This window comes from Hevea brasiliensis, chromosome 10, assembly GCF_030052815.1.
Source record: "Hevea brasiliensis isolate MT/VB/25A 57/8 chromosome 10, ASM3005281v1, whole genome shotgun sequence".
Lineage (NCBI taxonomy): Eukaryota > Viridiplantae > Streptophyta > Magnoliopsida > Malpighiales > Euphorbiaceae > Hevea > Hevea brasiliensis.
Genome location: NC_079502.1, coordinates 14,485,870 through 14,557,958, shown reverse-complemented (window position 1 = coordinate 14,557,958; position 72,089 = coordinate 14,485,870). Strand labels below are relative to the sequence as shown.

Below are 72,089 nucleotides of genomic sequence, written 5' to 3'. Positions count from 1 at the left end.
AATAATTAGAAATAGATGGAATGCATCACATGCATGGGCCTTTAAATATAGTCAAGGTGACACTAATGTAGATTTGTTCTTTGTTTGTTTTATAGGATCGATGGCATCTGATCCTTCAGAGCATGAACCTCTAGGACCGATAGAGGAGGAAGTAGAGAGTCATGCACTTGCACCTGCTCCTAGTCGGGGGAGAAGTGGTAGTAGAGCAGAGTCATCTTGAGGTACTGTGAGTAGGGCACAGCAGTCCTTCTATGAACAGATGGCACAGCTATTCTGTCAGATCACTGGAGCCATTCCTCAGCCACAGCCACCTCCACCTCCACAGCCACCACCACCACCACCACCTGTACAACCACCTCCACCCCTACAGCTGCAACTTGTACACAGATCTCCACTAGAAAGACTATGAAAGTATGGGACAATTGACTTCAGAGGTAAGAGGGATGATGATCCAGCTGCAGCAGAATATTGGCTAGAGAGGACAGAGAGGGTATTGCAGCAGTTGCACTGCACCCCAGAGTAATTAGAGTGTGCTCTGTCACTGCTACAGGAGGATGCATATAGATGGTGGGTGACAGTATCTAGAGTAGTACAGCTGCACAGATCACCGGGGAGTTTTTTCTAGCTGAATTTAGAAAGAAATACATCAGTCATGTGTACTTGGAGGCCAGAAGGAGAGAATTCCTGGCACTGAGATAGAGGTAGCTGACAGTCTCCGAATATGAGCGAGAATTCATGAGACTTAGCGAATATGCATTGGAGTTGATGCTGACAGAGGTTGATAAATGCAGAAGATTTGAGGACGGACTGAATGACAACATCAGGTTGATAGTGACATCTCACCACTTCATAGATTTCTCTCTGTTGATAGCATCAGCCCTTGATGTGGAGAGAGTCAGAAATGAAGAGCAGTCTAGAAAGGATAGGCAACGCAAGAGGGGTTCTGGGTCTGGTCAGTCCGATTCAATGGATACGGGTAGTAAGAGGCCCAAGGAGTCTCAGGGTCAGAGTCAGAGTCGGGGCAAGAAACAGAAGTCTCAGTTTGCTCCAAGGAGAGGAGGAGGACAATCTGGTGCATCAGTGGGTAGTTCACCTGGTGCAGCTACACGGGGATTAGCCCATCACCTGCTTGCGTACGTTGTGGTAGACCCCACAGAGGAGAGTGCAGATAGTTGACGGGTGGATGTTTCAGATGTGGGTCTACGGATCACTTCCTGAAGGATTGTCCATAGAGGAACACAGGTGGATGTCATTGAGTGTGTGGGTCCAGTAGCCTACAAGCTAGCTTTACCACCTGAGCTGGATAAGATCCACAATGTATTCCATGTGTCGATGCTCAGGAGATACATATCAGATCCTTGACATGTCATTTCAGCAGAGGAGATAATTGTGCAACCTGATCTGACATATGAAGAAGAACCAGTCAGAATCTTGGCACGGGAAGTGAAAGAACTCAGAAACAAGAGGATCCCACTAGTGAAAGTCTTGTGGAGACACCACAACACGAAAGAAGCGACATGGGAGAGCGAGGAGACGATGAGGCAGCAGTTCTCTCAGCTCTTCACATTAGGTAAATTTCGAGGATGAAATTTTTATTAGAGGGAAAGAATTGTAATGCCCTCACCATAGGTAGTTTCGTACATTTTACTGTTTCGATGACTAATGTCTGTTCGGACTGTCAAAATGTCTGGAACTACACCTAAATTATAGTGAGGAGGCATAAATTGAAGAAATAAATGTTAAGAAAATATAAGAAAAATTTAGAGAAAAATAAATTAAAGTTTAGAGGATTTATAAATTGGTACAAAAATAGTAAAAATAACCTGATATGCATTATGAAGGGCATTTTGGTCATTTCACTCCTAAAGATGAATTTTGACCTAAATGTCAAAATAAAATTTAGAGAATAAAAATAATTAACACAAATTAATATTATGAGTTGAATTAGGAAAGAAGAAGAAAAGAAGAAAAGGAAAATAAGCTTATGAAAATTTAAAACAAAATTAAAGAACAACATATATAGAATATATAAATACCCACAAAAGACAAAAGCTACCTAACTCATCTTCTCCCTCATCTCTTCCCTCTCATTGCCGGCTGCCTTGGTTTCCTTCCTCCACCATTGTTATTCAAGCTTCAAGCTTGATTCCTCCCTCATTTCCTCACTAAAACCCATAACACATTTCATTAAAAATCCTCTCCACACTCTAAGGAAGCTATAGATAACCATAAAGAGGAGAAAAGTTGAAGTTTTGGGAAGCTCAAGTAAGGTTAGTGCACTAATCCCTTTTTTTCTCTTTATTAAACATGAAAAGCATGTTTAGCCAAGCATAAATATCATTAAAACAAAAAGAAAATCTTGAGGAAAGAATCCCTTGAATTTTTTGTAGCCATGGAACTTGATGTTTATTGCTTTTAAGTGATGAAAAAAGGTTCCATGAGAATGTGTGATGAGTTGAAATGTTTGGGTGTTTGATTGTGTAGTGTTTGTGAAAATTTAAAACTTTGAAAACTAAGGTTTATGTAAATGATTGAGGACTTGGTGTAAATGTGAAAATTGACCTATTGATTTGAGATTGTTGCTTATAGAAGTGTATTGCATGCAAATTGAAGTAAGGAAGTTGAAGGAATTGAGATATTGGGAGTGTTCAATTTTCTACAGGTTTGGACTCAATGAGTCCTGTGGGTTTATTGACCCATAACTAAAAATGTGTGACTCCAATTGGTATGAGGCCAATTGGAGGTGAAAACAGACTCAAAATAGCCCTTTTTTCATGAAGACACCATGCCAAATTTTAACAAAATCATGAGCAATTCTCTGCCCAAACCTAGATGACCAAACATTGAAATGCAGAAAATGACCAAATGAATAGTGCGTGTTCATTTGCTCATAACTCTCTCTATACTGGTCCAAATGACTTAAAATTACATCCATGGAAAGCTTAGACATAGGGCTACACTTTTCATGAAGACCACATGACCCAGTTTTGCTTTTAACCACATCAAATTATTAGCACAATCTGAGTCACTAAAACTGCCAACCCAGAAAATGACCAAATGAACAGAACGTGTTCATTTGGTCATAACTCTCTCTATACTAGTCCAAATGACCTAAACTTATATCAATGGAAAGTGTGATGCCCCTCACCCATCTATTGTATAACCAAGCAAGAAGTGCCACATTCGGTGCCGGAGCACCCTATCTTGTCTTGTCATGTCTATTGTAAATTTTAATGTCATTTAAGTCAGGTAATTTATGTATAGATTTTTTTTTATATATCTTATTTCTGTGGAGACCCGGACATATCCTCCTCTATTTTATTAGCATCTGGCGGGTTCCACTATCACCTGTTAACATATTCATAGTCATCTCACATATTTCCATATCATATTCTCTTTTATAATATCATTCACAACTATTTATGAGATCTCAAAATGAAGTATCATCTATTGAATTCATATGAAAATTCATAGATAATAAATTACAAGTTTTCATTTCAATCTCAAGTTTAATTTCAAGTCTAAAATGAAATACATCATAAACTAGTAATTACATCATGACTAAACATAATGAACCAAAATACTAGTCTATACATGGGCCCTACCAAAATACAAAAGACCGGTGAGGTGACTTTGGACAGTGGCAGATCTGGTCAGAGCTCACGGTGCACTCATCGGTGCCGGCTGCCGCTTTGGGATCGATCTCCAGTACCTACGCGATGGAAAACCAACGCGCTAAGCATAACGCTTAGTGGTGCATAATTTATAATAACAATAATTTAACATTTGAAATAATATCTGCCACTCATAATTTCTGGGTCTTTTATATTTTTATTGCTCTTTGGAAATACTTAACATTATCGGGATCTTTTATGATTATTTATTGTATTTTAAGTCTTAATTAATTTTTATCAGTGCCCAAGAAACCTATAACAAATTATAAAAGCTAGATTCACAGGTGTATACTAGTTAGACAGCCATATGTCTATCCAAAGATACGCCCGTCGTGCACGAGGCCGACTTTCGCACGAGACCATTGTCGAGCTTGTAAAGCCAGAAATAAAGTAGGCACAATGGCCAGTAAGTAGGCATATAGTCTGTAGAACAATCATACCAGACATATATTATCAGTTTATGATTTTCTCGGTAGGCAGTACTGCTATCTGTAGTCCCTAATTGGTATACCAATTTATCCTAACTAAATAAATAAGTCTAGGTATACTATGGGCAATTAAACATTTTTAATTAATTTAAACTATTCACTATTACTATTTTCTAGTACTGTTCATTGGTACCATTAATTTTATATTAATAGGACATTAGTCCCAATCTACATATTCATATCATTTTTAATATTTAATTTTCCTTATGAGTATTTTAATTATCATATATAGCATTTTTCCCATAAACCTTTCTTTAGGTTCATGTTGATGTGTTATCTTTATCTAGGAATTTGACTAGGTTAGGATGTCTATTTGGTCACAGTTCCTTCATAACAATTGCTCCTCTATGTTTAAACTTGAATTTCAATTTTTGAATCACTGAATTTGGGGTTATAGAACTCAAGTTATGGTCAAAATACCAAAGGAATAGTATTTTGGACAAATTTCTGGGTTGGCAGTTTTAGTAACTCAACTTGTGCTAACAATTTGATTTGGTTAAAGGCAAAACTGGGTCAAGTGGTCTTCATGAAAAGTGTATCCCTATGTCTAAGCTTTCCATTGATGAAATTTTAGGTCATTTGGACCAGTATAGAGAGGGTTATGACCAAATGAACACGTATGTTCATTTGGTCATTTTCTGGGTTGGTAGTTTTAGTGATCCAATTTATGCTAACAATTTGAATTGGTTAAAGGAAAAACTAGATCAAGTTGTCTCTATGAAAAGTGTAGCCCTATGTCTAAGCTTTCCATTGATGAAATTTTAGGTCATTTGGACCAGTATAGAGAGAGTTATGAATAAATAAACACGTACTATTCATTTAGTCATTTTCTGGGTTGGCAGTGTTTGGTCATCCGGGTTTGGGCAGAGAATTGGTCATGATTTTGACAGAATTTGGGTAGGGTTTCTTCTTGAAAAATGAAGGTTTGGATGTCCCAAAACACCTCCAATTGGACTCATACCAATTGAAGTCACACATTGTCAGTTAGGGTTCAACAAACACGCTGGACTCATTGAGTCCCAACCTGCAGAAAATTTGACACTCCCAAAATTCAATCTCCTCCTTCTCCAAACTCCAAATAAGCATACATTCACTTCTATTATCATCAATCTCAACACAATTATGTCAAATTCAAAAATTTCACAAAATCCCCACTTTCAAGTGTATAACCCTAATTTCAAATATCAAACTCACATATATAACCATGAAATCAATTCCCACATATAATACCTTGTTAATTAACTTGCCTAACTAAACTAAAACTAACAAAATCCATCATTTTCATCGTTTCTCTAGGGCTGCCGAATTCAAGGGTTTCTTTCCCAAATTTTTCTTTTTAATTTCATGTAAATCTTCACTTGGTTTAACATGATTTTCATGCTTAAAGAAGAGATTACGAGTTTTGAGCACTTACCTTTTTTTTGTAACTTGTTAAACTTCACTTTCCTTGCTTCTTCTTGGTATTTATAGCTTCCTTAGGGTGTGGGGAGTATTTGTTGTGAAGTGGGCTATGGGTTTTGGGTGGATTAAGCTTGAGAAATCAAGCTTGGAAGCTTGAATATCAATGGAAGAAATGAGGACCAAGGGTGGCGGCACAATGGAGAAAAAAGAAGAAGATGGAGAGAAAAGGTTGGTGGGTTTTGTCATCTTATGGTATATATATATATTCTATTTGTGTACTTTAAATTTTTTTAATTTTTCATAATCCATTTTTCTTTTCTTTTCCTTTCTTTTCTTTTCTTTTCTTTTCTTTTCTTTTCTTCTTCTTTCTCTCCTCATTTCCCTAATTCAAATTCACAAAAATATTTTATGTTAATTATTTTATTTGTCAAAATTTTAACTTTGACATTTAGGTCAAAATTCACCTCTGGGGTGGAACTGACCAAAATGCCCTTCATGGTGCATGTCAGTTTATTTTTATTATTTTATTTTCTCAAAATTTTCTTATAATTTCTTAACATTTATTTCATCAATTTATGCCTCCTCACTATAGTCTAAGCGTAGTTTCAGACATTTTAACCGTCCGAACAAACATTGGTTATCGAAATAGTAAAATGTACAGACTAACTATGGTGAAGGCGTTACAATTCTTCCTCTCTAATAAAAATTTCGTCCTCGAAATTTACCTAATGTGAAGAGCTGAGGAAACTGTTGCCTCATCGTCTCCTCGCTCTCCTATGTCACTTCTTCCGTGTTGTGGTGTCTCCACAAGACTTTCACTAGTGGGATCCTCTTGTTTCTGAGTTTTTTTACTTCCCATGCCAAGATTCTTACTGGTTCTTCTTCATATGTCAAATTAGGTTGCACAATTATCTCTTTTGCTGAAATGACATGTGAAGGATCTGATTTGTATCTTCTGAGCATCGACACATGGAATACACTGTGGATCTTGTCCAGCTCAGGTGGTAAAGCTAGCCTGTAGGCTAGTGGACCCACACGCTCAATGACATCGTATGGACCAATAAACCTAGGGCTCAACTTACCCTTCTTACCAAATCTCAGCACTTTCTTCCAAGGTGATACCTTAAGAAACACCTTATCGCCAACCTCATACTCTATATCCTTCCTCCTCAGGTCGGCATATGACTTCTGTCTATCCGAAGCGACTTTCAAATTGTCTCTGATGAGTTTCACTTTTTCCTTAGTCTGTCTCACTAAATCTGGGCCCACTACTTTCTCTTCACCCATTTCTTTCCAGCATAAGGGAGTACTGCATCTCCTCCCATACAATGCTTCATATGGAGCCATTTTTATGTTGGCTTGGTAGCTGTTGTTGTAAGCAAACTCTATCAAAGGAAGATACTTCTCCCAACTTCCTTCAAAATCAATGATGCAGCTTCTCAACATATCCTCCAATACCTATCACGTGATTCATGCCATTTTTAGTAGTCTTTTAACATCTATAATAATTTACTAGGTTCTAAGGGTTACAGATCACTGCTACATTGTCCATCATGCATGGATGAAAAGCCGTACTGAAGTGTAGTCGAGTGCCTAAAGACTCTTGTAGCCTCTTCCAAAACCTTGAAGTGAATCTCGGGTCTCGGTCAGATATGATCGATGTTGGCACTCCATGTAGCCGGACTATCTCATCTATGTAAATTTCTGCTAATCTCTCTAATGAGTAGTCAGTTCTAACTGGTAGGAAATGAGCTAACTTAGTCAATCTATCCACAATCACCCATATAGTATCATGCTTCCTCTGTGTGAATGGTAGCCCATTCACAAAATCCATGGTGACGCGGTCCCATTGTAACACCCCTATTTGCATAGCCTGGTATATTTCACTGTTTCGGTGATCGGAGTCGGTCCGGACAATTAAGGGGATTAGAACCATACTTAAGACAACTAGATAAACCATAAATACAAATAATTAGTAATGTCCAATTAGTTAAGTATAAACAAGAAAAACTGAACATAAGAAGTTAAACGAGCCGAGAGTCACAGCGATGGGTGACCTTCTCGGGAACGACTGGGAAGTCGATTTAAACTCAAATTTTGAATTGTAAAATGTGACACCGCAGTCCTTAGGACCCTTATAAACACAGTGGAAAAGAGAAAATCACGAAAAAGAACTGTCAAATAATTAGGTCAGGGAGCCGGAAGAAATATTGAATTATTTGCAAACCGGGATGAACTGGAGAGAGGCAATTTGGTCAATTGACCCCAAGAGCTGACTCCTGACCTAACTATCAAATAAAATCGAAGAAAAGAAAAATTTGGAATCGAAAATTAAATTAAAGAACTAATAGAAAAATAAAAAAAAATGAAAATGAAAAAGTAAAAAGGTGATGACATCATGCATGATGCCATAAAGAATAAAATTAATTTATTTACTTATTTAGATTTTTGGCTCTTCCACAAGGATAAAAACAAAATAAAGAAAAGAAAAAAAAAACTAAAAGTCTTCTTCTTCCTTTCTCCCTTGCCACCCTCACTCTCCCTCATTTCCCCATGGATATCCTTCATTAAAGCTTGCACTCAAGCTTACAATCCTTCATTAAACCTCAATAACTTCCATAAAAACTTCATAAAAACTTGTTCTAGTCACTTGGGAAGGAGATTGGTCATCAAAGAAAGAGGAAAAAAGGAAAGCTCAAAGACACCTAACAAGGTTAGTGATTTAAGATGTGAAGTTAGTTTAATTGTTGCATTTTTAGCTTGATTAACTTGTAAATAAACTTAAAATGGAAAGAAAATTTATTGAGGGACCAAACTAAAATTCGGCCAGCATGAAGGGGGAGGGTGATTTGCATGATTTGAATGGTTTAAATGGGTTTAGAAACTTAAATTAGTGAGTGGTTATGATTAAAGACCTTGAAAGTAGCTAAATGCAACAAATGACATGAATTAGGATTTTGGACATTAGGGTTAGAGATCAAAAATGTGAAAAACTTGTAAATGGTGTCTTTGACCTAATGTGAAGTGAAAAATGGTCATTTGAGACCTAATTAAGTGTGTTAGAAGTGTTCAAATCAAAGCCAAATTCGAATTGGGTATGAAGCATGACCAAAAGTCAACTTTGAGGGACCAAAAATGAAATTTTACAAGTCCAATTAATATGGGACCAATTGGGAATGAAAATAGACTCTAAATAAAACAATTTTCATTCAGGAAGCATGCCCAAAAAGTGACTAAAACCTAGTGAACAAATTGACCAAAGTTAGAAAATCTCAGTTTGTCCCTGTATAAACTGACCAAATGAACAGTATGTCATAACTCGAGCTAGGAAGGTCAAAATGACCTGAAATTTTACCAGTAGTTAGATGAGATATAGACCTAAAACTTTCATGAAAGGATACAAACCCAAATTATGCCATTAACCCAATCAAATTACTGAGCAAAGTTGGGTCACTGAATCTGCAGAACTGCAGATTTGCCATATGAACAGTAAAGTTTCAATGGCTCTAACTCTCTCTAGAAAACTCCGATTTAGGTGATTCTTAAACCGATGGAAACCTAAGACATAGTAGAACATTTCGTATGAAGAAAATTAGACCAAATTATGGACGTAACTTGATCAAATTGCTAAACGAAGTTGGATCGATAATCTGCCAAAACCAAAATCTGTAGCATGAACAGTACACATGAACAGTAACTGTATTTTAGCTATAACTTGAGCCACAAAACTCCAATTGGAGTTATTCAAAAAGGAAAATAAACTTAAGACAATAAGGAACATTTTCTATGAAGAAAGTTTTGCCAAATTCCAACAGTAAACTGACCAATGAAACAGTGCAATTAGGGACACAAAAACTGAAAATTTGGCAATTTTGCCTAAAAGACCTAAGTTTTGAGAAAAGGACCAAAACCAACAAGTTTGCTGACCAAAATGTGGTATGTGGGTGAAGTTGGAGTTCCCATACCTATTAAGCCTTAGAAAGTCAATAATTTGACTTGAATAGTGTAGTGAATAGTAACCCGAAACACAAAATTTTAAGAACGTCGAGTTTAGCACGTTAGAGCTAGGTAAAAATAAGGCTAAATTTATTTTGGATTTATGTTAAGTTCTAGTACTGAAACATTGTAAAACTGTATGTTTCAGTGGAAAAGAACACCGGGAAAGAACCCGAGGTATTGAGTCAAGGCCGATAGGCGACTCGCATCAGGTTTGTGTACAAAATTTATAAATTATAGATTTTACAATGAAAATTGATTTGTTATACATTGTGAATATGTTTTTTTCATTATGAATTTCGAGAATGTTATGTTGCCTATTTTACAGTGGAAATTTGAAATGAAAATTATTTGTTGATTTGTGTGGAATATTTGAACAATATGGTTTTGAATTTAGTTATGGCTATGGAAATTTTATTTGAGAATTGTGTGCTGCCTACTCTGGAAATGGAGATTTGAAATGAAGCTTGTTTAATTGTTGTATCAATTATAATTGAACATCATATTTTTAAATTGTTTTTAATTCACACTTGGCATGGCAATATTAATATGTTCCTCCTCCACTTGTGGGGTGAATTTGATATTTGATCAGTTTCCTCTCTCTCTGGCTTCCCAGTCTAAGGGGCGAGTTTGGATGAGTACTCATTAGCTAGCTAGCCACCTCCCTCATTGATTTCGATTCATGGGGGTGTTTGCCTTGTCGTGATGTACACACTGCATGTTCGGAAATTTTGTGTCATAGCCTAAGTTGTGTTATTGTTTGGCAACACTATGTTTATTAAATTATTTGATCAAGTTGTGTTATATTAAGCTTGAAATTATGATTTGTTATAAATGCAATTTGAGAAAGAAATTGTGAAATGCAATTATGAGATTTTTGAATAATGATTTGTTCATAAATGTTTTATATTATACATTTTATTCTTTATTGTGCACCACTGAGTATTTATATACTCAGCGATAGCCTTAACTTGCTGTCGCAGATAGAGAAAAGGATATAGCAGAAGAGTGAGCTACTACAATCAGAGAGGAGCACGGTTGAAGAAATTCTGTACGGGTATTGTCTATACCCTGGTAGTTTAGTTTGATGTAAATATGATAGTATGCATATGTATCTCTGTAGTTTGAACAGTTGTACAGATAAAATTATAATAATATTATTTTTGAGATTTTGTGTTTGTAAATTAAATAGTGAATATAAATTAAATATTTAAAATGCAATGTGCTTGAGTTTATAAAATGTTTTGAGTAATTAATTTTTTATTTGAAATTTAGATTTTGAGTTGAAGTGTTGCCAGGTTTGTTGATTTGAAGTTTGGTGGTTGCAAATGAAGTTGTGATTGAGTAATATATTGGAAGTGTTTTTATTTTCAGGTTTTGAAGGACTATTTTCTCAAAATACAGACGACACTCTGTCAAAATTTTTGTAAAAATTGCGGAGATTTTAAATATCCAAAAATTTGATTTGTGTTTGGACTTTAAATTAAGGTTTTTAATAATTGAAAAAAAAAATTTACCCACCAATTCCATAATGAACGAAAATTGTTTTAAAATCCCTTGTAGTTTATTTAATGGGTTACTAGTAGGTGAAGTATGGTAATTCATTAGGTGTACTACGGGAACATGTTACATCTTACGAGGAGTAGAGTGTGACACCCATTTCCATTCTAGTATGGATATAGGTTGCAATAACCCTGATGGAACCTGATGCTCAGCCTTAACTTGCTGGCATGTCAAACATCTAGTCACAAAATCACCAATCTCTTTCTTCATTCCAAGCCACTAATAATGTGTTTTCAAGTCTTGGTATATCTTGGTAGTTCCTGGGTGCATAGCATGGAAGCTACTGTGCGCCTCCTTCAAGATATTCTTCTTCAGTTCCTCATCTCTTGGTACACATATTCTGCCTTTATAGTACAGGCTCCCATCTCCTTTCAAATCATAATCAGTCTTCTTCCCCTCTTGAGTTCTGCCCATGACAGTTAGCAACTTTTCATCCCTTAACTGTGCTTCTTGTATTTTCTGTAGCAAGTTTGGCTTTACAAGCAACTCAGCCATAAGTACCCCATTCTGTGTTAAAGACAATCGAGCATTCAATGCTCTTAAAGCCATCATGGACTTCCTGCTTAGGGCGTCAGCCACTATATTTTCTTTCCCATGATGGTAGTCGATCATATAGTCATAGTCTTTAAGGAATTCAATCCATCTCCTCTGTCTCAAATTAAGTTCCTTCTGAGTTGGCAAGTACTTTAGACTCTTGTGATTAGTGTAGATGTAACACTTCTCACCATATAGGTAATGCCTCCATATCTTCAATGCAAATATTATTGCCGCCAATTCCAGATCATGAGTTGGGTAGTTCTTTTCATGTGGCCTTAGCTATCTAGAAGCATAGGAAACTACTTTCCCTTCCTGCATCAGAACACACCCAAGCCCATTTTGGGATGCATCACTGTAGATCACATAGTCTTTCTCTGACTCTGGCTGTGTCAACACTGGAGCTTCTATAAGCATAGCCTTTAGCTTCTTAAAGCTAGTTTGGCATTTATCATTCCAGTCAAACTTTGCATTCTTATGCAGTAACTTAGTCAGTGGGGCTGCTGTAAGGGAAAATCCCTTCACAAATTTTCTGTAGTATGCAGCTAACCCCAAAAAGCTTCTGACTTCTGTTACATTTCTGGGAGGCTTCCATTCAACTATTGCTTCAATCTTCCTTGGATCTACCCTGATTCCATCTACTGACACAATGTGTCCAAGAAAGGATATCTCATCCAACTAGAAGTCACACTTGGATAACTTGGCATACAACTGCTTTTCTCGCAGTGTCTATAGTACTACTCTTAAGTATTCATCATGCTCCTCCCGGTTCTTAGAATACACCAATATATCATCTATAAATACCACAACAAACCAATCCAAGTAGGGATGAAAGATGCGATTCATTAGGTCCATGAAAGCTGCTGGTGTATTTGTTGGCCCAAATGGCATCACTAGGAACTCATAGTGTCCATATCGGGGCCTGAAAGTAGTTTTAGGAACATCTATCTTCTTCACTCTCAACTGGTGATAGCCTGATCTGAGATCTATCTTGGAGAATACTCCAGCTCCCCTCAATTGATCAAACAGGTCATCTACCCTAGGTAAAGGGTATTTGTTTTTCACAGTCACCTTATTCAGCTGCCGGTAATCTATAAATAGCCAAAGGGTATCGTCCTTCTTCTTCACAAATAGCACTGGTGCTCCCCAGAGTGACACACTAGGGCGTATGAAGCCCTTGTCTAGTAACTCCTGTAACTGAACTTTCAACTCTCTCAGTTCAGTAGGTGCCATCCTATATGGAGCAATGGACATTGGTGCAGTACCCGGCATAACCTCTATAGCAAACTCCACTTCTCTATCGGGTGGCAAACCCGGCAACTCTTTCGGAAACACATCTGAAAAATCACATACAGTGGGGATCTCCTGCATGCTTGGGCTAGTCTTCCTGGTGTCAACCACATGTGCTAAGAAAGCCTCACAACCCTTTCTTATTAATCTCCTAGCTATTGTGGCTGATATGATGGTGGAAAGACAACCCATTCCTTCACCCACAACTGTAATCACATCCCCATCTACTGTCTGTAGTGACATCCTCTTTAGCCGATAATCTACCATCGCCTGATGACGTGATAACCAGTCCATACCCAATATCACATCAAACTCATGGAATGGTAGCTCAATCAAGTTAGCTAAAAACTCATACCCTTGTATTTTCAGAGGATAACCCTTATAGACCTTTTTCACCATGACACTATGGCCTAAAGGGTTTGTGACTTGTATGTCCTCCTCTAGCTCCTTTACTTATACCCCTTTATTAACTGGTGGTGTGATACACACATATGAATGTGTGGAACCTGGATCAATCAATGCACATACTAGCAGGTCATAAAAAGAAAATGTACCTCTAATGACATCAGATGGCTCTGTCTCATCTCGAGCTCTCATGGCATAAACACAAGGTGCTACCCTAATCTCTTGCCTCTGGACTGTCTCTGTAGTAGGCCTCTATGATGTGCTAGCTGTATCAAGCCTCACAGGTCTCCTACCCCTCTGTGCTGCTGGGGCAGACCTCTTCATTTGAGGTGGAGCAGTGGGAGCACTAGTGTTCCTCTGTGGACAATCCTTCAGGAAGTGATCCGTAGACCCACATCTGAAGCATCCACCCATCAACAATCTGCACTCTCCTCTATGGGGTCTACCACAATGTATGCAAGTAGGTGGTGGGGCTGATCCCTGTGTAGCTGCACCAGGTGAACTACCCACTGATGCACCAGATTGTCCTCCTCCTCTCCTTGGAGCAAACTGAGGCTTCTGTTTCTTGTCCCGACCCTGAGTCTGACCCTAAGACTCCTTAGACCTCTTACTACCCGTATCTGCTGAACTGGACTGACTAGACCCAGAACCCCTCTTGCGTTGCCTATCCTTTCTGGACTGCTCTTCATTTCTGACTCTCTCCACATCAAGGGCTGATGCTATCAATAGAGAGAAATCTATGAAGTGGTGAGATGTCACTACCAACCTGATGTTGTCATTCAGTCCGTCCTTAAATCTTTTACATTTATCAACCTCTGTTGGCATCAACTCCAATGCATATCCACTAAGTCTCACAAATTCCAGCTCATATTCGGAAACTGTCAGCTGCCTCTGTCTTAGTGCCAGAAATTCTCTCCTTCTGGCCTCCAAGTACACATGACTGATGTATTTCTTTATGAATTCAGCCAGAAAGAAATCCCAAGTGATCTGTGTAGGCTGTACCACTCTAGATATTGTCACCCACCATCTATATACATCCTCCTATAGTAGTGACAGAGCACACTCCAACTGCTGCTATGGGGTGCAATGCAACTGCTGCAATACCCTCTCTGTCCTCTCCAACTAATACTCTGCTGCGGCTGGATCATCATCCCTCTTACCTCTAAAGTCAACTGCCCCATACTTTAGCAGTCTCTCTAGTGGAAATCTGTGTATAGGTTGCGGCTGTGGGGGTGGAGGTGGCTGTACAGGTGGTGGTAGTGGTGGTGGCTGTGGTTGTGGCTATGAAAGTGAAGGTGGCTGTGGCTGTGGCTGTGGCTATGGCTGTGGAGGTGGAGGTGGCTGTGGCTGGGGAATGGCTTCGATGATATGACAGAACAGCTATGTCATCCATTCATAGAAGGCCTGTTGTGCCCTACTCACAGTACCTCGAGATGACTCTGCTCTATTACCACTTCTCCCCCAACTAGGAGCAGGTGTGTGACTCTCTACTTCCTCCTCTATTGGTCCTGGAGGTCTGTGCTCTGAAGGATCAGATACCATCGATCGTATAAAACAGACAAAGAAACAGATCTGCATTAGTATCACCTTGACTCTATTTAAAGGCCTATAAATGTGATACACTCTATCTATTTCTAACTATTTAGGTCTGAGACCGCCTAAACCTCTGCTCGGATACCACTAAATGTGACGCCCCTCACCCGTCTATTGTATACCCGAGCAAGAAGTGCCACATTCAGTGCCAGAGCACCCTATCTTGTCTTGTCATGTCTATTGTAAATTTTAATGTCATTTAAGTCAGGTAATTTATGTGTAGATTTTTTTTTTATATCTTATTTCTGTGGAGACCCGGACAGATCCTCTTCTATTTTATTAGCATCTGGCGGGTTCCACTATCACCTGTTAACATATTCATAGTCATCTCACATATTTTCATATCATATTCTCTTTTATAATATCATTCATAACTATTTATGAGATCTCAAAATGAAGTATCATCTATTGCATTCATATGGAAATTCATAGATAATAAATTACAAGTTTTCATTTCAATCTCAAGTTTAATTTCAAGTCTAAAATTAAATACATCATAAACTAGTAATTACACCATGACTAAACATAATGAACCAAAATACTAGTCTATACATGGGCCCTACCAAAATACAAAAGACCGATGAGGTGACTTTGGACAATGGCAGATCTGGTCAGAGCTCTGTCGGTGCACTACTGGTGTTGCTGCTGCGGCTGTTGGGACTGATCTCCAGTATCTACACGATGGAAAACCAACGCGCTAAGCATAATGCTTAGTGGTGCATAATTTATAATAACAATAATTTAACATTTGAAATAATATCTGCCACTCATAATTTCTGGGTCTTTTATATTTTTATTGCTCTTTAGAAATACTTAACATTATCAGGATCTTTTATGATTACTTATTGTATTTTAAGTCTTAATTAATTTTTATCAGTGCCCAAGACATCTATAACAAATTATAAAAGCTGGATGCATGGGTGTATACTTGTTAGACAGCCATATGTCTATTCAGTATACGTCTGTCAGGCACGAGGCCAGCTTTCGGGCACGAGACCCGCTTTCGGGCACGAGACCCACTGTCAGGCTTGCAATGCCAGAAATAAAGTAGGCACAATGGCCAGTAAGTAGGCATATAGCCTGTAGAACAATCATACCAGACATATGTTGTCAGTTCATGATTTTCTCGGTAGGCAGTACTGCTATCTGTAGTCCCTAATTGGTATACCAATTTATCCAAACTAAATAAATAAGTCTAGGTATATTATGGGCAATTAAACTTTTTTAATTAATTTAGATTATTCACTGTTACTATTTTCTAGTACTGTTCATTGGTACCATTAATTTCATATTAATAGGACATTAGTCCCAATTTACATATTCATATCATTTTTAATATTTAATTTTCCTTATGAGTATTTTAATTATCATATATAGCATTTTTCCCATAAATCTTTCTTTAGGTTCATGTTGATGTGTTATCTTTATCTAGGAATTTGACTAGGTTAGGATGTCTATTTGGTCACACTTCCTTCATAACAATCGCTCCTCTATGTTTAAACTTGAATTTAAGTTTTTGAATCACTGAATTTGGGGTCATAGAACTCAAGTTATGGTCAAAATACCAAAGGATCAGTATTTTGGACAAATTTTTGGGTTGGCAGTTTTAGTGACTCAACTTGTGCTAACAATTTGATTTGGTTAAAGGAAAAACTGGGTCAAGTGGTCTTCATGAAAAGTGTAGCCCTATGTCTAAGCTTTACATTGATGAAATTTTAGGTTATTTGGATTAGTATAGAGAGAGTTATGACCAAATGAATATGTACTGTTCATTTGGTCATTTTCTGGGTTGGCAGTTTTAGTGACCCAACTTGTGCTAACAATTTGAATTGGTTAAAGGCAAAACTGGGTTAAGTGGTCTTCATGAAAAGTGTAGCCCTATATCTAAGCTTTCCATTAATGAAATTTTAGGTCATTTGGACCAGTATAGAGAGTTATGACCAAATGAACATGTACTGTTCATTTAGTTATTTTCTGGGTTGGCAGTGTTTGGTCATCCGAGTTTGGGCAGAGAATTGATCATGATTTTGATAGAATTTAGGCAGGGTTTCTTCTTGAAAAATGAAGGTTTGGATGTTGCAAAACATCTCCAATTGGCCTTATACCAATTGGAGTCTCACATTGTCAGTTAGGGTTCAACAAACACACTAGACTCATTGAGTCCCAACCTACAGAAAATTTGACACTCCCAAAATTCAATCTCCTCCTTCTCCAAACTCCAAATAAGCATACATTCACTTCTATTATCATCAATCTCAACACAATTATGTCAAATTCAAAAATGTCACAAAATCCCCACTTTCAAGTGTACAACCCTAATTTCAAACATCAAACTCACATATATAACCATGAAATCAATTCCCACATATAATACCTTGTTAATTAACTTGCCTAACTAAACTAAAACTAACAAAATCCATCATTTTCATCGTTCCTCTAGGGCTGCCGAATTCAAGGGTTTCTTTCCCAAATTTTTCTTTTTAATTTCATGTAAATCTTCACTTGGTTTAGCATGATTTTCATGCTTAAAGAAGAGATTAAGAGTTTTGAGCACTAACCTTTTTTTTATAACTTGTTAAACTTCACTTTCCTTGCTTCTTTTTGGTATTTATAGCTTCCTTAGGGTGTGAGGAGTATTTTTTGTGAAGTGGGCTATGGGTTTTGGGTGGATTAAGCTTAAAAAATAAAGCTTGGAAGCTTGAATATCAAGGGAGGAAATGAGGACCAAGGGTGGCAGCACAATGGAGAAAAAAGAAGAAGATGGAGAGAAAAGGTTGGTGGGTTTTGTCATCTTATGGTATATATATATTCTATTTGTGTACTTTAAATTTTTTTTATTTTTCATAATCCATTTTTCTTTTCTTTTCTTCTTCTTTCTCTCCTCATTTCCCTAATTCTAATTCACAAAAATATTTTATTTTAATTATTTTATTTGTCAAAATTTTAAATTTGACATTTAGGTCAAAATTCACCTCTGGGGTGAAATGACCAAAATGCCCTTCATGGTGCATATCGGTTTATTTTTATTATTTTATTTTCTCAAAATTTTTCTTATATTTTTTTAACATTTATTTCATCAATTTATGCCTCCTCACTATAGTCTAAGCATAGTTTCAGACATTTTAACTGTCCGAACAGACATTGGTTGTCAGAACAGTAAAATGTACGGACTACCTATGGTGAGGGTGTTACAGAAAGCTTAGACATAGGGCTACACTTTTCATGAAGACCACTTGACCCAGTTTTGCTTTTAACCAAATTAAATTGTTAGCATAATTTGAGTCGCTAAAACTGACAACCCAGAAAATGACCAAATGAACAGTGCGTGTTCATTTAGTCATAACTCTCTCTATACTGGTCCAAATGACCTAAAATTTCATCAATGGAAACATGGTACTTAGGGCTACAACATTGATTTAGATACCTTTGCCAAATTCTAAGTGTAAAGACCCTAAAAAGAGGGTCAAACATACTATCCTGAAGTTGGCTATTTCCCTTATAGGACTGAGAGTCCAGGTTAATACACTTACTATAACTCACTATACCAAGCTTGAAAAATTATGAAATTGTACTTGGGAGTCCCTAAGACATAGAGGAACATATCTTGTGAAAGAACCTAAGTATAAAAATGACCATAAAATGATCAAATGACTGGTCAAAGTTTATTGACCAGAAATTATAAATTCTGGACAGCTTAGAGGCAAAAGGACCAGTTATGGTATTTTGACCATAACTTGAGTTCTATAACCTCAAATTCAGTGATTCAAAAATTGAAATTAAAGTATAAACATAAAGGAGCATTTTTTATGAAGGAAGTATGACCAAATAGACATCCTAACCTAGTCAAATTCTTAGATAAAGATAACACATCAAAATGAACCTAAAGAAAGGTTCATGGGAAAAATGCTATATATGATAATTAAAATACTCATAAGGATAATTAAATATTAAAAATGATATGAATATGTAAATTTGGACTAATGTCCTATTAATATAAAATTAATGGTACCAATGAACAGTACCAGAAAATAGTAACAGTGAATAGTACTAAAATAATTAAAAATGTTTAATTGCCCATAGTATACCTAGACTTATTTATTTAGTTTGGATAAATTGCTATACCAATTAGGGACTATAGATAGTAGTATTGCCTACCGAGAAAATCATGAACTGACAAAATATGTCCGATATGATTGTTCTACAGGCTATATGCCTATTTACTTGTAACACCCTAGGCAAATCCTACATCGACAAAACACGGGAGAGATGCTGGGTATATAAGTTGATGGTTTGTAACCCCTATTGACGCCTTTTAAAACCGTGAGGGCTTCGGCCCAGAGCGGACAATATCACTAGTGGGCTGGGCCGTTACATTTGTGGTATCAGAGCTGCTCCGCGTGCAACCTTGAACGATGGTGGGGCAAACCTCAGCGAGGATGCTGAGTCCCATAAGGGGGGTGGATTGTAACACCCTAGGCAAATCCCACATCGACAAAACACGGGAGAGATGCTGGGTATATAAGTTGATGGTTTGTAACCCCTATTGATGCGTTTTAAAACCGTGAGGGCTTCGGCCCAGAGCGGACAATATCACTAGTGGGCCGGGCCATTACATTTGTGATACCAAATGTAACAGCCCGATCCTTCTCCAGTTAGTATTGTCCGCTTTGGCCCATGGGCCTCACGGATTTGTCCCTTGGGAGGTTTCATTCCCAAAAGCACGCTTTTGGGAATGAAACCTCCCAAGGGACAAATCCGGGAGGCCCATGGGCCAAAGCGGACAATACTAATCGAGAAGGATCGGGCTGGCAATTTTGTCGAGTGGACTCCCTCTAGTACGGTGTGTGGTGCGAGGACGCATCAGGCGGAAGCTGGTGGGCTTGTCACGACCCAGGGATGGGGTTGGGACGTGCTTGTTCAACGAGCTACGCACTGGAGTGGAAACTTCGTGTCCCACATCGGAAACGGGAAGAAAAGATTTGGGCCATATATGTGGGAGCCTTCCTCACCTGGTCCGCGCGCTTTTGGGAATGAAACCTCCCAAGGGACAAATCCGTGAGGCCCATGGGCCAAAGCGGACAATACTAACTGGAGAAGGATAGGGCTGTTACATTACTGGCCATTGTGCCTGCTTTATTTATGACTTTATAAGCCTGATAGCGGGTCTCATGCCCGACAGTTAGCCTCGTGCCTGACATACATATAATGGATAGACATACGGCTGTCCAACCAGTATACACCCATGCATCCAGCTTTTATAATTTATTATAGGTTTCGTGGGTACTGATAAAAAAAAATTAATTAAGACTTAAAATACAATAAGTAATCATAAAAGATCCCGATAATGTTAATTACTTCCAAAGAGCAATAAAAATGTAAAAGACCCAAAAATTATGATTTGCAGATATTATTTCAATTGTTAAATTATTGTTATTATAAATTATGCACCATTAAGCGTTATGCTTAGCGCGTTGGTTTTCCATCGTGTAGGTACTGGAGATCAGTCCCAACAGCCGCAGCCGCAGCAGCAGCACCGATTGTGCACTGACAGAGCTCTGACCACATCTGCCATTGTCCAGAGTCATCTCACCAGTCTTTTGTATTTTGGTAGGGCCCATGTATAGACTAGTATTTTGGTTCATTATGTTTAGTCATGATGTAATTACTAGTTTATGATGTATTTCATTTTGGACTTGAAATTAAACTTGAGATTGAAATGAAAACTTGTAATTTATTATCTATGAATTTTCATATGAATGCAATAGATGATACTTCATTTTGAGATCTCATAAATAGTTGTGAATGATATGATAAAAGAGAATATGATATGGAAATATATGAGATGACTATGAATATGTTAATAGGTGATAGTGGAACCCGCCAGATACTAATAAAACAGAGGAGGATCTGTCCGGGTCTCCACAGAAATAAGATATAAAAAAAAATTATACACATAAATTACCTGATTTAAATGACATTAAAATTTACAATGGACATGACAAGACAAGATAGGGTGCTCCGGCACCAAATGTGGCACTCATCGCTCAGCTACACTGTAGACGGGTGAGGGGCGTCACATTTGTTTTGCTTAATGGAATGAGAAAAGTAAAATAAGAATTAAAAATAATAATATTTGTGAATTGAAATTAATAATTCTCGAAAGAAGCAATAAAAATAAGAGAGCAAATTAAAAGAGGATTTAAGAGCAATTGATAAAGAAATAATTGTTGATGAGAAGAAAAAGGTTTGGTGTATGTCCAAAGACAGAAATCAGAAGGTATTAACTATTTATAAGCAAAAAAATAGAGAAAATATTGATCAAATTTAATTAGGGCATCAAATCATTATTAACAAATAAAAAATTATTCTTTAATTGAAAGAATTTTAATATTTCTATTTAAAATATTAAAACTCTAAAACATTATCCATAAACTTTTGCCAAGTAAGTTGGTAGTTACTCTCAAATTAATGGCCTTAATAGCCGTAAGCTTTTTCTTTTTTTAGTGACCATAAGTTATTCTTCAATAATAATAATAATAATAATAATAATAATAATTTTATGATTTAATGAAATATTAAATGTCTTAAATTAGCAAATCATCAGTAATTAAATATTAAATATAATTATAGTCAATGTGTTTAAAAATATTCCACTAAAACATAGATCTTGATTTTACTATTATTAATGTTTTGAAATTAAAAATTAAGAAATATGATAATGGATATTACTTTATTTAGTAATTATATATTATAACTGCTTAGGAAATACAAAAAAAAATTAATATTGTTCTTGTTCTTTTTTAAAAATAATTTAAAAATTAATAGATAGGCATTATCTTTAATAATTAAATATGTTTAAAAAAAAATTTAATAATTAATTTTTCATAAAAATTAAGTATCCAATGATACTTAATTCTAATTTAGAATAAATATTTTAGAGGAAATTAAACATTTGGTCCTAGCAATAACTAAAGAGTAATATAATATTCATTAATTTTTTTTTGAAAATAAACTTTTTTATTGACAAATTATCAGTAATCAAACACTAAAATTAATTATAATAAATGTGTTTAAAAATATTTTAGTAAATGGCTTTAGTTTATTTTTAAAATAAATGTGAGTTTTGATTTTACTATCACTGACGTTCTCAAAATAAAAATTAAAGAACATGAAAATAGATGATAATTATATTTTGTAATTAATATTTTTCTAATATTTAAATTTGAAAAATAAAATTAATTAAGGATTATATTTAAAAAATTAAATTATATAATAATTATATATTACAACTATTTAAAAAATAGAAAAAAATTTATTATTAATAAATTTAATTAAAAATTAATATTTGACATAAATGTAATGGAATTAAAATCTTATGTGATAGAAAAAATTATCATTAATAAATATAATTTAAAATTATCACTTCACATAAATATAATAAATTTAAAAATTTATGTGAAAACCTACCTCTTGATATGTAGATTTCCCTTCTTCTTTCTTTCTTTTCTTTGCCTTTTCATTCTCTCTAAGTTTCCAACGTTGCATACTCTTTCTTCCCACTGCATTCATAATCAAATATTTAAATGGATTGTTGCCACACAGAAAAAAAAAATATCGCTAGCAAACTATCAAATTAATATTTTATATTTTCTTTTGTTATTAAATATAATATAAACTGGTAAATGATTTTAATTTGGTCAACATGTGGTATTGATGTGGCCACTTATGACAAATATGACCTCATCATCACTAATCATTTAAATTAAGAAATACAAATTTTAATATTCAGAATTCATAATATAATAAATGAAAATAATCATTAAAACAGTAGCAATCCTCCTTTAAGCAACACAACATAAAATTAACAGGAATAGGATAAAGAGAGAAAAAGAGTGTAACTTCTCAAATTTTGTATTTTATGATATATTTCAATATATAAAAATTTTAGAAAATTTATTTAATTTTTTTTAAATTTAATTTTTGAATTTATAAATTTTTTATATTTTATTCTAATATATTTTAGTGTCTACGGATTTCTTACAATTTTATATAGAGATAGAGGTACTCATAAAAATTATAATTATTTAAACTTAAATTTGATTAATACTCAAATTTATCTTAAAATTCGATTAAAATCTATTCTTAAACTATTCAAATTCAATCATTATTATATGAAAAATGCCGAATCTATTTAATTTTATGTATTTTAATTAAAAATCTGTATACAAATTATTTTTATTAATAAATTATATTTGAAGAATTTAAAAATTCTATAAAATATGTTAATTTTATTTTATATAAAATAAAAAAATATAAAAATTTATAAATATTATTATAAAAAATATATTTTTTATATTTAATTAAATATTTATATAAATGAATTTGGATAACGAATACCCAACACGTAAAATCCGAACCTATTATAAGTATTAAATTTCAAATCCAATCTGCAACCTGACCATTGCCATCCCTAATCTCGCTCCTCAAAGCTTTCTGATTAATACGAATCAAATTATTTAAGTTTTGGACCTATAGACCTTTGTGGCAAAATTTTGGGCAAACCAACTTTCATATAAGAAATGCAAGATCATTATCATGTTCCTTACTTTGAAAACTTCAAAAAGAGACCAACTGGTACATTTTTCATTGTAAAAAATCTCAAAGACATGATTATGGTGACTTTGTGAACCCTTCCTATCATCTTTTTAATTAAATAAAAAATAAATACTCTTTATTTATCATGGTCTTCATATAGATATTTTCATTTTAGAGAAATTTCATTGATACCAATGATTATAAAATATTATATTTTAGTTATTAAAAGAAACAAGATAAGCTTTAAGGAAACTTTATTATAATATTGTCAGAAAGCATTCAGCTCCACAAGAAATAGTCTTACATTGACAAATCATCAGTAATTAAATACTAAATATAATTGCAGTTAATGTTTTGAAATTAAAAATTAAGGAATATAATAGTGGATGATAACTCTATTTACTAGTTATATATTATAATTGTTTAGGAAATACAAAAAAAAAAATTAATATTGACTTTTTTAAGAATAATTTAAAAATTAATGGATAGACATTATCTTTAATAATTAGACATGCTTAGAAAAAAAAATTTTAATTATTAATTTCTCATAAAAATTAAGTATCCCATGAAGTTTGATTCTAATTTAAAATAAATATTTTAAAGAAAATTAAACATTTAATCATGGCAATAACTACAGAGTAATATAATATTCATTGAATTCTTTTGAAATTAAATAATTTTTTTGACAAATTATCAGTAATTGAATACTAAATTTTATTGCAGTAAATGTGTTTAAAAATATTATAGTAAACGGCTGTAGTTTTCCTTTAAAATAAATATGAGTATTGATTTCATAATTATTGACGTTCTTAAAATAAAAATTAAGGAGCATGATAATATATGATAATTATATTTAGTAATTATTTTTTTTAATATTTAAATTTGAAAGATCAAATTAATTAAGGATTATATTTAAAAAAATTAAATTATATAATAATTATATATTATAATTGTTTAGAAAATAAAGAAAAAAGTATTATTATTAATAAATTTAATTAAAAATTAATATTTGACATAAATGTAATAGAATTAAAATGTGATAGGAAAAATTATCATTAATAAATACAATTTAAAATTTTCATTTTACATAAATATAATAAATTTAAAAATTTAAGTGAAATCCTACCTATTTGATACATGGATTTCCCTTCTTCTTTCTTTCTTTTCTTTGCCTTTTCCTTCACTCTAAGTTTCCAACGTTGTATACTCTTTCCCGCCGCTGCATTCATAACCAAATATTTAAATGGGTTGTCGCTGCACAGGAAAAAAACATAATATCGCTAACAAATTATCATATTAATATTTTATATTTTCTTTTATTATTAAATATAATATAAAATATGAACTCATCATCACTAATAATTTAAATTAAGAAATACAAATTTTAATATTAAGAATTCATAATATAATAAATGAAAATAATCATTAAAAACAATAGCAATCCTCCTTTAAGCAACACAACATAAAATGAACATAAATTGGATAAAGGGAGAAAAGAGTGTAACTTCTCAAATTTTTTATTTTATGATGTATTTCAATAAATAAAATTTTAAATTTTTTTTAAATTTAATTTTTTAACTTTATAATTTTTTTTTATATTTTATTCCAATATATTTTAGTGTCTACGGTTCCTTACAATTTTACATAAAGATAGGGGTACTCACAAAAATTATAATTAGCTAAACTCAAATTTGATTAATACTCAAATTTGTCTTAAAATTCAATTAAAATTTATTCTTAAACAACTCAAACTCTATCATTATTATCTGAAAAATATCGAATATAATTAATTTTATATATTTTAAATAAAAATCTATATTAAAATTATTTTTATTAATAGTTTATATTTTAAAATTTTAAAAATTCTATAAAATATGTTAATTTTATTTTATATAAAATAAAAATATAAAAATTTATAAATATTGTTATAAAAACATATATTTTATATTTAACTAAATATTTATATAAATAAATTTAAGTAATAAATACCCAACATATAAAATCCGAACTTATTACGAGTATTAAATTTTCAATTCAATCCGCAACCTATTTATATACTACCTAAACCTAACCATATTAGATCGGATTGGATGTCTGCAAAAACTTGACCATTGCAATCCCTAATCTCGCGCCCCAAAGCATTCTAATTAATACAAATCAAATGAATGAAGTTTTGGACCTATAAACCTTTGTGGCAAAATTTTGGGCAAACCAACTTTCATTTGGGAAATGCAAGGCCACTATCATTTTCCTTACATTGAAAACTTCAAAAAGAGACCATTTGGTACATTTTTCACCATAAAAGATCTCTAAGACGTATTCATAGCGAGTTTATGAACCCTTCCTATCATCTTTTTAATTAAATAAAAATAAACACTCTCTATTTATCATGATCTTCACGTAGATATCTTCATTTTAGAGAAATTTCATTGGTACCAATGATTATAAAATATTATATTTTAGTTATTAAAAAAAACAGGATAAGCTTTAAGGAAACTTTATTATAGTACAGTCAGAAAGCATTTAGCTCCACAGGAAACAGTAGTAGTAAGCCTTAGCACACTGGTAGCTATAGCCAACAAACGCAAAACTACTATATTATGAAGAACAATCAGCAGCACATCAGCAGAAGAACATCGAACTAGCAACATTCTTGTGCAACCTAGGCAGCTCTGGAACTGGACCCTGTCCTGAAGAGATTTCAAACAAATTATCCTCAAACTTCATAAACTGCCCCATCTGTCGTGCAGCAAGGTTAGCATAACGCAAAGGAGCCACTGCAGGAAATACAACAACAACATTGTTAAGGCACTAGGAATTATCTTGTTGAGTATTGAAATGTGCAGTAAAATTACCCGTTCTGATAGCGGTAGTACTCCTTTGGTTCCTGAAAAATAAGTAAATCCAATCAAATGATCATGAGGATGAAAAATTTTGCATTCAAATGATGGATGAGAAGGAATTCGAGCTTGAAAGCTTACACATAAGAAAGAGCATGGATAAGATTTTGCAACTCATCAGGAGAGAATCCAATCTCATCAAGCAAGATATGATAGTGTGCAGGCCTTGAAGTTCCCTATCATAATGCAGGAAAATAAAAATAATGCATACGAGTTTGATTCGTTATTAAGAAAACCGAGGTTATGCTCGCAGGTGTATCAGATCAAGCATCACTGTACGTGTGATAGAGAGAGGAGGCAGAATACTTACAGTTAGCGCACAAGTAAAAATCATAGTTTCTGGGATGCACAATCTCTGTATCTACAATGGTCCTATGAAATTTTTGTGGGGTATTGCATCATGAAAAACAAAGAAATGAAAAAACATAAAAATAAAACAACTCTGCAGACTAACTGACCAAAAGGAACATTTTCAGAGCTAATATCTTGAAATAGCTTAGTGTGGCGATCCTTCTGAGCAACAATTACTGTGAACTTGGGAACGTCTACCTCACTTTTAAAAAGATCCTGATAGGCCTGTAAAACAAGAAAGTTCATCAACTTGAAAATAACAACAATTGGAAAATTCATTTTATATCTCCCCTTATCAGCAGGTCCTACAGCAGCCCACAAACTTTACAATGGAGCAAAAAGAACAAGTACAGTATTACAATAGGCACAAATCTGTAGTAGAACCTTTAGGATTTGGTCCACTTCAATAGGCACAAATCTGTAGCAGAACCTTTAGGATTTGGTCCACTTCAACGTTCAAAACCTTACTGAACTGTGACTCAACCATTCCATTCCTGAAAGCATCAAACCGAAGTTCATCAACCAAAAGAATCCAGCAGTAGGAAAAAAGTATATATATTTAAATAAATCCCAAATATATCTTATCCACCATAATTAAGTTCTAATTGGCTGTTAATAATGCAAATAATTAAACAGTTTAAATAGTAAGAAAATGATAATTTTAACAAGTAGAATAATCTTGTTCGCACCCATTAATTGTGCTTATAGGTGCAACATTATAAAGCATATCAGTAGCAATCTCATGGATTAAAACACAGAAAACATCCAGATCTCATTGTTAAATGCGCAATCAAGAATGACAATTCTAAGCCTCATATTTACTTTCATCAGGTCCTTCAAAGAGAATTTTGAATGACAGGCACCGATTGAATATTGATAGGTGAGGTACTCTCAGGGCCACTACCAAGTGTTATTATACCACCAAGGCATTGCCCTGTGATGGAAAATAAACAAATTGGCATCAATCCATGTGTCACTCAAATTTTCTAGAACCTAGACATTTGGAAAATTTCCCAAAAAATAAACAAACTAGAAGTCAAAATATAATTAACATAATGCAGTGATACCTGAAAACAATAATGTGCTTTGGTTTGTTTCCATTGCTTGTATGGCAGAAGTCCTCTAGCAGCTTCCTGCAACAGTGAACAATTCCTCAACGCAGATGAGTGATAGAATCATGAAAACAACAATTCTTTGCAATGTTTATGTACAATATTGATTATGGGACTATCTGATGAATTTAAAGACAGTTTTGCTGTTACCAGAAACCATTATTTCAATGGATCCAAGGATATAAATAAGGCTTCAAAGGTTGATAAACTTAAAAATGTGATGGAAATCTATTTACTACATTACCTCATCATGCCATCATCCTTCCCATTAGCTAAAGGGTTGTATAGACCATCAATCATCTCCTCCTTAGGAGATTGAACTCTTACAGAAGCTCTATACCTTGAAATATGCGGCCAATATAGAGATCCGACAACCTGAAAATAGCAACATTATCAATACTGAGCATGAAAAAATTCATTAGAATTCAAATTTTACTGCAGCTACTGATGGTATATCTGATCGGCCAGCAGAGCCAAGAGACAGGCCCATGCCCAAAATCATTGTGGGAGTATCTTTTATGAGAGGTATTTGCATGGAATCCTCAATTGCCAACAGAGAATTAATTCCTCCAAGCTTTAATAAAAGACACAATTTTAACTCAATGTCTTATCTAAAGGGTAAACAAATAGAGATACTTCATCGTCCTATTTTCAAGAAATACCTTAGAATTGATCTTAAGAAGTACATTGGTAAGATACTGATCATTAATCGTAGATGGATAAATGCACTGTGTAACAATGCCAAAATCACTAAGACATTTCTTCTTCCATGGTCCTGGGAGTGCAATGGAACATATTTGCCAAGGAATTTCAATGAGTTACCCTAAGAAATGTCATACAGAGACATATGATTAATATACCATAAATGTCAGATTTCTTCTCTGGCAAGACGCACTAACTCCTGTTATACCTCCTCCGACATCAGTGAAGTTCTTTGGATCGTCATGAAAGAATGTCTGCCTTAACAGAAGGCACCCGCTTTGCCTGTTCTTCAAGATGGTATCCAGCACTTTTAAAGCATCTCGAGTATTATTATTTGTCTCATTTCCTTGGAGAGACAAAGCAAAGGAATTTAAAGGGATTTTCGCAGCATAAACTATTTCCACTTCAAAAGTCTCTGACCGCAAACGACGTTTAGGCCTCTTACTAGTTGCCGCAAAGCTACGACCACCATCAGGGTTGCAACTTCCATTATCATGCAAAGACAGTTTAATTCAACACAAGTTAATTCCAGCATAAAATACTCCAACACACAAATCATAGAAGTGGATAGAAAATTCACATACCGTTTTGCAATTGATTCCTCAGGAACAACAGTGAACTCCATCCAGGACTGTGGCAGACGAACCAATGAATAGAGGGTTTTCTCACCATCACATGCGAAGCTTTTACCAGCTAGTTCACATGAGTACGTCTGGCAAAGCCTATCAATTATTTTTCGCTTTTCATCAACAACTCTGTTATCTTCAGCAGTAATAGAAACCTGCAACATTGTAAGGCATAAGGCATATATATATATATATATATATATATATATATACCAGAAATAAAGCAGACTATTGATACGGTGTGTCCGCAAGTGCACGGGTCACAGTAGTATAGTTTTAAAAAATGATATCGATCCCACAGGGAATTGTGCTTAAATTGGAAATAAAAGTATAAGCTAATTAGAATGACAAAAATTAAAGATGTAAAATGAAATTTGGAATTAAAATTGGTATTTGAGGAATTAAAACTAAATCAAACAATTAACTAAAATTAATTAAACTAGATTACCAAAAATTAATTTGAAATTTCTATTTATGAAATTTGAGAGGAATTAAATCTAAATTCAATAAAAAATAAAGTGATTCTAGAGATTGGATTTTTCAATATTGTTTCTATGTGGTTTATCCCTAATTTAGCCAAACACATGAGAATTGCAATTTTGAGGGAAATCAATTCTTAAATTTTTGAAACCTTTTTCAAGCATCTCAAAGTTGGTTTTCATTAAATCAAACCATGTTTTCACGGTATTTCAAATCTAACAAAAACCCATTTAAAGCTCTAATTGATTTTTGGAAAGTTCCCCTTAATCCTCTTAGCTTATCTCTAATACTAAGAAAATAAAGTTTATTGCAAGATTATCTATCCCTAATATTCACTTTTCAGTCCATCTATTAAGGATTAAAGCATAACTTAATGAGGGCCCATTCATCAAGCAAGGCAACAAGCTCACAAGCAATAAATCAAAATGTAACAAATCCCATTTAAATGGCTAAATCAGTTCAAAACCACAATACAAATCAATATTTACAAACCCATCTCTAGAATCTCAATCAACTACTCACTATTCATAGTTTTAAGACAAACCCAAATGTATAAATGAAGAAATAATGAAAATGTAAGCTAAGGGGTAGAAAAACCCAGAAAAATGCAGAAGGATCTGCTGCAGAAAAGTGCAGAAACGTGATCCTTGCTGCTGCTGGAAAAATGCAGAACGAGCTCCTCTCTTTCTCTCTTTCTATCCTTCCAAAAATGCCTCCCTTGCTCTCTATGGAAAGAAAATGATAAATGAGACTTTATATAGGCTAAGGGTCTGCCCTAGAATGGGTAAAAAGGGGGAAGTTTCCAGAGAAAGTGAGGTAAAAAGCCAGAGTAACGGAAATGCCACGTCAACCATTTCCAGTAAAAATGACATAAGCCGAGTCAGTTGTGTCGTGGGTTGTGTCGTGGGTTATGTAGCTCTCGGCCTGAATATCTGACGATCGACACAACCTGCGACATAAGCTAATTCGGTTGTGCTGCAGGTTGTGTCGCTCTCGGCCATTTTTTTACTCAACTTCAAAATTTTTGCAATTCGACTTTAATCTCCTCCAAATGGCTACTCTGATCAAAATACATCAAATTTCTGCAAATTTAACCTACAAAACAAATAAATTCCAAAAATTAAACTAAGAAAAGTGAAAATTGCAAAATTGACTAAATATATACTAATATCTATAATAATGGCTATGAACAAGGGTAAATTATGTGCAAAAATTACATCTAAATGATGATCTAAAATGCATGCATCAAATTCTCCCATACTCAAACTCTTGCTTGTCCTCAAGCAAAATTTCATTAAAACTCATTTGGAAGGGAATAGAATCAGTCTTTGAAAACACAAAAATCACTAATCCAAACCACCAACTTACCTCTAGCCACCAACATTCCAAGTTCCCACCAGCAAAAGCACAAAGAATGAAGCAAGCACTCTCAACAATTACAGAATAGCTAAGAATTAACCAATCAACCAAAGCAACAAATACCAATTAGCTACAAGAGTCAATTGTGCCAAAACAAACCTATATGAAATAGATAGCCAATATGTCTCAAATAGATGGTGAGTAATGTATGGAAGATTATATTGCCAAACCCATATGCAAGCATAAAAGATCTAACTCTACTAATGTAACAAGCATTTTTCAAAGAATCATTAGGTCTTTTTAAGGGTTATAATGGGGTCAAATAGGGTAAGATTGTGGTTAACAAAGAAAGGGAATAAGGTAAACAAAATATGAGAATAATATTAACCATGAAACTCAAAGTGCATCCATTTTTTTTTCTCTTTTTTCTTCTTTTTTTTTATTTTTATTTTTATAATAGTAATTTTTTTATCAAGATGAAAGAAATTCACAATGAATCTTAAGTGCTAACACAATAAAGGGACTACTTTTATAATATATTTTTTTATTTTGTATGTGTCCCTATTTCACTTCACACCCGAAATTACCTTTGGGATATTTTTGTGACTATTTTTTTTTATCAACTTTTCACAATTACTCTAGCACTTTTCAAGATGTTTCAATCCTCCAAGTTTTTTTTTTTTTTTTTTTTTATTTATAAATTTTATGCACTTAATTGCTAAAATATTATTCTCATAAATAGGTGGTAGTGTTTTGGTTTAATGGCTAGGTAAATGATTTGGGTTCCAAAGAAATTAGGGAATTAAGGTTCAAGGGGGTTTGCAAGGGTTAAAATGAGATTAAGGTAGGTTAAGGCTAAATGCGAGGTTTAAAATATGAAGGAATGCCTAAATCATATTCTTATCAAATGCAAGTTAAAAATTTCGCTTTGAAAGATCTAAGATGCTTGTTCTAGGAATGGTGAGACGACAATGACCATTTTCTTCCTTAAAGGCTTATCCAGACACTCAAAACTCAAAATAACTAATCAGAATCTGCATACCTAGATGAATGTATTAATTTTCAGCTATTAAGTAAGAGAAAGAATAATGCTTAAGACTTTGTACCCAGCTGGAACTTTCATTCCACTAACCATCTAAAGGCAAGTTGGATTGCTTGAATAAGTGGCTTATGGAATTCAAAGACTGGTTTAAAAATTCAAAAATTTTAAATGAATGAATAAAATGCATGAGTGTATAAATGTATAGTCAACCTATATGCAACTAAGTATGCATAACTAAGTATATGAAGCTATATGCAGTGTATATACGTGAATATATACAAGTATGAAGTAATGAATGAGTATGTCACTATATGCAAATGAAAAAGGAAAAAATAATTTTTGCAAAAAATTTACCCTCTCCCCCATACTCAGAATGAACATTGTCCTCAATGTTAAAAGAATGCAAGGAATGGGATAATTTGGCTATATGTGCAGAAAATGGGTGGCTCATATGTGCATAAAGAATTATTACCCTGTTGCATAAGCGATAGCACAACTTGTGTTGAAAGTGACACAAGCTGAGATGAGAATTGTTACCTCATTGAAGTGCAGCCAATTTAATTAAATAAAATTTGGGCAGCTGCTGCACTCATTGCAAAAGAAACAGTGCAATGGAATCCATTAAATCAATTAAACTCAAAAACTTGAAATAGGGAAGTTAAGCGCAAAAATATAATCATCAAGTGTAAATTCCGAAGGAGCATATCAAAGCAGGTGAGCAATGTACTAAAGATATAAAAGAAAAATGTATGTTATGAGGAACTAAAAAAAAAAAAAAACTGAATCAGTAAATGGTTCAAGTAAAAGAAAAACAACACAAGCAAAATATTAACTAAACAAGTTCAAAATACTAATTAATTAAGCAACTAAAATAAAGACATGAAATGTAAATGGAGAATAAAAGCTGGTCAGTCAGGTATGAGAAGTCCTTTGCCCTTGCCATCTTGTGGAGGTGGTGGTGCTTGTGGTGGCTGCTGTGGAGAGATGATGCTCAAAATCAGTGCCTGGTTTGTTTCGATCTTCTCCAGCTTAGCTCGCATGACTTTCAACTCGTCTTGCATTTCAGCACTTCTATCCAAATATATGTCAGCTAAATCTCATAGTGTCTGAAAAGAGACATCCGTCATTTGCCGAAAAGAATAGATTTTATCACTGAGATTCTCCATGAATGTCAACAGAGTTGCTATGGATGGTCCAGAAGCTGTTGATGAAGCAAGTTGAGCAGCTGGTGGAGCTCAGCTTGAAGGTTGTGTAAAAGGCTACTCAAATGGTCGCTCAGATGCTGAGGAAGAGCTAATTGCAGTGGGAGAACCAGGTGGTGGTTCTGTTAGTGCAGGAATCTCATACAGCTTGGTAGCCTCATTTTTGATACAAAATTTTTGGTTGGCCAAATGAGGTCCATCCAAAAATAACAAACCCGTTGGAAGAGCAGGACACTTGTGCATTTGAGGATTAAAGCCAAAATAATGGGAAATGGGTGTGACCAATCCTCCAAAGACAATGTTACCAGTACCCCTAGTGGTCTGGCGGATCACATGGCGGCAGAAATAATAACTGAGGAAGCTTTTTGCAGTTTTGCACACCACAAAAAGAATAGATCATACTGTGACATTGTGCCAACACTAGATCCTCTGCCTAAAATTGTATTTGCAATTAGTCGCTGAAGCAATCTCAAGGCATGATTCTCAATCTTGGAGGCCTTACTGTGTCCCGGTTTGAAGGTACCTCCTGAAGGTGCAATTTGCTCCCAAAATTCATACGCATTATAGTCCCATTGGCTAGTAGGTATTTTGAACAGACCATCAGGTGGAAAGCCAAATATATGGTGAAAATTATCCATAGACAGCACCCTATCTTGACCAAGGCATCTAAATTTGATTGTCAAGTCATTATCCAATGCAATTTTATGCTCATTAGTGGACAGGGAGGCCATAAATTCCTGCACTAAAATGGGGTAAACCAGTTCCTGTTTATGTGCAAATCGCACCCAACCTAAAGCATCTAACAGAGTCTGCATTTCATCATATATCTTCAAGGATTTAAGTGTAGACACATCCAAATACCGAGTTTGAACCATTTGTCGAGCTACAACTCTTGCCTTATTTTTCTTCATGTCGGCAGTAGGTAATACCCAGTGTGTCGCAGTAGGCAAAGATGAAGGGAATGCAAAGTTACCTTTAGATGTACCGGGGCACTTGACCGCCGACTTCGGAATGCCACGTCGGACAACAGGTGCGGCCGGCATTGGGGGCGGAATTGGGGGTTGTTGTGTGGTCAGTTCGGGTCGCTTCCTCTTGACGTCGCCCATTGATTTGTGTGGTTTAATGCTTTTCTCCTTTTTCTTCTTGAATGTGGCGATCGGAGTGTCACCAGAATGGGCCGGCGATGGTCGGCGTGCATGGGCGGGGTGCCTTGGGGCTGCGGCGACTGTGAGGAGTGGGGGGTGAGTTTTCGAAGGATAATGGGGATTCGGACATGGCGAAATGGAGGGGCGTGATCGGAAAAGGAGAAATATGGGAAGAATGGTGGGTGGTGGAGGCAACGGTGAAGATGAAGGTTACGGCGGGATGGGAGGGTTGTGTCGGGGGTGATGTCGAGAAGAAGAGGAAGGTAATGTGTTATTGGGTTAGGGGCTTTAGGTTTTGCGTTGTGGGCTTGGGTGTAGGCTTTGGGTTTTAGTCGGTTGGTTTTTAGGTTTAATTTCGGGCTTGGGCTTATGGGGTACGTTTTTGGGGCTTTGGATTCGCTGCTAGCCCATTCTGGTGAAGGAAGGTTTTATCCTGCAAAACAAACAGGCGACACAAGTTAGAACATAAGGATAGGGGGGTTGTGTCGGAAGTTGTGCAACAATCTGCCCAAAAATGTGCCCAGCGAACATAAGCGGTGACACAAGCAAACCCGGTTATGTCGCAGGTTGTGCAACCTGCTGCCCAATTTGACCAAATTTCACAGCACCTAAAAAAATTGAAACAAATTAGATTTCAAATGATTAAACCTTCATAACATGAATTCTAATTGTTCAACTTGTTATGTTCATCAAATACTCATTAAAAATAATTTTTCAAAACACCAATTTATACATCCATATTCAAATAATTTTCTTGTTAAACCAAGATGACAAGGTTTGGGAAAATTTTCTCTTAAAATTAACAAAAAGGGCAATGAATCCAGCAAGATCCACCAGCAAATACTCAACAAAAGAAAGATAAAAATTATAAGTAAACAAATTTGAAACTAAAATTTAAAGCTAAAAATTTAAAGCTAACACTAAAATAAATTTTTTATGCTCATTTGCTTGCAATGCATTGCATCCCATCTGCACAAGGAAAGTAGAACAATGTTAAACTCTGAATAAGGAGTATGGAAAAACTTAAAACAAATATTTATGAAAGAAATAAAGAATCAATGAAAAATTGTGAGTTATGCACAAAAATGCTAAGTTTAGGTCTTTAGCTTGACCATACTCAATCAAATTTTCATGGAGAATGAGAGAGATAGCAAGTTGCTATCTTCTCAATTGGCTCACCAACTGAATAGTGCCTCAACCTTTGCCCATTTACCTTGAAATTACCAGATTTTTCACCAAAAATTTCCACAACACCATGAGGTAAAACTTTCACAATTTTGAATGGACCGGACCACCTTGATTTTAATTTTCCTGGAAAAAATTTCAACCTTGAATTGAATAAGAGAACCAAATCTCCTTCTTTAAAGTCCTTTTTCTTGATATGCTTATCATGCCATTTTTTAGTTCTTTCTTTATAGATCCTAGCATTTTCATAAGCATCAAGTCTCAATTCTTCTAATTCATTAAGTTGCAAAAGTCTTCTGTGTCCAGCAGCTTGTAAATCAAAATTGATTGCTCTAATGGCCCAATAAGCTTTGTGTTCTAACTCTACGGGCAAATGGCATGATTTCCCAAAAACTAACCTATAAGGTGTAGTTCCTATGGGGGTTTTAAATGCTGTTCTATATGCCCAAAGAGTGTCATCTAATTTAAGGGACCAATCTTTTCTAGACTTATTGACAGTTTTCTCCAAGATTTGCTTGATTTCTCTATTTGTGATTTCTACTTGGCCATTTGTTTGAGGGTGATAGGGTGTGGCAATCCTATGCTTTACCCCATATTTTCTCATCAATTTTTCAAATTGGTGGTTGCAAAAATGGCTACCACCATCACTGATTATGGCACGTGGGGCACCAAACCTGGTCAAAATAAATTTTTTCAGAAATTTCACCACAACTTTTGCATCATTGGTAGGTGTAGCAATAGCTTCTACCCATTTAGATACATAGTCCACCCCTACCAAGATATATTTATTTCCATAAGAAGATGGAAATGGCCCCATGAAATCAATTCCCCACACATCAAATAATTCAACTTCTAATATGGACTGTTGGGGCATCTCATCTCTCTTGGAAATGTTGCCTACCCTTTGGCACCTATCACATTTGCTTACAAAGTCTCTCACATGTTTAAACATATTAGGCCAATAGAAACCTGATGTCAAGACTTTTTCAACAGTTTTTGAGACACTAAAATGACCACCATATTCAGAGGAATGACAATGGTAAATAACATCATTTATTTCTTCCTCTGGTATACATCTCCTAATTATTCCATCATTACATCTTCTAAACAAAAGAGGTTCTTCCCAAGAATAAAATTTAACATCATGCAAGAATCTTTTCTTTTGCTGCCAAGATAAATCAGGTGGCAAGACACCACAAGACAAGAAATTCACAATATCAGCAAACCATGGAAGTGCAGAATTCAACACATACAACTGCTCATTCATGAAAAACTCATCAATTGGCACAATTTCATCATCTTTATTTTCAGTTTTTATCCTAGAAAGGTGATCAGCCACCACATTCTCAACACCCTTTTTATCACTTATTTCCAAATCAAATTCTTGAAGTAACAAAATCCATCTAATCAACCTAGATTTAGCTTCTTTCTTGCTCATTAAATACCTTATTGCTGCATGATCAGTGAAAGCTATTACCTTTGAGTTGACCAAATAAGAACGAAATTTATTGAGTGCAAATACTACCGCAAGGAACTCCTTTTCAGTTGTGGCATAATTAACTTGAGCTTCATCAAGGGTTCAACTTGCATAGTAAATGGCATAAGGTTTTCTATCTTTTCGCTGGCTAAGGACAGCTCCAACAGCAAACTCGCTTGCATCACACATGATTTCGAATGGCAAAGTCCAATCCGGGGGTTGCATGATAGGAGCTGTTGTTAAGGCCATCTTCAACCTGCAAAAAGCAACCATACAATCTTGATTAAAATCAAATTTAACATCATGATTCAAAAGATTTGTTAAGGGTTTAGCAAGTTTAGAAAAATCCTGAATAAATCGCCGGTAAAACCCGGCATGTCCAAGGAAACTCCGCACTCCTTTGACAATGGTTGGAGGTGGCATTTTTTCAATAATTTCTATTTTTAGCTCTATCCACTTCAATTCCCCTATTTGAGATCAAATGCCCTAAAACGATCCCCTCTTGGACCATAAAGTGGCATTTCTCCCAATTCAACACTAGATCATTATCAGCACATCTCTGCAAGATTTTAGATAAATTAGTCAAGCATGAATCAAAATTAGTGCCATATACTGAAAAGTTATCCATGAAGACCTCCATAATTTCTTCAATAAAATCAGAAAAAATGGCCATCATGCACCTTTGAAATGTGCCCAGTGCATTACACAATCCGAATGGCATCCTTCGATATGCAAAGGTGCCATAGGGACAGGTAAAGGTAGTTTTTTCTTGGTCATCAGGATGTATTGGAATTTGAAAGAAACCAGAATATCCATCTAAGTAACAAAAGAATGAATGCTTGGCTAATCTTTCTAACATTTGATCCATAAAAGGAAGGGGAAAATGGTCTTTTCTTGTAGCATTGTTCAACTTCCTATAGTCTATGCACATTCTCCAACCTGTAGTGGGTATCAATTCATTTTTAACAACTGTCACCCCACCTTTTTTTGGTACAACATGCACAGGACTAACCCACTCACTGTCAGAAATAGGGTAAATAATTCCAGCAGCTAGTAATTTTAGGATTTCCTTTTTCACAACATCCTTCATTGTAGGATTCAATCTTCTTTGGTGTTCAATGGAAGGTTTACTATTTGGCTCAAGGAAAATCCTATGCATACAAACTGTTGGACTAATTCCCTTTATATCATCAATTGCATAACCCAAAACTCTTCTATATTCTCTCAAAACTCTCAACAATTTTTCATTCTCAATATCAGTCAAAGATGCATTAATTATGACAGGATATGTTCCATTGGGTCCAAGAAAAGCATACCTGAGGTTGGAAGGAAGAGATTTAAGATCTACCTTTGGGGCATCCTCTACCTTTAATGATGGTGGTTTGATCTCCAAAGTTTGCACTTCCTCAAGTTGAAAATTTGTGGCTTCAGGATGTGGTGGAGAGCTCTCCAAGTGTTGTGCAAAAGCAGCTATGTTGTGATTGTCATCATCAATGCTCCCACCATGGATTAAGCAATTTTCAAGAGGGTCTTGTGGATAGCTTTTTCTGAAATGCTCTTGAACAATCTCATCAATAATGTCTACCCGCAAACAAGACTCAACTTCTTCATGTTTCCTTTTCATGGCAGGATTGATGTTGAATATCATTTGATCATCTCCCACTCTAAGCGTCAATTTCTCATCCTTTACATCAATTAATGCACCAACTGTTGCCAAAAAGGGTCTTCCCAATAAGATAGGAACTTTTGTGTCTTCTTCCATATCTAAAATGACAAAGTCCACCGGAATGTAGAATTTCCCAACCTTGATAGGCACATTTTCAAGAATGCCTTCTGGATACTTAATTGAACGGTCAGCCAATGAAAGATACATGTTTGTGGGCTTCAAATCTCCCATATTCAACTTCTCATATATTGAAAGAGGCATTAGGCTGACACTAGCTCCAAGGTCACATAAGGCATTTGCCACACAATTATCACCAATATGACAAGGAATGGAAAACACACCCGGATCTTTGAGTTTGGGAGGTAACTTCTTTTGAATTATAGCACTACATTGCTCTCCCAAGTTGATGGTGTCATAATCTTCTAGCCTTCTCTTGTTGGAAAGAATCTCCTTCAAAAACTTGGCATAACTTGGCATTTGGGATAGTGCCTCAGTGAATGGCACATTGATATACAACTTCTTTAGCACTTCAAGGAATTTGCCAAATTGTTTGTCTAGCTTGTGCTTGATAAATCTTTGAGGGTAGGGAAGGGTGGGCTTGTAAGGTTCAAGTGGGATGTATGGTTTCTCTCCCTCATCTTGCTCACTTTTCCTTTCTTCTTCTTTTTCATTTTTCTTGCTCTCAATTGAATTTTCTTCTTTTGTGCTCTCTTTTTCTTCTCTTTTATTTTCACTCTCTTGACCAACTTTCTTACCACTTCTCAAGGTCACAACCTTACATTGTTCATGAGGGTTTTGTGGTTGGCTAGGTAGTTTACCATAGGTTTTGCTTCCCGATGAGCTTGCTTGTTGAGCCAATTGAGTCTCCAACATGTGGTTGTGGACTTGTAATTGATCCATAGTTTGTCTCATGTGTTGCATTTCTTCCTCCAATTTACTATTCATCTTGCTTTGTTTAGCAAAAAATTTCTCCATCATGCTTTCCAAGGTTGGCTTCGGTTTATGAGGTGGAAGGGATTGTTGTGCTTTTGCTTGATATCCAGGTTGTGGCTGCTTTGTGGGCTGAAATTGAGGCTGAAATTGAGGCCTATTTTGCTGCACATACTGCTGGTTATGAGCATAATTTGAGCTTTGGCCTTGTTGAGCAAAAGTTGCTTGTGGTCTCCATGTTGAGTTGTTCACATTAGAGTAAGAATTTCCCATAGGTTTCTGTTGATAACCTCCTGCATAAGCAGCTTGTTCTTGCAAATAATCATCACCATAAGAGTAATCAACTCCACAACTTTGAGTTCCATCTGTGAAGGCAACTTGTTGCATAGTTGTAGGAGTTGAGGTTGTTGCCTTTGTGCAAAAATCACTAAGAAGCTGAGTCAACTGATCAAATCTTGCATTCATGTAGCTAACTGAGTCAAGTTCATAAATCCTAGCCTTCTTTGGCTCAAGTGCTCTAGGATTTCCCCATAAATGGGTATTATGAGCAATCTTCTCTAATATATCATAGCATTCTTCACTTGTCATTCTCATGAAATCTCCTCCTGCTTGTGAATCAATTATGTTTCTTATGGCTGGAGTAACTCTGGTGTAGAAATTCTGAACAATCATCCATTTGGGTATCTCATGATGAGGACATTGCCTTTCAAACTCCTTAAATCTCATCCAAGATTCATACAAAGTTTCGTCATCTCTTGGTTTAAAAGCTACCATCAAATTCCTCAAATGAGTAGTCTTCCCAGGTGGGAAAAACTGAGATAGAAAGGCTTGAGATAGCTGCTCCCAAGTAGCTATAATAGCTTGTGGAAGTGAGTCATACCACTCCAATGCTGAATCCCGAAGAGAAAATGGAAATAACGTGAGCCGAATCACTTCATCTGAAACTCCAGGCTGCCTTTGTGTGCCACATATCATCAAAAATTTCTTCAAATGAGAATGAGGATTTTCAAGTGGGCTACCTCCAAATTGTGAATTCTGAACCATTTGAATGAGACCAGTCTTTAACTCAAATTGATTAGCTCCAATGATAGGTCTGTTATCTCTCACATCTGCACATCTAGGAAAAGCATAATCCAACATGGATCTTCTTTGAGGATCATTTTGATTAACCACTTCATTTTGCCCGTTTTGCTCATTTCTTCCATTGTTTCCACAAATAGCTCTATTTTGATTCTCCATATTTTTAATTGTCTCCTCTTGCTCAAATCTTTGTTATTCTTCTTTTTCTGCTTCCTTTCTTCTCTTGTATTCTTTTTTGTTAGCTCGGTAGAATTTTTCAATTTCTGGGTTGAACAACAATTCAGTGTCACTTGTGCTTTTCGATCGTCTCATAAACAAGAAAAGTACCTGAAAAACACAAGGAACAATAGTGAAAATAAAAGAAAATAAAAATTCTAATTAGCTTAAAACAATTAAAATCCAACTTAAAAACAAACAATTCCCCGGCAACGGCGCCAAAAACTTGATACGGTGTGTCCGCAAGTGCACGGGTCACAGTAGTATAGTTTTAAAAAATGATATCGATCCCACAGGGAATTGTGCTTAAATTGGAAATAAAAGTATAAGCTAATTAGAATGACAAAAATTAAAGATGTAAAATGAAATTTGGAATTAAAATTGGTATTTGAGGAATTAAAACTAAATCAAACAATTAACTAAAATTAATTAAACTAGATTACCAAAAATTAATTTGAAATTTCTATTTATGAAATTTGAGAGGAATTAAATCTAAATTCAATAAAAAAATAAAGTGATTCTAGAGATTGGATTTTTCAATATTGTTTGCATGTAGTTTATCCCTAATTTAGCCAAGCACATGAGAATTGCAATTTTGAGGGAAATCAATTCTTAAATTTTTGAAACCTTTTTCAAGCATCTCAAAGTTGGTTTTCATTAAATCAAACCCTGTTTTCACGGTATTTCAAATCTAACAAAAACCCATTTAAAGCTCTAATTGATTTTTGGAAAGTTCCCCTTAATCCTCTTAGCTTATCTCTAACACCAAGAAAATAAAGTTTATTGCAAGATTATCTATCCCTAATATTCACTTTTCAGTCCATCTATTAAGGATTAAAGCTTAACTTAATGAGGGCCCAATCATCAAACAAGGCAACAAGCTCACAAGCAATAAATCAAAATGTAACAAATCCCATTTAAATGGCTAAATCAGTTCAAAACCACAATATAAATCAATATTTACAAACCCATCTCTAGAATCTCAATCAACTACTCACTATTCATAGTTTTAAGACAAACCCAAATGTATAAATAAAGAAATAATGGAAATATAAGCTAAGGGGTAGAAAAACCCAGAAAAATGCAGAAGGATCTATTGCAGAAAAGTGCAAAAACGTGATCCTTGCTGCTGCTAGAAAAATGCAGAACGAGCTCCTCGCTTTCTCTCTTTCTATCCTTCCAAAAATGCCTCCCTTACTCTCTATGGAAAGAAAATGATAAATGAGACTTTATATAGGCTAAGGGTCTACCCTAGAATGGGTAAAAAAGGGGAAGGTTCCAGAGAAAGTGAGGTAAAAAGCCAGAGTAACGGAAATGCCACGTCAACCATTTCCAGTAAAAATGACATAAGCCGAGTCAGTTGTGTCGTGGGTTGTGTAGCTCTCGGCCTGAATATCTGACGATCAACACAACCTGCGACATAAGCTAATTCGGTTGTGCTGCAGGTTGTGTCGCTCTCGGCCATTTTTTTACTCAACTTCAAAATTTTTGCAATTCGACTTTAATCTCCTCCAAATGGCTACTCTGATCAAAATACATCAAATTTCTCCAAATTTAACCTACAAAACAAATAAATTCCAAAAATTAAACTAAGAAAAGTGAAAATTGCAAAATTGACTAAATATATACTAATATCTATAATAATGGCTATGAACAAGGGTAAATTATGTGCAAAAATTACATCTAAATGATGATCTAAAATGCATGCATCAACTATAAGCAGAAAACCACTGGGTGAACATACACTATACTGGTAAAACACGACATCTGTGACATTGACAGAAACTTTGAAGTGGTTGCTGAGCAATGGTATGGGATGCCCGCTACTTCCAAACCCGGGCCTGGCTATGATAGAGCGTTTGGTTGGTTTTGGACAGGATCCACCAGCGTCTTCCATCTTGCAATCAAAACAGAAACGATCATCTCATAAGTGACTTATCAGCTTCACAAAATATAGATGGATTCATACCAAAAATGCTTGTTATTACAAAAATGGAAACTTAGATTGACACAGAAAAACAACCAAAATCAGCGCATCAGAAACCAAATAAGAAAAAAATAGACGCTAAACAAAAGACTATCAAAGACTCATTCAAGCAGAAAGCTAGAAAGCAAAAATAATACTAGGGAATGGATGATTATTTACTGAGAGTGAAGGCAGTGTGTATTTAGCTTCTCTGGTCTTCAGTGGTCACCAAGAGCGTGAAGACAATGGAGGAAAGAAGAATACAGAGCGTGCTGTGTTTAAGAAATTGCCTGCATTTATAGATACGTTGCGGGCGATTCACTGGCCATTCATGCATACTTTCCGTTAAAAAATAGGCGGATTCACTGTCCTTCACTCCATGCCGTACATGAACATTAATTCACATCGTAAAGAAAATGCTTTTTTGGTTGCAATCCTGAGGGCTAATTATTTGAATATACTGAAAGAATTTAAAAATATTTCTCCCTTATACATATATAAAAAATTATTGTCAACGAGTGTAGTGTACAGTGTAACGCTAAAGAGAGAAATTAGATTTGATTCTTGAAGAATTTATTATTGAGAAAAGTAGCCATAAACTTGAAATGATTAATTTTTTGTGAATAGTAAAATGATCTTAATTTCAAGATATTAAGACTCATTCGCTATAATAAGTCTTACATAGATTTTATCATAATTAATAATTATAGTAAAATAATTATAAATACAATAAAGAGATTATTATGCACATATGGTGAAGAAATTATTATGTGCAAGTTATCTTTGATAGTCATGTAAACATATTTTCTTATTTATAAGAGAGCATTATTTTTATGATGCTCCGTAACCATACAATCTTTGATAACGTGTACAAACAATTTACTACCCAATCAGTAAAAGGACTATAAATAAATGCATATAATTGCTTATGTACAAAAGCAAATCGAATTAAAGAATTAGTGTAGGTTTATTTTATATGGGTTGTTAATTGTAATATAATAATTCAATAATATTAAAAAATATTATAAAAACTCTTTAAATATATATTAATATATTAACATATAAAACATATAATAAATAATTTATCATCTATGCTAATAAAAATGGATTAAATCCCTTAAAGATTAGAAATTAAATTAAATTACACATTTTTTAAAATTTTGATAAGCCAAATTCAACTATATAGAGAGATCTATCTATCTATTTATATTTATATAAATATATAAAAGGAGAAAATAAGAGTAATTTTTTCTTTCCTACTTGATAGTTTCTATAAATTTTAAATATATTTATTACTTTTTTATATAAAAAGCAAAAAATAAGATCAATTTTCTCACTCTACTTAACAATTTTTATAAATTAAATTTGATTTATTCATTATTGACGACTCCTCAAGTTTATTACAGATTTTTTTTTTCACATACATTGCTTCTAAACAGGTGACACTTCATATTCTCCATGTGACATCCTTCCTTTCCATCCCCAACTCCCATCTGAAAATCCTTTTGCACAACAGCTGTTTGGTGAGATTGAATTTAGATATGTTTAAGGAAAATTTTGCTTATTTTTACTCTTTCATTATTTTCCTCTAATTTTTAAAAAATTATATTTGATTTATTTTTTTTATTACTTTTCAATGTTTAATCTCCAAACTCCCACCAATGAGAAAACTTATTATTTATATTTTTTGTTATTTTTGTTCTTTCATTATTTTCCTCTAATTTCTAAATAAGAAAATTCTATTGGATCTATTATTTTTTCTTTTTTCATTACTTTTCCCTGTTTAATCCCCATACTATCACCTATAAATCCTTTTACACAGCATAAAGCTTACTATTTATATTTTTTTTTCTTGAAATTAATGAGATTCAATTTAGATATGTTTAAGGAAAAAATTGTAGCTCTTTTATTATTTTTCTCTAATTTCAAAATAAATAATTTTCATAAAAGGAAATAAAAGCAATTTTTTCACTCCTATTTGGTAACATTTTAATTTAGAAAAATAAGTGAATTTTAATTAAAATTGATTTATTTATTACTTGAAAACTCCTCAAATTACTCCATTTCTATTTTAGCTTTTGATATCCCTTTATTGCATTTTCCTAAAATGCATTTCAGATAAATTATTGATTTATTTATTACTTGATAACTCCTCAAATTACTCTCCATTTCTATTTTAGTTTTTGATATCTCTCCTTTGCAATCCCCGAAAATGCATTAAAAGTAAATTCTCTTTATTTTAGTTATAATTAAATGTTTGTAACATTTTTCTCTTCCTTTTTAATTCCCAAAATATTTAATTATTTCTATATGAGAGTAATTAAAATGTTTTATTAGTATTAAAAATAGACGCAACTCTACTTATTTAAAGGCAACCTATCCTTATCTTGAAGTACCAACCAAAGATCAAGATAACCAAAACAAGGGGTGCTGGGTGTGATAAAGAAGACAAAGTTTGGAATGAGATGAGTCACGCTAAAAGCTCCCAAATGTACTAAGTCCATCCAATTTCAATACATGGAGGACAGAAAATTTTTGTTTTCTCAGCTATATGGTTTGATGATACCCCAGCTGATACTTTTGCTGCAACAACTACAGTGGTATTCTTTAGTGTTGCATTTATTGCAATAATTTTTTGGAAGCTATGAGTTCTGTTTTAGACAATGATGTATTACTTTCTAATGAATTAAACCAAGTTGAATCATTTTTTGTTAAGTACTCTCCTTCTTCCTATCTTTTATATAAAATGTACCATTATTTTTTGAGACTATTCTCTCACACTCAATTTTGTGATCTTATTTGATAGTTTTTTGGGATTGATCTGCTCGATGGATAAATTATGTAGTTTCTTCTTTTTCTGGATTCACCCCAATGTGTAATATGACCTGATGCATCAATCAAAACCACTATATATATATTAAAGCATAAAGGAATTTACTATTTTTGGAGTCATAAATTTTATTTTGTTTAGGTTTCATTGGTTAATGCATGGTTAATTTTAAATTTAATTTAAATAATTAAGAAAAATGAACAATTAAAAATTAATTTATTTCAAAATTCATGATCATAATTTCATAATTAAATATAAGTATAATTAATTACTCAAATTAAATTAAAAATAATTAATTACTCAAATTAAATTAAAATTGATTAAATTTCAAAAATTATACAGAATTATAAATATTCACAAAACTGTGAATTTTTTTTTTATGGATTCTAAAAGTTAAATACTTTATTCTTTAAATCGAGAAATGATAAATAATTAGAATCGGAATAATTTTATCTTAATGAATTTATTAATATTTAAACAATTAATCTAAATCATGTTACAAATGAATTTAAAACAGTGAAATTTAAATTAAGCAATGCTCTTAAAATTATTAATTAAAAAAAAATGTGTAAATAATTAATCTAATATACAGTAAAAGTTGCAATTGCTTATTGCTTTCCAAGCCAGTATGGGAAGGATGAAGCACTAGAAAGGAAGAGAGGAAATTATTCAGTAATAATTATGTGACTTTTCATTTTGCATTTATATAGTTACATATTTCCACAATATTACTTTAGAAATGAAAATAATATTTGCATATAAAATTTCACAACAAATTTGAAATATATATAACATAACAAAATCATCAAATATGACATTCTTAATTATACGTACTATAATATAATTTACAATTCAATCTAATAAAAAATAATAAATGTTTAATCATAATCTAAATATTATTATTACACATTTAGCAATATTTAAACTTTTTATAATCAACATAATACCTAAAAAGGTTGTTGTCCCTTGTAGCAACCCAAGAGGGGGGTGAATTGGGTGTTAATTAAAAAATTCGAAGGATAAGTAGAGATTTTTAAGTGAGATGTATAAAGAGAAGAAAGGAAAGAAAGAACACAATAGAATTTATAGAGGTTCAGCTATCTTAAGCCTATGTCCTCTCCTCAAGGCCCTCATTGAGAGTTAATTCTACTAAAATTCTTCTTTGGATGAAGAATAAACCCCTTAAAATCACCACAAGAGCAAACCCTTGCTCTTTTATAAATCCCTTTATACTCAAGAGCTATTTAGAGCTATATCACACTTAAGTAATAATAAATGTTCACAACAACCTTGAACCAAATCTCAGAACAAAGAAATTACAACTCAAAATATCAAGCTCTCAATAATCAATTATGGTAGCTCAAGTTCTAGAGACAGAGAAGAGGAAAAAATCTTTTGAATACAATAAATTCTCAAAGAAATAGTCATTGTTTTTTTCCTCTAGTCACAAATGGTCTTTATTTATAGTTTTGAAAAAAAAAAAAAAGACTGTTGGAAGTGCATTAAATATAAATATAGCCATTCAACCACACAAAATCCCATTTTATTAACTTATAAAATTCTAGATTTGGCTGCTGAATGTTAGGGTGCCAAAAAACATTATTTAAAAAGTAAACTTTGGCTGCCAAAAGTCCCACTTTTAGCTGCCAAAGTACTCTCTAGACAAAAAAGGGATTTAGGCTTTAAAACCTCAAAAAACTATCATTTAAATAGTGAACTTTGACTACCTAAGTTTTCACTTTCAGCTGCCGAAGTGCTCTCTGAACAAAAGGGCTCGAAAGGGCATTTAGACTTTAAAAACTTATAACTTTTTAATCCAAACTCGGATTTTTGATCTGTTTAAACTATTGGAAAGCTAATTTAATAAGCTTTTCAATGAAAACACTTTCAAAGAAAAATTTGCATTTCTCAAATATGAAAATTTCATTTTACTCCCTCTTGGTCAAGAAAAAGTTAAAAATAGAAATACTAAGAAATTTAGAGAATCCTAGACCTAAGCCAACATAACCAACCATTTAAGATTCACAGGATAAAAAAAAATTTTACATTATAGTGTCTCCTTGATCTTTGCTTCAATTTCTTCCTCTCTTTCAATCTTGATTTGAAGCAATTTCTCCATTTTGAACTTGGGACCTACAATCTTAACACAAACACTTCCAAGGTAGATTAGTAGCACACTAATTTTTTTGTTATCATCAAAACATGGATTAAGACCTCTAGGTCCAACAATCTCCCCCTTTTTGATGATGACAAATAATTAGTGGATAAGAAAAATTAAGCACAAGTGAAGTGTGTGTTTTTCAAAAATTCTCCCCCTCTCCCTTTCAAAAACAATTTATGTCTTAGTAATTAAAATTTGGAGAGCACATAAAAGAAGTTTTGACTCAATGAATATAATGCCATAATGTCATGAGCCTTAGATGAATGATGATGCAAAAGGATTTTTATATTAATAACAATTCAGAATATGTATCATAAATATACCAAAAAGCATCATATAAATATACCAAAAACATATATCCCACTAAAAAGCATGTATACCATATATATATCATATATAAAGCCTAAAATCTAGAATTATGCATCCACTATCTATATATCTTCCCCTTTTGGTATCATAAAAAATGTACTTCAAAGGGAAAGACGTATAAAAATTATGATAGGATCGATAACAATTGTAGGATCGAGCGCTTACCACTGTGCCAAAAGCTTAAGCCAAGCATCATTCAAAAGTTATTTTAGCACTAAGAGAGTCAATACATATCAAATAGTATGGTCAATTCAGTAAGCATAACATTATCAAGGTAACAAACTAGCTGATGAATTTATAAGCATTTTAGAGAGAAAGCACAATAGCATGCAAGACATTTTTAAACCAGCTAACTATTTTAAAAAATATATATCTAACCTTAGCAACTGTAAAACCAATTGTGAAGATATAAAAACACATGACAATGTATGAAGATTACAAGAACACTTCATATAATAGCAAACTTATAAGGTGCATTTCCAAGACAAGGCATACTTGATTTGAATCCTAACATAAGTATAAGTGTATTGTTTAGACACTCAAACCACATATATAGTGTATGCTCATTCTAGAACCAGAGAACAAAAGCAAATATACCGTATATGATTACATGAAGCTTGTTGAAATTTGATCAAAATATAAATTCAAGTAAGTTTTATGCATACTAAAAACTATTCACAAGAATATCTCAAAAAGAACCAAAAAATAGCAATACATATTTCCATAATACAAATTTAGTAATTTCATGTGAATAGGACTTATAAAATCATCATGGAGTCTATTCAAAGCAACAACAAAATTTTGACAAACAACCTTCTTAGGACAATCAAGGAGAATAATCTAAATTAAAGAGAAATAGTATTGTGATCATGTGGCAGTCAAAATAGAAAACCAGTGTAACACCCCCCACCCGTCTACAGTGTAGCCGAGCAAGGCGTGTCACACGGAGTACCAGAGCACCTGATCTTATCTGATTTCATTATAGTTCTTGAGTTACTTGTTCAAAAACTTTATCTGAGGTTTAGGCTATTTTTACTGTTTAATCAAAATCTGACTAATTTGGAAAATTCAAAATTTTTAATGACAATCCAGCAGAGTGCCGGCAGTAATTTGGACTAACAGTTCTTCTGAACCTGCCAAAAACAATTTCAATATATACTCAATCTCAATCAGAATCATCATGATCAGATACTTAACTCATATATCAGAATTCTTACATTTCATTATCTTACATAATTTGCTAACTAATTACATAAGTTTGTCAAGTACAGGATATACAAATAATTTAAAATATACTTAGAATGAACAGAATACATAACATGTGTAAATATGAGCCCTATCTACATACATTGCTGAGGAGGTGACAACCTTGTACACTTTTGACACTTCTGCAGATCTGGACTCCAAAAATCTCAGTCGAAGTACCTGTGCGAGGAAAACAATTCCATCGCGCTAAGCATTTCTGCTTAGTGGTGCAATAGTATAACAAGAAATAATATATACAAATAAAGAAAGAAATAAATCATAATTCAGATACTCAGGAATCAATTTAATTTTGGTATAATATTTCTAGTATCAACTATCTTATATACTAGTTTGATATTCTTTGGAAGCACTAAGTTATAACCTTTCAGTAATAATGCCTAGTATACAAATTATTATAACTGTATTGTATTTTAAGTCTCTATGGACCTGCAAATTGTATTTTTGTTATGTTTCTATTACTAATCTCTTTTACTCATTTCATTCAATACTTAATTTAATTGTACTGAAATTTCATTATACTTTACTTAACTTAACTGCTTGAATTGAATAATGTTTTAATTGATTGCCCGTGTAGCCTATACACTGACCAGACTGGATAAACGGTAAAAATAGCACTTGGTACCTAGTACCTCGGGCCACCACACCATCGATCACAAAGTATTTCCCGGTGTGCAAACAGTGTGGCTAAAAAGCCATATAATCAATCAGTAAGGCAATAAGCCGAGTATCATAACATAATCCGTATAGCCATAGGCTATTAAAATCACAGTGTGGCATAATAAGCCATAACACAATATGGCGTAAAGCCATTTACAGAACAGCTGTCAGAACTTATTGGCATGCCAACCTATCCAAACTAGTCAACTAGGCAAACAAAGGCATATTACAAGGTTACATATTTAATTCTTTATTCATAGGGTTTATACGTCTTTATGCCTTTCACTGGCCAACAAAATTGTTGACCTTTTTATGCATAATGGATAGGTTGATTCTAGTATTAACATGTCATAATTATTCAGTAGATCATCAGACAGATCACATTTCATATCAATTGTTCTGAAGTACCATTGTGCTCAAAGCATTTTTCCTGTCTCTGATAATAAGGACTAATGTCCCATTCATACATTCATGTGATTTATTAAGTCATTATGTTTCTTATTCACATTACTAGTCAAACATAAACGTTGACTTTTCCACACTTAACAAATATGTTGGTTCTAGTTGCACTAGGATTCCTCATTTTGAGTTTATACTCGTTCACATTGATTTCCAAACTTAATTCAAGGCTAATTATATGTGATTCCAAATTTTCAGATTTCATGGCCAATGGTTACTGTTCTATTGGGTCAGGCTATAGGGTGAAATTAGCAAAATTCTCTTCATCAAATTGTTTCTTATTGTGTTTTCTTTAATTTCCTTTTTGAATTACTCCATTTTGAGTTGTATAACTCAAGTTATGGTCAATTAACCATAACTAGGTCAAATCTGAATTTTAGTTCCCTTAGTAGTCATTTTGATTCTGGACTTTACTAATTTATTTGGACTACTTATAATGACATTTAGGCCTAGTGTGCTTCATAGGATTTGTTGCCCTATGTCTTATAGTCATTTAGAAATTTTACTTGTAATTTGTGAAGTCTTATAGAATTATTTATAGTCAAATGGTTGACTTGGACTCAAAGGTCCTATATTGGCATGGTCCTCAATTAGGTCAATGGCTTTGACCTTAATTCTGGCCTTACAAATTTATAATTTGAGGACATTTCCTGAAACAAAGTTTTAGGTCTCTTTCTTAGCTTTCTAGATTGGTATGGCTCATTACATGTGGAGACTTCTTGTGGGAGATATTCCTATTTGATTTTTTTAGACTTAATGGTCAATTGTACCAATTCCATATTTAGTGTGTCAATTTAATCAACTTAATTGGCCTAGTTCCCTTGATTTCTGGGTTCTGGTCAAAATTTCAATATTGTAAGTTTATGTCTTATTGAACTTTTGGCACTGATTTTAGGTCATTCTAAGTTGTATAGTAGATATGGTCAATTTACTAAAGCTGGACAGATTGCATTTTCAATGCAACTTTAGGTCATTTTTAGGTCAAGTTCAATTCTGGCAGATTTGGTACCCTAACTTGGGCAATCAATTTGAATTGGTTCTAGTCATTTCTGGGCTTTGGTGTCTTCATAAGAGTTATAGCTCTATGTCTAATCTTTCCATTGATATAAATTTCAGTTCATTTGGACCTGTTTTGAGTGAGTTATGGTCAAATGAGTGACTACTGTTCATATAGTCAAATTCTGGGTTGCAATGGTTCTGGACAGTTTTGATACCTCAATTTTTGTAAGCAGTTTGACTTAGTAAATGACATTTCTGGGTTCTGTGATCTTTACCAAAGTTGTAACCATATGTCTAAGCTTTCCATCGGTATAAGTTTCAGGTCATTTGGAGTTGTGTAGACCAAGATATGATCATTTTACTATGGCTGGTCAAGTTGTACTTATATTGCACTATTAGGTCATTTTTAAGTCAAAGTCAATTTGGCCAGTTTTTGTAACCTAAATTGGGCAATCAAGTTAACTTGCTTAATGGCATTTCTAGGCTTGGTGGTCTCTACCAAAGTCGTAGCCCTATGTCTAAGCTTTCCAATGATATAAATTTCAGGTCATTTGAACCTGTTTTGAGTGATTTATAGCCAAAATACTGGCTACTATTCATATGGTCAAAAATTCTGGGTTTCAAGTTACCAATTCCAGATTAGGTCACTTTTTGAGTCACTTTTTGGACAGAATTTTGAGAAGCTTTCTACATGAAAGTTGGTTCCTATTGAGTCTAGTTTTACCTCCAATTGGCCTCATACCAATTGGGGTCACACAAATCAGATTATATGCTCAATTGTATACTGCCCTTATACACTTCATCAAATACAAAACCACTACATATCCTACTTGCTTCACCTTAACTTTCCTTATCAAATTTCTGGATTTATAAGGCACAAACATCATTTATCACATCTTAACATGGTCATTTTGGATAGTTTATACAATTTCTCAATGCACTAATTACAACCTTAATTACATCAACACAATATACACAAAATACCTAACAATTACACATAGTTTCCAAAGAATAGTTTACATACACTTCCATTAATCCCTTAGTACCAGAATTCATCAAGCAATTTCATGAGATCCAACACTTTTTTTGGTTCATCAAGGCTGCCAAAAATTCACTAAGTGCTCAAAATTTTACCACTTCCTCCAATTCCCCAATTTAATACCCAACACATCAAAAACATGAAATTTACTCACTAATATGTAACGATCGGGCTCCAACCACTAGAGGAATTGTACGCTTTTGCCATAAACCTCACGGTTTTGTCCCATAGGTGGAATGGAGAACTACCCAGGAGGTCACCCATCCTAGTATTTCTCTCAAGCGAGCACGCTTAACCTTGGAGTTCTTCCAACTCTCCAGGCCATTCCACCAAAAGGTGCCTCTAGTGATTAGTTCCCCCATTTTATATATCATTACTTTTTGAACCCAAGACCATCTCCGTGCTTTGCTGATGCAGGATTTGCCTAAGGGACCTTTCTCCCCCCCTTTCGGGACTCAGTGTCCTCGCTGAAGTTTGCCCCACCATCGCTCAAGAGGACACGTGAGCGGCTCTGATACCAATTGTAACGATCGGGCTCCACCCACTAGAGGAATTATCCGCTTTGGCCATAAGCCTCACAGTTTTGTCCCATAGGTGGAATGGAGAACTGCCCAGGAGGTCACCCATCCTAGGATTTCTCTCAAGCTAGCACGCTTAACCCTAGAGTTCTTCCAACTCTCCAGGCCATTCCACCAAAAGGCGCAATCCCACATCGGCAAAGCACCGAGATGGTCTTGGGTTCAAAAAGTAATAATATATAAAATGAGAGAACTAATCACTAGAGGCGCCTTTTGGTGGAATGGCCTGGAGAGTTGAAAGAACTCCAGGGTTAAGCGTGCTCGCTTGAGAGAAATCCTAGGATGGGTGACCTTCTGGGAAGTTCTCCATTATACCTATGGGATAAAACCGTGAGGCTTATGGCCAAAGCAAACAATTCCTCTAGTGGTTGGAGTTCGATCGTTACTTAATACATCAATTTACTTCAATTAACCTTAATTCCCATCAAATTCACATAAAAGTAAATTAAGCACCTTACACTTCCATGGCTACCAAAAATTGTACACATCAATAACTCATCAAAACCTTCAAATTTCTTCACCATTCAACTCATCTCCCCCTTAATACAAACTTTAATGAAGTGAGGTAATGAAAACTAGCACTAACCTTATGTTGAGCTTGACAAAACTTCACCAAATCCCTTTCTTTTTGCTGCCTATCTGCTGCCCATGGTGTAAGGATCACTTTTAATGAAGGGAGTCTTGAGTTTTAGGTTGAAAATGGGGGAGGATTGAAGCTTGCACATGGGACGTCCATGGAGGCTTTGAGGGAAAATCAAATTCGGCAATGGTGATGAAGGAGTGAAGAAGATTAAATGATTTTGTGGAAAATGCTGTCCACTTATGGTTTTATACCCCACTAACCATTTAAATAATAGTTAAAATAATTAAACTTTCATAATTCTAATTATAGCCCCATATTTCCTTTAATTGAATTTCATTTATAATTTCATTTTTCATGGGATTTTCAAAGTTTAATTCCACTTATTTTTTAATGGACATTTAGGTCAAAAGTTGACTTTAGGTGTCAAATGACCAAAATGCCCCTCTTCGGGTTGTACTTTGAATTTTTCGGTGCTACCGATTAGGTCCTTGACCCGCCAATTTCTTTAATTTTCGTTTTTCGTTTATACTAACTTATAAATTTTTCTTTGACATTTCCAATGTCAATTACACCTCAGTAGACCTTTAATTCGATCTTGAAAATATTTTCCCGAGTTTTCCACGGTCCAAGGCTAGTCAATGGTCCCCGCCGTAACTTTCCAATGTGGTCACCCATTGCTACGGGTTTCGGCTCGCTTAACTGAATCACATTTCATCTCTTTTATTTTTCCTTAATTTTTCTCATCACATATTTCATTATTTTATGCTTCCTCACTGTCAATTAAGTGTAGTTCCAGACATTCCAACTTTCCGGGGCAGACATTAGCCATCGGAATAGTAGGATGTATGGACTACGAAAATGAGGGTGTTACAACCAGTATTCTATTCATGTGAACAGTAAATCACAATATGTATGCAACATCATAAATAAAGCATAGGTATGATCCAATAAGTAAAGAGAAATCTAACTCATAACAAGTAAGACTAATGACTTAAATTAGGCAAATTCTCAACATTGGACTTCAGAATCCATGATGCCACAAACACACACACACACACATATATATACATACAACAGCCAAGCAAATAACATTGAGCTATCTTAGATCAATTAACATTGTATAATATGAAGATTAATTGAAGAGAGTGAATACTTATCCAAAAGAGAAGATACTCAAAAAAAAAAAAAAAAAGGAAAAGAGTTCCTAAGAGCCACAGCAAATTAACAACTAAATGGAGTGTGAAACCCTAAAGAGGTCCAATGTAGCTCCAAAAATAGCAAATTATGGTAAAATCGAGCCTAGGAAGGTTTGAAAATAATGAGTTCAAGGGAAAATTGATGGAGAAACTGAGTGAGGAGAGATTCAGGAGTGAGAGAGGGAAAGAAAAGGGAGAGAGCCGAAAAGTCAAAGAAAGAGAGAGAGAGAGAGAGAGAGAGAGAGAGAGAGAGAGAGTTTAGGGGTTTTAAAAAAGTTCAAGTTCAACAGCCAGAACCAAGGCTTTTGGCTGCCTCTTTAGCTACTACTCGATTTCTAAAAAAATTTGAAGATTCGGTGGCCAGAACAAGGACTTTCAGTTGCCTAAAGTGCCTCTGCCTTAAATTTTTAAAAACACATTTTCAAGACCATAGCAGCATCAAAACCTTTTCTTTTTGAGCAAATAAGACTCTTAACGCATAAAAATTTTGAAAAATATTGAGATAAATCTTAAAACCCCAAACATACACCAATTTAATAAGAATTTTCAAAAAACATATATACACTCAATCATCATAATTTCAAGTATCAAAGTTATCAAGCATGCCTAATTCTCTCTTAATGAAATTAAACCCATCTTCACATGAAGGTTTTGTGAATATATAAGCTAATTGGTGATTACTATCAATAAACTCAAGAACAATATCACCATTCAACACTTGATCATGTATAAAATGATGTCTAATGTTTATATGCTTGGTTCTAGAATGTTGTATGGGGTTCTTTGTCAAATTGATTACACTTATGTTATCACATTTAATGGGAATGTGATTAAGAGAAACTTTAAGGTCTCTCAATTATTGTTTGATCCAAAGAATTTAGCTACAACAAAGACCCACAGCCACATATTCAGCTTTGACCATGGAAAGTGCAACTGAGTTTAGTTTTTTGTTACACCAAGAAAATAAAGAATGTCCTAGGAGTTGATAAGCACATGAGGTACTCTTTCTATCAAGGATGCTTCTGGCAAAGTTAGTAGTAGGAATATAAATCAAAAGATGCATTTCTAGGATACCATAAACCTAAATACAATGTACCATTCAAGTATTTAAGAATGCATTTAACAGTATGCAAATGAGACTCTTTAGGACATGATTGAAAATGTGCACATAAACTTGTGGAGAACATGATGTCCAGTCTACTAGCTGTGAGATATAAGAGACTACTGATCATACCTCTATAAAGCTTTTTATCAACCACTTTTCCTTTTTCATCCATGTCAAGTTTGGTGTTTGTGCTCATTGGAGTTCTAATTGGCTTGCTATTCTCCATCCCAAATCTCTTGATCAATTCTTTTGTATACTTTGCTTAGTTGATGAAGATGCCATCCTTAGCTTGCTTTTGAAGCCTAAGGAAGAACTTGACTTCTCCTATCATGCTCATCTCAAACTCACTCTTCATGGTGTTAGCAAACTCTTTACACAAACACTCATTAGTAGTACCAAATATAATATCATCAATATATATTTGCACTAGAAGGATTGTATCAAATTTTCCTTTTAAAAAGCCATTTTGCAAAAGAAAGTTACTAAGCTTTTCATACCAAGCTCTACGAGCTTGTTTCAAACCATACAAAACTTTAGTCAATTTAAAAACATGATTTGGAAACTCATGATTTTCAAAACTAGGAGGTTGCTTAATATATACCTTTTCATCAATAAATCCATTTAGAAAAGCACTTTTAACATCCATTTGAAAAAGCTTAAAGTTCATGTATGATGCATATGCAAGCAAAATTCTAATGGCTTCCAATCTAGCTACAAGGGCAAAAGTTTTATCATAGTTAATGCCCTCCTCTTGGTTATAGCCTTTGACTACTAACCTAGCCTTATTCCTAGTTATTTTTCCATCCTCATCTAACTTATTTCTAAACACCCATTTAGTGCCTATGGATGGATGAACCTTTAGCCTAGGAATTAAGGTCCAAACCTTATTCCTTTCAAATTGATTGAGTTTCTCTTGCATTGCAAGTACCCAACCCTCATCATTAATGGCCTCATTTATGCTCTTAGGTTCTATTTGAGAAATGAATGCAAGGTTATTGCATATATTTCTAAGAGAGGATCTAGTTGTTACCCCTTTTGATGTATCACTAATGATTAAGTCCTTAGGATGATCCTTCTTGAAGGTCCATTCTTTAGGTAGATCATGTTGAACTCCTTGATGAGGAACTAGTTGACCTTATTGCTCTTGAAGCTCAACTTCATCATCTCCCAAATCCTTCAAGGGATCTTCCTTAAGTTGATCTTAATTTTCACTAAATTAAGGATCTTCAAGAGTCAACTCATCAAAATTACCCACAACATCATCATCATATGAAATATCCTTTCTAGGACTACAGACACCATATTTTGGTTGATCTTCAAAGGCATAACACGTGTAATTAACATACACCTTTTAATAAGGGTTGCAATTTAGTCGATCTCCCTTGAAGGTGTTTATCAGATCTCAACCAGTTACCCGACCACAGGTCATTTTTTCTAAATTGATAACCTCACAGATAAAAATAAATTACAAGTTTATTTGACCGCAGGACAGTTCAAATCAAATTTTCTCCAATCTCTCCATTTATTCGACCTATTCAGATTGGCGTCAGATCTTCAGAGCACCTAATCTTACATTTTGTTGATTTCACGATCTCTCTATATTCAAAATCACAAATCGCGGGTAAATTCATGATCAGGCATCTCGCCCGAATTATTCGAGTGTTTAACTAAGTTAGTGTTTTAACCGATCTATAAATAAATGGTCCCAAACTTAACAAATTTAAACTAGGACCCGTTCTCAAATCATTTTTAAAATGTTTCCAAGTTTTAATCGATTTACAGTCACAAAATTCTCTGATCTCTTTAGGCAGTCATATTTTATGATTAATAACCAATTTTAGGTTCTGTGCTCGAGCTCATCCAATCAATTGGGAGTTGATTCAGTATTCATCCATGCTTAGTTTGATATTTTCCGATCTCATCAAGAATTGATTATGAAAACTTTAGAATTCATTTCAAGAGATAAAAATTTATAAGTCATTCAGCAGGAGGGTCTTCCCCAGCTTACTTTTCAGGTAAATTTTCAATATTCTCTCCCTCCTCTCTCTCTTGCTTCTCTTCACTCTCAACCGCAGTTCTTAGGGTGAGCTTCTTTAGGGTAGCACTTCACCAGCTTGGCTAAGAGATCACTGTGGGCATTCGTCGGCCTCTTTCACCATAGCCTCTTCCTCCTTGGCCTTGATCTCGTTAGAAAATTGAGCCATATTAGCAGCTCGACAGGCCCAAGAGTCCTTAAGTTCTCGCTCCAGTTGAGTTATCCTTTCCTCATAAGACCTCACCTAGCCTTCTAAGTCAGCGATCTAATCATTGGCAGCCGAGAGCTGAGTCTTTGCAGTTGCTGCATCCTGGACCGCCTTAATGATCTCCCTCCTTAAGAAATGGGCCTTCTCCCTAAGCACTTGCTAGTTTGCAACCATTTCCAGGCCCAAACTCATTTTCTGAATCAGGAGATCATCGATGCTATCCTGGGCCATCCGAGTATGATCTTCTTGAAAGCAGATAGAAGTGCCTAAGACCTTAGCTAGATTAGGATTTCCCCAAATTGAGCGGTTCCTCTCCAATGATTGAAGCAAAACCTGAGCGCCCCAGGAAAGTGGTAGAGCGTCCGGGAGGACTGGCCCAGAAGGACCGCCCTCTGCATCTGAAGAGACCAGAGGTGGAGGAGGAGGTTCATTATGATGAATAGGAGGTCCCAGGTGACGACCTCTACCTTTAAAGTCGGCCATTCTTGAGGTCGAAATGAAGAGCTCTGCACTTCCACCATGACCTGTCTCTGAGCAGTAGCAGCGACCTCTTTCATCTTCAACACTTTTCGGGCGATCTCCCTTTCCTGCTTACGATTATCCTTAGCGGATTTGCCCCCAGCCATACCTGCACATAAAATAAATTAGTGAATTCGCTAAGACTTGAAGACCTAAGGTTCAGGTTTTACCGAGGCTAAGGTCAGAGAGTTGCAATTGGTAATCTTCGCGAGCGATCACTCACATCATCCACCATTTTAGTTCGATCATAATTACATCCGAGCATGAATATTTGTGAGTTATCACCTGGCTCTTCAGTTCCTCCACCATGGCATCCTCTTCATTATTCAGAGTGATCTTCTTTAGTGCTTTGGGGACCAAATAATTCCAGTTACGCGGGATGCCCTCGAAGCCATTAGGATCTTTACTCCTCAGTATGAAAAATCGATCTTTCCAATTCTTTAGCGAGGAAGGGAGATCGGTGAAGAGCTCGCAGTTCAGCTTGGCTTGGACAAACCAATACTCATCATCTTTTCGCTGAGCTAGCCTATGTAGTTTAGCAAAAACCCTCACTATCGGCTCAAGCCCCTTAGCTCTGCAAAGACCTCTGAAAGCCACCATAGTCTGCCAAGAATTCAGGTGCACTTGAGCTACACTAACTCGGTGGAAATTCAGAACATCTTTATAAAATTCATCCAAGGGAAACCAAAGCCTGGTTTTATCAAAGAAGTGATTGGCTCGAAGGCCCTCATGACATCTAATTAGCTCGAAAGAGTCGATCTGGAGGTTATATTCTTGGCTAATAGATTGGAGGTCCACTTCCTCGAGTATTGACGATAGTTTGTCCACAAGTAGATTTTCTTTCCCCGTGGTCGAAGCTTGTGCTTATTTCGACCCAGCTAGCTGATTAGAGATCAGGATGATGTCCATTATGGGTTCAGATCGTCCACTTGGCCTAGTCGAATTGCCTTCTTCCAAGGTCCATGAAAAGAGAATGGAAGAGGGGCTCGCAACTCTCTGATCTTCGGTGCCACTCATTTTCAAACAACAACGATAAATTTAACTAAAAAAAGATTAAGATCCTTACTAGAGTATAAATTAGCATCGAAAAATGTAGAAACTGAGAGAGAGCGTTGGATTGAATGGAAAAATTGAAAATAGCATAAGTGTGCAAATGGTTACCCCCCCCCTCCTATTTATACTAGTTCGAGCATTAAATGCTCGCGAGACCCTAGGTGACGCATCGGTTAGCGGAAACCCAGTCACTTCAATTTTGCTTCAAAGGAAAATTCTAAAAGTAGGAAGATCGGGCAAGTAAGATCGGTTATAGAGAGTGACTATAGAGTGGATAATAAAAGAGTTCGGATGGAGGAGATTAGTGGAATTTGGGATCGACTAGGGATCAGATTGGATACAATTAATAGAGATCAGAAAAATAATCAATGCAATGATAAAATAAAAGCAGAATAAATGAAATCAATTTTAATAAGTAAAAGTACATTTCATTTCCAAAAGATCATATTACATCATTTGGGTGATCTCTCAAGATCAGTAATTACAAATATGCCTTACTCTATCCTACATTCTACCTATCTCATTCCCACAGTTCGGGCTTATCCCGACTTCAAAATGTCGTTCAAGAGATACGTGGAGATTGAGAGGGTAGCTCTCGTCAACTATGGTAAAGACTACAAGAAGCTCAGTGTCATCAACCAGAACTGAGCTACAGTCAGGACCTCTGACATGGTTAAGAGCCAAATAAACTTCAAGAGGCAGTCACCAATATTAAGATTAAAATTAGTAGTCCCCTTGTCCGAGATCGGTCTGTGGCTCAGACCGGTAAACTGATTAGAGATCAGCTCGGTAGTCATTTAGGACCCTAATCAGTCGATTAGTTTGGTTCCCTCGTTGTCTTCAGGTGATGTTCTCATAGGTCTTTGATTGCTGGTATCGTCCATTTTCAGGCAATGGGCAAAGAAAGCTATCAGAAAAAGATCGAGGCGGTGGTCATGATGAGAATTCTCGCTGGAAAAGTAAGGATCAGAAAAAGAGCACATTGGAAATTCATCGGAGAAGGAAGAGTGTGAGTGTGAAAATGACAAAATTCTCTCCTACATATATATAGGGCCTTGGCATTTAATGCATGCTAAACTCGAAGTGACTCATCGATAATTGAAGAATTTCATGCTTCCTTATTAAGAGTTCAACGATACCGATCGGATACAAAGAAGAGATAAGAAGAGATCGGGAAACGAGAAGAGATCAGATGAGGAGAGAGTCAGATTAATAGATCGAAATAAGAGGTCTCAAAACGAACGGCCATGATGAGAGATCGGGTGGATCAGGGAATGACCAAAAGAGATCGGAAGGCTTGGGGGAATGGAATTATTTTCAATCATAACCTTTAATCCATAAGACTAATTCCCCTACCATCAGATCCGAAGTTGGTTAAAGCATTTGGGGTACAATCTAATCCCCATCATCCATCCCATTTGTAAGGATGAACTTGTTAGTAGTATGCTCTAGAGCATGTCATTTAGTATGTATCTTATACATATTTTATTAATAAAATGCAATTTCACTTTTCATTATATACATAATATATTTATGTGTAATAGAAAAGGTCCATTGATATTTTGCTAGAAATTCTATTCTTAAGTTGTTAAGAATATGAGTGACAGTATTTCTAGCACAAAGTATCATAAATTGGTTCACAATCGATGATACTTCACACAGGACATGACTTATCCAGAAAGATTGTATTCATGTTTGTTCTCAAAGTATTTATATGAGATATAAATAAGATGGAATGGTGAGTCTCATGCCATATAATAAACATGATACGCACTTATACATGATAAGTAGGCCGAACCAGTGATGCATATGACAAGCACATGGAGTTTACTCTTGTCAATGCATTGTCATATACCATATCAGTGCATATAATCTTTAGACTTGAGATAATACAATTATCTTACATATAGGTAGTTTGAGTTTGATACTGCTTTCATACTTGTACTGTGTATGGGTATATGGGCATGTGTTGGCTCCTATTAGTTATATATGGAGATAGGTGTTGATCAAGATAGAATCTGTTACCCTAAGTAAATAGGGATAAAATCCTATGTTCATTTAATTGTTCTTAATGTTTCAAGTTCCTGGCTAGGACAGACAAATTTAGTCAGAAAAGAGTTTCTGATAAGAAAATCTAATTAATCAAGAACTGGAATTAAAAGAGAATATAATGTTCATAGCAAATGGGGTTTGACATAAACCATGACTCCAACTCGAATTGGGATTTTATAATAGAGAGATTCTAGTGCATGGTAACATATAATTATAGGTTCATTTAAGGTATTCCTTGTTACTGATTGGGTGGCCATGGCACGCTATGCTAGGTGTCAACCATGATCTATGAGATGCCTAAAATGATTTAGAGAAATCATTTATGGTAAGAAAGAGTTCTGATGATATTAAGAGTTAATATCATATCTCATTGCCAATTTGTGATGAGCCTAGTGAGTCACACACATACATAAGTAAATCACCAAGTTAAATGTGATTTAATTGATTAATTAAAGAGTTTAATTGATTAATTAAATAGGTTTGGTTTGCAATAAGATTGCAAAGGCCCTAGCATGACTTGAAACCAAATCTAGGTTATTAGATGTATAGTATAAGTTAAATTTATATTTAAAGTGTTTAAATATGAATTTAATTGCGAGAAATTAATTAATAGAGATTAATTAATTTATATTTGATATAAATTGATTAGAAGAGGAGAAATAATGATTTTGGGTTGAGAACTCAAAATTATTACATAAGGGTAATTTGGTCATTTCACATGGTGACATATGACACCATGAGATGGTGACACATGGCATCATATAAGTTTGCCATTTGTCTTCCTATCATGCAAGGTGATCAAAGTCAAGATTAAGTCTAGCTTTGACACTTGGCTTAATATGATTAGGTCAATTAAAAATAAGATGCAATGTGGTGGTGACATGTGGCATAGTGTTTAAGTGACTTAATGACCTAAGTATAAAAGGAAAAGAAAGAAGAAACAAATCCTTCTTCTTCTTCTCTAAAAGTGGATGGCACAAAGGGTTCACTCTCTCCTCTCTTCTTTTCTCACTTGATTCAAAGAAAAATCCCTTGGTTTCTTTGAATTAAAATTGCTAGAAATTTTTTCTAGTGTCCTATACACACATACAACCTCTCTAAAAGCAAGAACCCAAATTATAATTGGTTGGCAAGGCTTGAAAAGCTGATTTGGTGGCTGCACATTGGTGATCTTGGTGTGGACAAGCTAGAGGGACAACATTTGGGGTTCAAGGTGCTTCCTAAAGGTGCCAATTACATCCATAGTGCATCAAAGAGGTTAGTGCTCTAACTCCTCTTTTAAACTAGGGTTTAAATGAATTAATTTGTAATTCACAATCTTGAATGGCAAACATAGATCCTAATACATATTAAAAGCGTTTTAATATGCAATTGAACATTGAAATTAATTAGGCATATAAGAGATGTGGTATGATGCATGTAACCCTAGAAGAAAATTTTTGAAATTCAATGCTCTAATGAACTCATCACCATGCTTCCACTCCTTCAATTGGTATCAGAGCCACTATATTTGCCATTTAGATTATTTATTGAGATTTAATTGTGTGATTTTGATCAAATTATGATTGATTTAAGGCTGGTTGGACATTCCATGGTGGTGGCATGAATGTAAGTGCTCACCATGGTGGCGGCATCAATGGTACTCCATGGGTGCGCATGGTTTGGGCTTCCAATATACAATTGTTGTGTATTCAAGGCCCATAATTAGGCCTATGACTAATTAAATTGTTTAATTAGGAATTTTAATCACACAATTAAATTTTGAAAAATTGTTTTTCAAGGTATTAAATTTGGAAAGAGTTTCTAAATTTAAATTTATTTGAATGAGATTCAAATCTAAATTTAAATTTGTTTGAATGAGATTTAAATATGAATTTTTAAAATAGTTTAAATGAGATTCAAATCTGAATTTTTAAATTTGTTTAAATGAGATTCAAATCTGAATTTTTTTGTTGAATATGTGATATTCAATTTTATTTTAGTATATATGTTTTATTTAATTGTTAAATGGTAATATGCATGATGGATGATCATGGACAATAAAAGACCAATGTGATTGGATTTATTTCTTTTATTTTTCTTTGGGATGTAAAATAATTAATTTTATTTTAGTGGCATGTATTATAAGTGTTGTAATAATTTGGGTTGTAATTTCATTTATTTGAGGACTTTAAAGTCCATATTCTTGTAAATTCACCTTGGTATGCCAAGGATTACAATGTAATTGGATTGCAAGAAGATCAAGGAGGTCAAGAGCATTGGTGGAACCAGTGGGAGGAAATCAAGATCAAGTATTGATTATGTACTCCTTCAGCAACTCTTATAAAATGAATGAATGAAATGCACCTAGGAATGCCCTAATTCAATTCTTGGTGGTTCAAAATTGAATCCCTTAGAAAGTCCATGATTATACCATATTATTTTTTTATCCATATATGTATGAGATGTATGGGAATGTATGCAAGTATATGATATATGCATGCTAATTGGATAATGTGCAAAGTGAAACTATAATAGTAATTAAGCTGACCACTAAATCTTCCAAACAAAAGATTAATTTGGAAATGGTATAATTAAAGTAATTATATCATGGGCCCTCCATTGAGGCAATTATTTTAAGAAATTTTAAATACTTGCATGTGATGCATTTAATTTAAGAGATTTTCTTAAAAATAATTGTTAAGCATGAGATATTGTAAATATATAAATAAGTTGATGACCAATAATGGATGTGCCTGAGGACATTAAATTTATTTGCATGTTTACTGGCTTAATGAGATCAACTTAACTAATGCAAGATAAATCAATAATGGATGTGCCTGAGATTTTGAGCATTAGGGGCTAAATGAATGATTAAACCTCACATGAGATGTGATGGGCAAGGAGTTGCTCACTTATAGTCTATTGTAATTCCAATAATGGATGTGCCTGAGGATGATCAATAAGACTATAAGAATTCAATCACCCACTAGAAATCCATCCAACTAGGATTTCCGTTTCCTACTTTGAAAGTGTAGGATTCGCCAAGTTAGTAGGAGGACCAATTTGATTAAAAGACCATAATCATTTTGATTAATTACTTGATACATTTACTAATTAATCTAGTTATTTTTTGCAGTTAATTTTTTGATAATAATGAGCACACAACAACCACCACCATCCAATATCCTTGCGAGCATACTTGATCACAATAGGTTGACGGGACCTAATCTTTCTGATTGGCTAAGAAATTTAAAACTTGTCCTGAACCTAGAACATATTGGATATGTTCTAGACTCAAAGGTTCCTAGTCCCTTACCTCCAGAGGCCACTCAAGAGGAACATGACACTTTGGACAAGTGGAAGGAGCATGATATGAGAGCCAAATGTTACATGCTTGCTTCTATGAGTAATGAGTTACAGAAGCAGCATGAGAACATGCAAAATGCAAGTGAGATCCTCCTTCAACTACAAGAGTTGTATGGTGAGCATAGCAAGAATGCTAGGTATGAGATATCTAGACAGCTATTTCGAATGAGGATGTCTGAGGGACAGAATGTTGGGGATCATGTCCACAAGATGATTCGGCTTATAAAGCAGCTGGAACATCTTGACTTTAACATGAAATTCCAACTGCAGAAGGATTTGATCCTTCAGTCCCTACTTGAGTCATTTGGGAATTTTGTGACAAATTTCCATATGACTAAGCAGGAATACACCTTGACTGGTTTACTTAACATGCTGGTTATTGCCCAAAAGAATATGCCGGGCAATAAAGGAAAAGATGTAGCTTTGATTGCATCTTCTTCTGCTAGAAAGTCCAAGAAGAAGAAGGGCAATAAGAGTAAGAAATCTTAAGTTTCAGGACCTTCCAAGAAGATAGCCAAACAGAAAGGGAAGACCAAAGCTGATGGAGGCAAAGGAAAGTGTTTCCACTGCTAGAAGGATGGGCACTGGAAAAGGAATTGCTCAGAGAAGCTTCCTTCAGAATGTATGTCTATATCTTGTTATTTAGATGCTAATGATGCTCATAGTTCATCTACAGCTTGGGTTTTAGATACTGGTGCCAATTCTCACATTTCTTATGATATGTAGGAACTAGCAAACAGTAGCAGCTTGCATGCTAGAGATGTTAGACTCTGAATTGGCAATGGCTCAACTGTTGAAGCTTTAGCCATAGGATCTAAATCTTTTTACATGTGTGGACATATTTTTTGTTTGTATAACATTTTGTATGTACTTGATGCTTTTAAGAACATCATTTCAATATCTAGTTTGACTAGAAATAGTTATGAATTTCAGTTCACAAATGATGTTTGCAATATTTATTTTGGAAATAAATATGTTAGCTCGGGTTATATGCATGATGGTCTTTATTATTTGGATAATAATGATAAACAAAAATTGAATGCAAGCAATCTAAATGAATGTAATGCCATGATGAAAATGAACTCAAGTTTAAAATATATTTGGCACTTAAGATTAGGTTATGTTGCAGAAGATAGGATTGCAAAACTGGAGAAAATGGGGATTTTATCCTCATTGGGTTTTGAACCTACTCCAACTTGTGAATCCTGCCTTCAAGGAAAAATGACTAGATCACCCTTTGTTGGACAAGGACTAAGAGCTAAAATTATTTTGGAGCTAATACATGGTGATGTATGTGGTCCATTAAGGAAATGGCTAGAGGCAGTTTTCATTACTTTATTACCTTTATTGATGATAAATCAAGGTTTGGGTATTTGTATTTGATGAAATACAAACATGAATCTTTTGAAAAGTTCAAAGAATTTAAATCTAAAGTAGAAAATCCAACAGGAAAAAGTATTAAAACTCTTCGATCAGATCATGGAGGTGAATACTTAAGTACTGAATTTGATGAATACTTGAAAGAGCATGGCATTATTTCCCAGTTGACTCCTCCAGGAATACCACAGCTGAATGGTGTATCTAAAATGAGAAATCGTACCCTATTAGATATGGTATGTAGCATGATGAGCGATACTGATATGCCAATCTCCTTTTGGGATTTGCATTAGAATCAGCTTTGCATATTCTAAATAGGATTCCATCAAAATCAGTTTCTTCCACACCTTATGAAATCTGGCATGGAAGAAAATCGAGTCTTAAGCATGTTAAGAATTGGGGTTGTCCAGCTTATATCAAAAGGCTGAACACTGATAAATTGAAAACCAAATCAGAAAAAGGTTAATTTGTTGGATATCCAAAAGAAAGTTTTGGATATTATTTTTATTTACCCACATCACAAATGGTTGTGGTAAGCAGAGATGCTATATTTCTTGAACAATAGTTTATTCAAGAAGGAGGAAAAGGATGGCAAATAGAGTTAGAATTGGAGAATTCTGACCAACCAACAGATCAAATGGATATAGATCCATCTAGTCAACCTATACCTATTAATAAAACATCTACAGTAATTCCTCGCAGATCAACCAGGATATCTCACCCACTAATGAGATATGGTTTTCTTCATGAAAATGAACAAGAGTTGTTTACTCATGAAGAAGTAGATCATGGAGATGATCCACTTACCTATGAAGAAGCTATATCAGATATAGACTCTTCAAAATGGATTGAAGCTATGAAATTTGAAATTGATTCCATGCTTAAGAACCAAGTTTGGGATCTTGTTGACCCACCTGAAGGTATTGTACCTATAGGGAATAAATGGGTTTTCAAGAAGAAAATTGGTTCTGCTGGAAAGGTAGAGACCTATAAAGCAAGGCTAGTAGCGAAAGGGTTTCACCAAAGGCAAGGAATCGACTATGAGGAGACTTTCTCGCCTGTTACCATGCTTAAATCAATTAGGATTCTATTAGCAATAGCTGCATACTATGATTATGAGATTTGGCAGATGGATGTCAAAACAGCTTTTCTCAATGGATACATTGAAGAAAACATTTTCATGGAACAACCTAGGGGTTTTGAATCCCAAGATAGTTCCAAGGTGTGCAAGCTAAAGCGATCCATTTATGGGTTAAAACAAGCTTCGAGGAGTTGGAACATCCATTTTGATGAAGCCATTAAGTCATTTGGTTTTATCAAAAATGTGGATGAGACATGTGTATATAAAAAGGTTAGTGATAGTGCTATCATTTTCCTTGTCTTATATGTGGATGACATTCTGTTGATAGGTAATGACATAGGTATGTTGACAATTGTCAAGGTATGGTTGTCAAATACATTCTCTATGAAAGACTTAGGGGAGGCAACCTATATTCTTGGAATTCGCATCTATAGAGATAAAGCGAAAAGAATAATTAGTTTATCCTAAAGTCTATACTTGGAAAAGGTGTTAAAGAGGTTTAACATGCTTGATTCTAAGAGAAAATTGTTACCAGTGAGACATGGTATCCACCTTTCTAAAGAGATGTCTCCAAAGACACTTGAAGAAAGAGATAAAATGGCTAGGATTCCATATTCTTCGACTATTGGAAGTTTGATGTATGCAATGATGTGTACTAGGCCGGATATCGCACATGCTGTTAGTTTGACTAGCAGGTTTCAATCCAATCCAGGTTTGGAACACTGGATAGCTGTCAAGAATATCCTTAGGTACTTGAGAAGAACTAAGGATTTATTCTTGATTTATGGAGGTGGTGACTTGCAATTGGATGGTTATACTAATTTTGATTTCCAATCAGATATCGATGATAGAAAGTCTACCTTTGGGTTTGTGTTCATTTGTAATGGAGGTGCAGTCAGTTGGAAGAGTTCCAAACAAAGTACGATTGCTAATTCCACTACAGAAGTCGAGTACATTGCTACATCAGATGCTGCAAAAGAGGCTGTTTGGATATAAGGAACCCCAGTCTCACCAGAAATCTAAACACATAGAAAGGTGCTACCACATTATCAGAGAGATAATTAGGCGAGGCGATGTAGCCATGCAGAAAATAGCATCAGCTGAAAATTCAGCTGATCCATTCACGAAGCCTATGTCGCAAGCTCAGCTAGACTGACATCTTGAGAAGATGGGTCTAAGATATTATAATGAATGGCTCTAGTACTAGTGGGAGATTATTAGTAGTATGTCCTAGAGCATATCATTTAATATGTATCTTGTACATATTTTATTAATAAAAGGCAATTTCACTTTTCCGTTTACATAATGTATTTATGTGTAATAGAAAAGGTCCATTGATATTTTGTTAGAAATTCTATTCTTAAGTTGTTAAGAATATGAGTGACAGTATTTCTAGCACAAAGTATCATAGATTGGTTCACAATCGAGGATACTTCACACAGGACATGACTTATCTAGAAATATTATATTCATGTTTGTTCCCAAGGTATTTATATGAGATATAAATAAGATGGAATGGTGAGTCTCATGCCATATAATAAACATGATAGGCACTTATACATGATAAGTAGGCTGAACCAGTGACGCATATGACAAGCACATGGAGTTTACTCTTATCAATGCATTGTCATATATCATATCAGTGCATATAATCTTTAGACCTGAGATAACATAATTATCTTGTACATAGGTGGTTTGAGTTTGATACTGCTTTCATACTTATACTGTGTATGGGTATATGGGCATGTGTTGTCTCCTACTAGTTATATATGGAGGTAGGTGTTGATCAAGATGGAATCTGTTACCCTAAGTAAATAAGGATAAAATCCTATGTTCATTTAATTGTTTTTGATGTTTTAAGTTCCTGGCCAGGACAGACAGATTTAGTCAGAAAAGAGTTTCTGATAAGAAAATCTAATTAATCAAGAACTGAAATTAAAAGAGAACATAATGTTCATAGCAAATGGGGTTTGACCTAAACCATGACTCCAGCTCGAATTGGGATTTTGTAACAGAGAGATTATAGTGCATGGTAACATATGATTATAGGTTCATTTAAGGTATTCCTTGTTACTAATTGGGTGGCCATGGCATGCTATGCTAGGTGTCAACCATGGTCTATGAGATGTCTAAAATGATTCAGAGAAATCATTTATGGTAAGAAAGAGTTCTGATGATATTAAGAGTTGATATCATATCTCATTGCTAATTAGTGATAAGCCTAGTGAGTCACACACATACACAAGTTAATCACCAAATTAAATATGATTTAATTGATTAATTAAATAGGTTTGGCTTGTAATGAGATTGCAAAGTCCCTAGCATGGCTTGAAACCAAATCTAGGTTATTGGATATATAGTATAAGTTAAATTTATATTTAAAGTGTTTAAATATGAATTTAATTATGAAAAATTAATTAATAGACATTAATTAATTTATATTTGATATAAATTGATTAGAAGAGGAGAAATAATGATTTTGGGTTGAAAACTCAAAATTATTACATAAGGGTAATTTGGTCATTTTCACATGGTGACATGTGGCACCATGAGATGGTGACACATGGCATCATATAAGTTTGCCGTTTGTCTTCCTATCATGCAAGGTAATCAAAGTCAAGATTAAGTCTAGCATTGATACTTGGCTTAATGTGATTAGGTCAATTAAAAATAAGATGCAATGTGGTGGTGACATGTGGCATAGGGTTTAAGTGCCTTAATGACCTAAGTGTCGTGAGGACTTTACGGTCGCTGGACGATTCTCACCGAAGTGGGAAAAGTGAGGAGTTGCCACTTTAATTTTGAGGGAAATTAAAGAAAACCATTTGTAAAGATTAAAAACCACTTTGAAAACAGAGATTCTAGGTTCGGGGTTCGTATATGGGTGGGGAAGGTGTTAGGCACCCCACCTCGTCCCTCAACGAGGGTAAGCAGATTTAATGTTGTGCTCTTTATAAATTGAAATTGATAATTTGGGAGTTAGAATGATGATGTTAATCCTTTGTACGGATAAAAGGAATGTTTGATATTTCACTATTACGGGTTGCCTAAGAACATGAGTACATGAGATGACCCTTCAGTGAATAGGTGTTGTGTAATAGGTATTTAGGGGGTTAATATGAATACTGAAGTTGTGATATTCTCAGGGGGGATTTTTGTCCTATAAATATGAGTGCCTTGAGGAGGACTCTCCATCGGGCCTCAACCTAATATTCGGGATACTTTGGGAAGAACTCTCTCGCCGATCCCTTGATGTATTAAGAATTTAATTTGAGAGCTCAGGTAAGAACTCTCCCCCAATCTCTTAGTATATTTTAATTTGAATTTAAGCTAAGAGAATTCGGGTAAGAACACTCTCCCGATCTCTTAATGTATTCTGTTAAAATTTAAGCGGAGGATTTCGGGTAAGAACTCTCCCCCGATCTCTATATATTTTATTAAGATTTTAGCTGAGAATTCGGGTAAGAACTCTCCTTCGATCTCTTAATATATTGTGTTAAAAATTAGGCTGAGTTCGGGTAAGAACTCTCCCCCGATCTCTTAATATATTGCATTAAAAATTAGGCTGAGTTCGGATAAAAACTCTCCCCCGATCTCTTAATACATTGCATTAAAAATTAGGCTGAGTTCATGTAAGAACTCTCCCCCGATCTCTTAATATATTGCGTTAAAAATTAGGCTGAGTTTGGGTAAGAACTCTCCCCCGATCTCTTAATATATTGATAAGAACGGCATTTTATAAGAACTTCAAACTAGGGATTCAGGTAAAGGGTCTTTCTTGATCTCTTTTATATGAGAATGAAATACCGAAGACACAGGAAACCCCTGTGTAAAGCTTTTCCTAGCCTACGGGACTTTATAACTAGATGGCGGACGATAGGCCTAACTCCTTGCCGATCTTCCGCATGATCGCTTTATCAGAACTCTTTGGTTTGCGACATCCAATCTCTTTTTAGTCGCTCGCCCGAGATCCGAACTTGTCTTGATTCCCGATCTATTGTCTTATCATCTGGGCTCGTTCCAAGGCCCAATCTCATAACTTATTTGTTTGACCTAATCTTGTTTCCAACCTATTCGACCTTTGCTACACCTATTTTCCTTTATCATTTTTCATTTATTCAGGCCAAAAAACTCTCATGTTAAAGTACTCCTGCCTATATTCTTTAGAGTATTTACGAGTCACTAATGACTCAAAC

The 72,089-nt window shown here is 34.5% G+C and overlaps 1 protein-coding gene and 1 non-coding gene across 2 annotated transcripts; one reads left to right on the top strand and one right to left on the bottom strand.

Annotated features, from left to right (window-relative positions):
• Nucleotides 1-26,087: 26,087 nt before the first annotated feature.
• On the bottom strand, nt 26,088-42,909 carry LOC131168962 (protein argonaute 16-like). Its single transcript, XM_058128544.1, has 13 exons — nt 42,757-42,909; nt 29,189-29,385; nt 28,798-29,087; nt 28,565-28,677; nt 28,339-28,476; nt 28,147-28,277; nt 27,858-27,923; nt 27,221-27,284; nt 26,894-27,015; nt 26,739-26,811; nt 26,521-26,615; nt 26,395-26,426; nt 26,088-26,316 (listed from the first exon to the last, which is right to left on the bottom strand). The coding sequence occupies exons 1-13, from the start codon at nt 42,907-42,909 to the stop codon at nt 26,162-26,164; spliced, it is 1,629 nt and encodes a 542-aa protein (XP_057984527.1). The 3' UTR covers nt 26,088-26,161.
• Nucleotides 40,399-40,504, top strand: LOC131170086 (small nucleolar RNA R71). The gene has a single exon (XR_009141029.1). It is a non-coding gene; the product is annotated as a small nucleolar RNA R71 (small nucleolar RNA).
• Nucleotides 42,910-72,089: the final 29,180 nt, after the last annotated feature.

Coding starts and splice junctions, on each gene's coding strand:
- LOC131168962 (XM_058128544.1), bottom strand. CDS start 42,909: ATGGAAGACGCTGGTGGATCCTGTCCAAAACCAACCAAACGCTCTATC. Junction 27,924..28,146: donor AAGGATGATGGCATGATGAG/GTAATGTAGTAA, acceptor TCACTGTTGCAG/GAAGCTGCTAGAGGACTTCT. Junction 26,317..26,394: donor TACTACCGCTATCAGAACGG/GTAATTTTACTG, acceptor TATTTCCTGCAG/TGGCTCCTTTGCGTTATGCT.